The 72,089-nt window shown below is 42.5% G+C and overlaps 1 protein-coding gene across 1 annotated transcript; it reads left to right on the plus strand.

Moving 5' to 3' along the window:
- The first annotated feature begins 10,468 nt into the window (after positions 1–10,468).
- On the plus strand, positions 10,469–27,477 carry LOC126100503 (uncharacterized transmembrane protein DDB_G0289901-like). Its single transcript, XM_049911114.1, has 3 exons — positions 10,469–12,254; positions 23,628–23,765; positions 27,320–27,477. Exons 1-2 carry the CDS (start codon positions 10,606–10,608, stop codon positions 23,728–23,730), a joined length of 1,752 nt encoding a protein of 583 aa, XP_049767071.1. The 5' UTR covers positions 10,469–10,605; the 3' UTR covers positions 23,731–23,765; positions 27,320–27,477.
- The last annotated feature ends 44,612 nt before the right edge of the window (positions 27,478–72,089 follow it).

Genomic DNA, 72,089 nt, shown 5'->3' on the forward strand with positions numbered 1-72,089 from the left:
CTTATCTTATCTTTGTGGTCTTTCCGCGCAATGTAAGTTGGCGGCAGTAAAATTGTACTGCAGTCAGCCTAAAATGCTGGTTCTCTAAATTTTCTCAGTAGCGATTCACGAAAAGAACGCCTCCTTTCCTCTAGAGACTCCCACCCGAGTTCCTGAAGCATTTCCGTAACACTTGCGTGATGATCAAACCTACCAGTAACAAATCTAGCAGCCCGCCTCTGAATTGCTTCTATGTCCTTCATCAATCCCACCTGATAGGGGTCCCAAACACTCGATCAGTAGTCAAGAATAGGTCATATTAGTGTTTTATAAGCTGTCTCCTTTACAGATGAACCACATCTTCCCAAAATTCTACCAATGAACCGTAGACGACTATCCGCCTTCCCCACAACTGCCATTACATGCTTGTCTCACTTCATATCGCTCTGCAATGTTACGCCAAAGTATGTAATCGACGTGACTGTGCCAAGCGCTACACTGCTAATGGAGTATTAAAATATTACACGATTGTTTTTCCTATTCATCTGCATTAATTTACATTTATCTATATTTAGAGATAGCTGCCAATCTTTACACCAATCACAAATCCTGTCCAAGTCATCTTGTATCCTCCTACAGTCACTCAACGACGACACCTTCCCGTAGACCACAGCATCATCAGCAAACAGCCACACATTGCTATCCACCCTATCCAAAAGATCATTTATGTAGACAGAACAACGCAGTGGCCAATGGCCTTCACATAACGACCCAGAGTGGCGCCGTTTCTGTAGAGTTGTTAGTGTTAAGAAAGCAACACTGCGCGAAACAACCGCAGAAAATAACGTGGGACGCTCGAAAAACTTATCTGATAGAACAGTCCGGCGTAATATGTCGTTAATGGGCTACACCAGCAGACGACCGACGAGAGTGTCTTCGGAAACAGAACGACATAGCCTGCAGCGCCTCTTCTGGTCTACTGACCATATCAGTTGAACTCCATAAAATTAGAAAGCCGAGGCCTGATCTGATTTTCCGATTTCAGTTGGTAGGTTTCGAGTGTGACGCAAACCCCTCGAAGCCTTGGACCAAAGTTGTCAATAAGCTAGTGGTAGCTCCGTAATAGTGTGGGCTGTGTTCACATGGAATGGACCGGGCGCTCTGATCAAAATGAACCGATCGTTGACTGGAAATGGTTATGTTCGGCTACTTGGAGACCATTTTCAGCCATTCATGGACTTCATGTTCCCATACAACGTTGGAATTTTTATGATGACAAAGCGCCACTTCACAGGGCTACAGTTGTTCGCAATTGGTTTGAAGAATGTTCTGGACATTTCGAGAGAATGATTTCACCATCAATATCCCCCAGCTTGAAACTCATCGAACATTTGTGGAACAAAAATCGAGAGGTTAGTTCGTGCCCAAAATCCTGCATCGGCCATACTTTCGACATTATGGACATTTATAGAGTCAGCATGACTCAACATTTCTGCAGGGTACATTCAAAAACTTATTGAGTCCATGCAATCTCTAGCTGCTGCACTACACCGGGACACGGTATTAGGAGATATTCCATGACTTCTGTCACATCATTGTAATTCGGGTAGTGGAGCATACCGCGGTCTCTAGCGCGACGCATCAATGTTCATTGCGAACATAGAATAGAGTGAAGTATTCTATCGATAGTAGGTTTACGAGCCAATAAACCATTCAAATATATTGAATAATAAAAGTTCAACTCACGTTCCACGATGCTTTCGCAATTCATTGTCAAATGTTAGTCGTCCGCAGCTCGTGGTCGTGCGGTAGCGTTCTCGCTTCCCGCCCCCGGGCTCCCGGGTTCGATTCCCGGCGGGGTCAGGGATTTTCTCTGCCTTCTGATGACTGGGCGTTGTGTGATGTCCTTAGGTTAGTTAGGTTTAAGTAGTTCTAAGTACTAGGGGACTGGTGACCATAGATGTTAAGTCCCATAGTGCTCAGAGCCATTTGAACCATTTTTTGAAATATTAGTCAATATGATTCCCATCTATTACATGCAAGCTAGTGAAATCACGTAAGTCCATTTTCAGCGAAAATTCTTCTAGTTACTCCTAATAATCGATGGAAGATACATTCTGCACAAATCACTCGCAGTATAGTTTCGTCTCTCCAGTGTTAACATTTCCTTTAGTTGTTTATTACAGAAAATACCACAATTTTGTTGAAAGGAATGTAAATTGTTTCATTGTTATTCCTATAATATTTACTCTCTCATGTGGTTTTTAATTATTTGTCCATGTTTAATTAGAATTTCATTTGACTGAAGCGGTTTGTATAAATCCTGTAGTGCTGTTGGCACAGTGCCTATCGAACGCACCAATTGCGCTGCCGTTCAAACCAGTGGCGGAAGAAAGGGTGTAAAACTATGCTTAAGGTGAGCGATAAATTTACTATGTGATGTATCCATTAACGAACCAACATATAATATTATTGCATTAAATATTAAAGAATACTATCCTAATAACTCAAGTAATACAAGTACGTCTGTGAACAGAAAACTACGGAATTTATTGGCGTGCTGCCAGGGTCACAACGCACCGGTATAGCATGTTGTAAAGTGTAGTAGGTGTGTTGCGGGAACTTAATTGGGGACCTTCGGAAGAAACACAACGTTCGTTTGCGAAATGAAGTTATTTACATTTAAAAGCATGATATTTGAGGAAGGTTGTGCGACAGTCATGATGGCTTCAACCCATGTCTCGTAGGTAAATTTTGAATATAATGAAGGTTTCGGCATGTGATGCAGTACAGTTATTTTTCTTCTCTTTAGGCATATGCACCGGGACAGAGGCTGGCTAACACTGCTACCGTTGACCATACACTCACTATACATTGAGTAGCATGCCGAATGTACAAATAGAAATAGTGGTGCAATGGAGCATGTAGAATTTCTTTTCTTAAAAATTTGTATTTACCTACAAATCCACTCATATTCTATGGTCATTATAAAACGAATACGAATATTTGAACTCCCAACCTTAAGTACTAGGTGTGTGGGAATAAAATCTGGAGCTTCGGCTGACGTAGGTAGTGCAAGGCCCTCGACCTGCCTTTACTGCCTCAAATCCCTCCAGCTGTTCCAACGTCTTCTGCTCACTTTTTGCCAGCTGTGATTAAGAGCAAATACAGGCTGGCGCAAAACAGGTGTTACAAATATTTTATCTACTAACATATAAAATGCGGTGATAGATTTTTGTTATCATGTTTACGCTACAGCAGAGAATTTGAAATTTAACAGGAACAGTTTCAAAGTGCTTTGTTTCCGCAGCGACGAGTGCACAGTCTCCAACTTTCTCTTCCGAATGCGAAAATATTTTGTTGAGCCCAACCTACATAGGTAGGAATGATCGTCAAAATAAAATAAGAGAAATCAGAGCTCGAACAGAAAGGTTTAGGTGTTCGTTTTTCCCGCGCGCTGTCCGGGAGTGGAATGGTAGAGAGATAGTATGATTGTGGTTCGATGAACCCTCTGCCAAGCACTTGAATGTGAACTGCAGAGTAATCATGTAGATGTAGATGTAGATGTAGATGAACTAAACTCCCTAATGAATTACTGCGGATCATCAATTTCGAATGCACGGCACTTTCTGGAAACTGCAGTAGGAAGGTCCTGGAGAGTTGGAGGTACATCTTCGAAGAGTCTGTCCTCTGATAATTCCAAAAGAAGTAATCCTACAGGTTAAATTAGCACTACAAAGGGTCCATTCCACATCATGCCCAACAGCTTGAACGTGTGGATTCACAGTACGCCAGTAGAGGCAGTTTTGTTTCTTGGTGTCCCCATGGAGATGAAATTGTGATTCAACGCTAAACGTGATCCTTAACGACTGTTCCATTTGCAAAGGCTCCAGTCATCTAATTTGCGAAAAAATATTGCTAATCCACGCCACTGTGCTCCAAAGGTTAGCGCATGTAAAATTTGTGAGGGAAAAGGTTTAATTCTGTTTCATTAACCTCAAGAGAGACAGTCGTGACATACTGAGTTGTTGTGCTCAATGTCTTTTTGATGTAGTGGTCCCCATACTAAACAGGCTTCGCACTCGTTCCGCATTCTCAAGGGTTTCAGCTGAGGGTGGTCATCTTGACTGGCTGTTCCTTAAGGGGAGCCGGAGGTGCCTATGCTGCCCATGTTAAAATCACTAAGTTTGAGGAACATTTATGAATAGCCTACCAAATAGAAAAATTTGAATTTTTTTTGCATATAGAGTGGTTTAGTATTGCAGTTATGACAGAGGGATTTTGGAGTATCTTTTCTAGTTTCCTTCCAATTATTTTTTTTTATTTATGACCCAAATTTTTTTACAAATAATTGCTTTATAATTAAACTGAAATGAAACTACGGAACATATTGCCAAATGGCTGTGTTACAATGTAAGTTTGATCACTAGGAGTGCTGTATAAAAATTTCATCTCTGTAGCTTGAGTGGATTTTTAGAAAACGTTCCTTATATTCGAAAAATTGTAATTTATGGGAAATGGCTATCAAAGTTTCTCAATACATTCCTGCACTATAGGATGGATTATCAGGGTCTTTTTCTTCATCCTCCAAAAGCTTCCTCTTCTGTCTTCTTTTGTGGCCTGTTGTTCCATCATACTTCATATGCCTTTCTCTTCTTTCTGCTCCTCTTATCCTTTCTCTGTCAATATTTCTTAGTGCTCGTACAGTGTTCACCCCAGCTATAAATCCTAATGCCTTCAGAACTTCACACTTCACACTGTTCCCTTTGTTGTAGGTTGCTATTGCATCATAAATGCCAAAGTGCAGTGTTTTTATGCTTACAAACACCCTTTTAGGAATCACTTTCCAAATCAAATTGTTTACGCTCTCATTAGGATTCTGCGTCTTTCCGTGTAGATATTTGTGTAACAATTCTGGCTGTGCTAAGTCATGAAAAATTGGTTTTATTGCATTTATCACAGCTGCTGGCAAACCATATTTGTGATCATAGTCCTTTTTTGCATTATATTTGCACCAGGAATCTTTTGGGTACAGGCTGTGTTGAGGGTATTCATTGGATGAGGCAGTATGAAGGAACAATGCCCACACTGCTTTTCGCATGTCACTAACATTACTAGTATTTTGCCTTATAGCATACCCACAGTATATATGTAGACGTTTAATCACCTCATCAATAAGCCTGCCTATCCCTCCTATTGTCTTTCCAGCACTGAGCTTACTTGAACCCAAAGTTTGTTTGAGCCTTCGAAGCCGAAACGGTAAACAGCAAAGAGACGATGTTCCGCGCTCTTAGCGCTTCATTTGTCACAGAAATCAATGTAGCCAACCCTTGCACACTCGCTGTATGCGTAACATAAGGCGCTGTATGCGTAACAGGCCGAGAAAATCCCAAGCAGTTCGCCAGGAAGTCACGAGAGGGTGTTAGATGCATTCAGCGGCCGCCCATTTCCTCTGCAGGCGTGGGGGAAAATGGTAATAACTCCACTTCTAGGGCGAGTAGAACAATAATTCAAAGTTTACATTAGAGAGGAATGTTCCAATTAATTTTCGGTAGCAAAAAAACAAATCGTAATTTTTTGGATTTGACCACCTCCGGCTCCCCTTAAGTTACTTATGGATGTAGCCTTTTTAAAATGTTTCATCAACCTGTAAAAATACAGTAAAAGCACTACGAAAAATGCCAATCAGAGCATGCTTAAATTTTTTCATCACAATTGGACATCCTTTAATTACTGTAATCTGAGGGAGTATGGCGCTGTTCGTGGATCAAATACGCTGTTGAATGCGCGACACAACATAACAGGACGTCCACAATTTGTGCAAAAGTCTTTATAATAAAAAATCGCTTTTCCAAAATAAGTGCTTTCATTTTGAAAAATGAAATGAAACATTGTTAGCGAGCTATAAAACCTTCATAGCTACAGTACAAGAATATCACAAGGAATCTCGTCTATGGCATACGATTAAATCATAGCAGACAACTACTTTCTAGCACCTATTATGCGCTACTCTTTGTTACTGCTGGTGTGTTGTAGTTGACCAGTTTATTTTTAAACACATTAGTTCCTTTCACTGCTTAGTATTGCTAATGCAATTGTTCCTTTAGTGTCATAGCAACTGTCAATAAAATAACTCATCGCACTTTGGGATTAGTGGTAATAGCAGTTATATCCACTTTTGCAATACTAGAAGAAAAAATAGCCCTCATTTCTTATCGCTAAGACTCAAAAAGATGTGCAACGTGTATCACAAACATCTTTGATTATTCATCAACCAACATAAAATTTCTGTCATGTAGCAAAACAAATTGGAAAGGAATTCGTTTTGTCATAGAAAATTACTTCTACTGGTCTGAATAATACACTAGTAGCATGAACGAAATAACAAACAAATATCTAGTGTGGTGATATTCATGTATGTTTCTTTTCCAAAGTGTGTAACATAAAAAGAGGCGCAACCTCAGTAACTAATTGTGGTTCGAAAAATTTGAAGTTTTGTGATATTTTAAACTTCGTAAATGTCCAGCCTAAAGCTATAACGTAGGTAAATCACCTGCTCACAGTTAGTGAGCTGACTCCCTTCACGTTGCTTCTTTAAAAATCTAGCAAACGAGAGACAGAACAAGAATTTATGTATATAATTGATCAGAACGAAACTAAGTTTTGTGTCTAGTGTTGTTAACACTAGTTTACAGGTACCGTGCGGAAACAAGTTGATGCTTACACCGGCTGTTGACGTTGACTACACGTTTTACTGGTATTAGTGAGTGCCGTAGAAAGAGGGCAATAGAAGCAGTGGGGTGAATAAAAAGTTCGAAAAAAGTTCTACGCCATCGGGTCGAACGGCAGTTGTGAAAATCACTCAAGGATTTGTCTGTCTAGGCTGGTAGTGAAGCCGGCCGCGGTGGCCGTGCGGTTCTGGCGCTGCAGTCCGGAACCGCGGGACTGCTACGGTCACAGGTTCGAATCCTCCCTCGGGCATGGGTGTGTGTGATGTCCTTAGGTTAGTTAGGTTTAAGTAGTTCTAAGTTCTAGGGGACTTATGACCTAAGATGTTGAGTCCCATAGTGCTCAGAGCCTGGTAGTGAACCTAACGGGAAATTATAAATTTCCAAGTTGGCACCACTGCAATTTGATATTTTCTGTATTGTATGACAAATGCCGGATGTTGTGTTGCCTTTGCTTATTTAGAACTTTCATCTGTAAATACGAATCTAAATTGCATTGTTTTAATTTATGTAGCTGGAAATCAAATTTCCTGTTCCGTGTCATTAACCACAAGTCAACTTTTAAATTACCGTTTAATGTGACTTAAGCTTAGGCTAACTGGAAACTTGAGTTTTTTTTCTTTTTTTTTAAGCTGTAAACGTCTGTGTCTATTCAAAATAAGTCGGGAATGAAGAACCACCTGGCACTGTACTCAACCCATGAGATTTTGCTGTGATTAAAGTAAATGGAAAAAGGTAAGCCGTTATTTTAAAAAAAAAATGGTTCAAATGGCTCTGAGCACTATGCGACTTAACTTCTGAGGTCATCAGTCGCCTAGAACTCAGAACAAATTAAACCTAACTAACCTAAGGACATCACACACACCCATGCCCGAGGCAGGATTCGAACCTGCAACCGTAGCGGGCGCTCGGTTCCAGACTGCAGCGCCTACAACCGCACGGCCACTCCGGCCGGCAAGCCGTTATTTACATTGCATGCTTGTAAAATTTGTTATTTAGGAGACATAGGTTATGTTGACTTTTTCTTGCAAAAATCAGGGCCAATTAAACACGTTTCATTTAGTAGATCAGGTGTCATTTTCCAGTCATGAAAATGTTATTTGAAAGCTCTCCGTTATTCTGGGGGGTACCAACAACTTGCAGATGCAACGACAGGCTCATTTATAAATGTGCTGTTAGTGACTTATTGTATTAACATGCAAACCAAGTTCATCAATTTAATATTACGGTAACATAATTAGAGATATAACAGTACTCGGAAAGTAATCCATAATTAATGCAATATTCTTAGCTTTTTGCTGAATATAACTGTTTTTGAACCAGGCACATTTCGAAACTTCCTGGGCGATAAAAGTATGTGCCAAAGCGAGATTCGAACTCGGGAACTTTACCTCGCGAGTCTACCGAGTCAACTGAGTTGCCCAAACACAACCCGCGATCCCTCCTCAGAGCTTTACTTACGCCAGTGCCTCGTCTCTTACCTTCCAAAGATAACACACGTTCACCTGCGATACTTGCAGGTCTACCGCTCCTGGAAGAAACGATATGTAGAGATATGGTTTATTCGCTGTCTGGGGGAGGAGACGGATATTTTCCACAAGGAAATTTCCACTCTGCGGCGGAGTGTGCACTGGAAGACAAAGGTCCCACGTTCGAGTCTTCGTCCGGCACCCAACTTTAATCTGTGAGAACCATTCCGCTGCAAAGTGAAAATTTCATTCCACATAAATGATGTTCCTTATTCCCCTGGAACAAAAGCAGGGTTTGATACGCCCCTGTTCACCCAAAGTACCAATAAATAAAATTAATAAAAAGATTAACATGGCTGTTCTCATAACTCCCTACGGGGTAAACAAAAACACCGAGTTCTTATTTCTTCCGGTATAAATTTCTAAATTAGGCCAAAAGCCAATAATTCCATACAATTTTGATTTTATTTTTTATTATCAACTTTTTCTTAAAGCTGAAACCTGTTTCCATTCACCCCATTTTACAGTATTCGCCAGGGCTGCTGCTGCGTCTGAAGAGCGTAGAGTCAATACTACACTCCAGCAAGACGACACGCGACCATGTACTACCTGGAATATTCCAGCTTTCTTCACAGCTGATCGAGGGCCTCATCTTGCACGGTCTTCCGTTGTAGGTAAATAAAGATGTGTCACAATCAACTGTTTTGGCTCCTCATCAACGCACTAGAACCAAAGAAGAGAAGCGTTCAGAAATAACTAAAAGCCTTGCCTGTTGCTAAGGTCTCCTGGAGTACCTACTTCAGAAATTTTGGTAAAGACGCTGTGTAGATATGAATTTTAATGATTGTTATGTGTTACTATTTGATGGACATTCTACGATCTACACTGCGTTACTGGAGACACGTCCATAGTGCTATATTTTTCAATAATAGACTACTTTCATATTAGTTACAGAAATTCCTCTGGTATGGTAAGTACAGCCTCTCGTAAAACAATGAAATATCTATATTTAACAACGACATAAGATGGTAAATATATGTCATGTCAGAACTGCTAAAACCATTCTTTCATTACTTTGAAATGTTAAATTTTATGTTTATAAAACGTTAACGTCTTAAAAATATCTAATAACGAAGCAGTGGTTATACGATATTAACGTCGGAGAAGATACAGTTAGTGTTTGTTTTTTTCATGTGTCGCTGTCGTGTTTAACGTGATGCTTGAAATGTTTGGTAAACATACCACCTCCGTTAAATTCTACTACGTTCTTGTTTGTAAGAACAGTAGAAGAGTATTTCAAATAAGGTGGTTTGTTTATAAATATTTACGTTATCGAACTACACTAAAGGGAAAATTTATCTCAGCCAATCTGCTGTTCTCAGGTACATTGTTAAAGTGTACAGCTGTGCATCGGTAAGACGCTTGGAAACTGGAAAAAGTTTCTGGTCTGTAAGATTCATGTAGCATAGTTTACACTTCCTCATGGTGAAAATTTCCTTAACTATCTTCTACATTTATCAGAAGATAAGATGACTGGCTCCGCATAAATATGGCCTGTAGGATTCATGTAGCATAATTTACACTCCTTCATGGTGAAAATTTCCTTTACTTGCTTCGAAATTTATTATAAAATAAGTTGCAAAATACTGACTCTGCAGAAATATGAGGTTTTTAGAGAGCGAAATATTATACTTTCACAATGAATTTTCGTAAAATTTCAACTATAGCGAAACTGAACACACAATTTCAGTCATCTCCTATTTACTCACTGTCGAGGAGTCCACTACTCAGAAACGGCTGATGTTCATCTCATCTCCGTCGCAAACATTTCTTCTCGCATCAACCAACTTTCAGCAGCAATCTCTTTCTGTATTTACACACAAATTTTCCGTTGTAGTTGCTCCAGGCTACTTACGTGCTACTGATGATTCATCATTCATTACGCTTTAGGACATTGTAGCTGAAAAAAGAGTTAACAACTTGTTGCTGGACACAACCTGTCAAAATAATTGTACGTCAGTAGCAGGTTTGGAAAAGACGAGGGGGAAGGTGGTACATACACTTCCTGCGGCACTAACGACATTAGCTCGCAATATCAGAGTTTCATGAAGTAATACATTGCATGTACGTGACGTTTCCGGTGTATTAGAAAAAAAGGCAGTCACCTCGTCAAACTGTGTAACGAAACACTGCTGAAAAACTGGGAAGGAAATGTGAAGTTCCGGCTGGCTGCGAATTTCTATGACCCGACGTTTGTCAGCTGGCGTTCTCATTTCCCACAGAGCACCACAAATAAGCCCGCTACAGTACGAGTTAAGTGTATCTCGTGGAACGTGCTGGGGTCTTACACTAGCTGTGCTCGAATTGTCGATAAACGTGTAGGCACCTGTGCTCGAGTTGGGCAGGATCTCTCGACGTCTTGCTGTAGAATGTCAAGTTTGTTTATTCCTGTTGCATTTGTAATACTGTCAGGATGGATTCTTGACGTTTCTGACTCTCTCCCTGCGCATGTGCGGATGATAAGAGAGGCGCCAGGTGAACGACTTGAACCAGGTCTCAGTGAGATGCCAAGAGGAGAATTTCATCACGGATCAGCAGATGCCGCTCTCGCACTCTCGTCCCACACTAGACACCATCCAGAAGGAGAGCTGACCTCAGGCAGAGCTGCTGCAGGTCTTTCTTCTGGAAAATCTGGGCATATGGACGGACACCTTACTGGTGAACATCATTTGAGTGGTCATTTAGGACAAAGTCACCACAGAGGAGGTGAACTGGATGGAAGCGGCCAGGTATCTCTTCCTGGCCGTGGTGGCGTAGGCCTGAAAGAGATATCAGGTGAGATCGAAGGAAATTTGGGTCATGGAGCTATTGTTTCCGAAGGCAATGGCCTAGACAAAAAAGCCGTAGCATTAGAAGTGCTTCGTCGCATGTCAATGCAGAATACCAAAGGTGGAGGTACAGCCGCAATTCCATCTGGTGGACTTCATGCCCACGGCATTGATGGGTACAGTGCCCAAGGCGGCAGAGTAGAGGGCAACCCACATGGAGGCGCACATATTTCTGGAGGAGGGCTGCGTGGGGGTATTCATGGCAACTCTCAAGTACCCCAAGCTGATCCGTCATCCATTGGTCTCAGTGGAAGTGGACATAGTATTTCGAGCACTCACTATGGTGCCCCAGGGGGCAGCGCAGCTGGACTGGAACACATGAGTGGAGGACAAGTCCATCACCCAGCAGCTGTAACAGGAGGCCACAGAGAAAGCCCCACAGGCCCTGCTGCCGGAGGATTAGGTGTTGCTTCTGGGGGGCAACAAGAAATAGTAGGCGAACTTTTGGAAATGTGGGCGAAAATTGGAGGTCCTGAAATGCTTGGTAAGATAGCAGCAATGAGTCAGAACATGCATGGAGTTGGTGCTGGTGCACTTCCTACATTCTCTTCTCATCCTCCACCACCAGGAGCGCCGACAGTTGGAGGTTCTGGCACCATGGGAGGAAATACCCAATCTTTCACGCGTGGTGAAGTTTCTCGAGGAGATGCGCGACATATAACAAGCGCAGGTAGTGGAGCAATAACGTACAGTGGAGCTAGCAGTAACGCTTCTCAGCCAACGGAGATAGTCTACGTTATGATGATGCCAGGGTCTGGTGATATGCCCAAAGGCCCTCCCCTGACAGGTTCAGCGTCCGCCTCAGGTGGCAAAAACACAGTGATGGGACAACTTCCATTCGCCTACGGCAGTGGTGCTTACGCAACATATAATACTGCAGGAACTTACAAATTGGCACAAGGTGCTGTAACACCTGGAGCAATCAGTTACACGGCGATACCTGTGGGCTATGTCGCTACGAGCGGGTATTCCGTGCAAAGCAGACCGATGTACTATAGTGGAACAGCTAGACCTAGAGGCAGCACATACACTGCATGGCCAATGACATATGGAGTGACAGGATCTAAACCGTACTCGATGCTTTCCTACACCGCCGTCCCTGTTGGCCAAGTGGTGACTGCCAGGGCTCAGCAAGGTGTGAGACCCGCAGCAACTGCCCAAGCAGCCTATTATACGGTACAAGGAGGCAGGTAAGGTAATGCTGTAGCTATTCTGGAAAAATAATGAACTGAAATGTGTAGCTCTCTCTGCCTTGTGATGACTGGGTGTTGTGTGATGTCCTTGGGTTAGTTAGGTTTAAGTGGTTCTACGTTTTAGGGGACTGATGACCATAGATGTTAAGTCCCATAGTGCTCAGAGCCATTTGAACAATTTTTTTGAAATGTGTAGCAATCAATCTCTCACTGCTTAGTACAGCCTCTGAACAAGACATAGAAATTAAGGGTGTTTTAGGAGTCCAATTAATATGGCATGTACTCTTAAATAAGTTATTTGTTATGTTGGCATCTGTCTTCGTCTACTTTCAACACCCACTGTTTCTATTCAGTCCGGAGCTTATGCAAGTCTTTATAAACCTTTTCCCTCTTGATTCATAGCATATTATGATGAACATTCGCTTGCCACTTCTCATTTAATGTCTTCATGTTTTCATTTCCTGGTCTGATGACCTGCTATTCCCTGCTGGTATATTTCTGTAAATGTGAGTGGAATATTTCTGTTACTCTTCGTTTCACTGTGTATGTTCCCCTCATAATTTGTATTGGAAAAAACACACATCATTTTACGTTTATTCTTAAAATGTTCTCCACTTCACGCTATTTGCCTCAGAAATTCATTCCTGCGGTCTCTCGTCTTCTGGCTCTCTCTTCCGTTAGAACTTGTTCCATGCAGCGAAATAGCTGGAGCTTTGGTTTGGTAAAATGCACCGATAGCAGAAACAGCAACAAAAGTTGCAACGCATCATGCACTATTATTCTGTATTACTTCTTCAGTACTACTTGTCCATCTTAGTATATATGAAAAGAACTTGCATACATAACCAATTGTTTTGCGCACAAAGTTTGAGTGTCTCAGTTAGAAGCTTTCAGAGGGAATACAATACGTTTTAACATGTAGAATCTAGATGACGGTCGGAACATAAACGAAAAGCATATTCACTGCTATAGTACCGCTTTCTCTTCCTTTTCACCTTTCTACATACCGATCTACACAACAAAAGATCATGGGATTTCATATTTCGGAACCGATGGTATGAGAAACTAAACAGAACAATTCCTAACAATGATTGTTTAAGGATTTATTCGACGGATTCCTAAATGAATCTAGAATTAAACTTGTTTTATGTCCTATAAAATGCGATAAAAGCGTGTTTTTTGTCTGTTTTGAGCTATAAACAAATTTTTTTAGTTTGGCTAATTTATCTTTTTTCTGAGAAGAAGAGGATGTGTACGAACAATGTACAGTGATATTCTTCTGACGAATCTGATATTAAATACTGATGATTTTTCCACGAAGTTCCGGTAAGAAAATTCAGTTTGTGCACTGAGGAAACTGGTGCAGCTTTCTTTGCGGAACTGAATTTGTTGTAATGAATCACTGTTATCAATGTGAAGTTCGACGATTCATAATTTTACTTCCCATGGTCTTCCTAACTCATCGCAGAAGAATATACATTGCGGCATATCACTGTCGATTTATTACCACAGTAAATCACTTCGTTAATGCCCCATGCCTCATTAAGTCCATGCCAACAGGTAAGAACTGTGTTAGGGCCGTTTGACGCGCGTTAAGTCTCTATTCACAACTGATTACTGCGTGTACCGAATGATTGTCAACATTTTAAGTAAAGGTGGAAAATCCTGTTATCGTATACAACGTTCTGACACCTAACATGGTGAGATAGGTGATGTCTGGTTTCGCTTCACGAAAGATAAGCAGTTCTGGCATTGCTGTTTTTGTAGGAGATAAGGCGTAAAAAAATCGAGACACATGCCGATCTAGAAAAGCGTTCGACATCTTAAATTGGTGAACGATGTTAGGAATTCTCAGAAAAATGGGTCAAACTAACACTCTTGGCAAACTGAAACTGTCTGCTGGACTAGGACTCGAACGTACGATCTACCCACTCGCGGGCAAGTGTCTTCTTCCCTATGTTCCAAACTGCACTCGAGTTAACCCGCAAAACTTGCCCGCGAAAATCAAAGATATCAGGTTCGAGTCCGGGTCCGACACACAGTTTTAATCTGCCAGATACTTTACAAACAGCATACACTCCGCTGGCGAATGGACAATTCATTCTGGATACAATCCCCTTGGATAAGGCTAAGCCATTTTTCAGCAACAACCTCTCTCGCAAGAGTACTAGTCCCAGAAACTGTGCAGGAGAACTTCTGTCAAGTCCGGCACAGACTTTTAATACGGCAGTAAGTTTCAAATACGAGCACGTTCGGGTAAATAGTGAAAAATTTGTTCAGTGTAATCTGTATCTCACATGGATAACAAACAATACACATAATGATCAAGAGTGAGATAATTGAATGAAGGAAGAAATTAGAGTTGCACAGACTAAAAAGGACGTAAGGTAGAATCTTTCTCCACTACATCTACACCTACATACACCCTCCACAAACCAATCATATGGTGCACGTCGGGAGCAGGAGCGTGTACCTTATACCACTACTAGTAATTTTCCTCCCTGTTCCACTCGAAAATATGGCGGGGGCTAAACGACTGTCTCTGTGCCCCTGTATGAGCCCGCATTTCTCTTCTCTTCTCTATCTTTACGCGAAATGTACGATGGCGGCAGAAGAATCGTTCTGCAGTCAGCTTGAAATTGCGATTCTGTAATTTTTCTCAATAGCATTCCACAAAGATAATGTCGTCTTCCCTGTGTGAATTCCCAGTTTAGCTCACGAAGCATATCTGTATTACTTGCGTGGTGATGGGACGTTCCGGTAACGAATCTACCACCAAGTGTGGGAATTGCTTCGACATCTTCCTTTAATCTAATCCGGTTGTAATCTTACACAATTTAGCAGTACTCGGAAAGGGTAGCACCAATTTCCTACACCCTGTCTCCTTTATAGATGAGCTACAGCCTCCTAAAATTCTCCCAATAAACGAAAGTCTACCATTCACCTAAGTTGCCTGCTCGGTTAGCCGTGCGGACTAACGCACGGCTTTCCGAATTGGGAAGGAGCGCCTGGTCCCAGGCACGAATCCACCCGGCGGACTTGTGTCGAGGTCCGGTGAGCCGGCCACTCTGTGGATGTCTTTTAGGCGGTTTTCCATCTGCCTCGGTGAATGCGTGCTGGTTCCTCTTATTCTGCCTTAGCTGCACTATGTCGGCGATAGCTGTTCAAACAAGTTCTCCACGTACGCGTACATCACCATTACTCTACCATGCAAACATAGGGGCTATCCTCGTCTGGTGCGAGACGTTACCTGTAAAGGGGGGGGGGGGGGCTCCTCCGGGGGCCGAACCGCACAATAACCCTGAAAGAGTGGTTCGGTGTGGAGCGGCGGAGGGGTGAAGTGGACTGCGTTAGTCGTCGTGGGGTTGTGGACCACTGCGGCTGCGGCGAGGACGGAGCCTTTCCGTCGTTTCTAGGCCCCAGGTTAACATAAATACAATACACCTACCTTACTACCATCCTTACGTGCTAGTTCCATCTATCTCATATCTCTTTGCAGCGTTGCACCTAAATATTTTGATGCGTGATACTTACTCGAATATAAGAAAACGTGGAAGGGAGGACCCACCAATATAAGTTTATTTAACAATATATATACTGTGTTTTACTGATGATCGAAGCATATAAACGTAAAATTTTCTTTAACGAAATGAACAGATTTGCAAAATTATAAATTGCAAAAAAAATCTGAAGTGCTGTATTGCAGAGCAGCAAAAAATATGACAATGATTACAAGACGGCTGGACCTGCAGCTCTCCAGTTATCGGTTGAAACAGCGGTGTTTGCTACTGCGCTTGGCACAGTTTGTCTTATTAAATGCCCTTCTGCTGAAAAACATGAAAACTATGTAAGCACCATTGATGACAAGAGTTACTCAAAACCGATGACTTTACTTTTAATTTGAAAGCTGTATGTCGAAAGGTTCTAGGTTAAGATGCGCATCTGTGCTTAAAGGTTAGACAGGTTAGCAAACAATATGGCAATGATAAGGCTTAGTTCAAAGCAACCAACCTTTTAATTTCAATCTGCAACCAAGGTGCGACTGGATCCCAACTCGTCCCTTCTGATAATTTTTTTTTTTTATTGAGGCCTTGGTGATAGTTGGCTGATAATATTTTGAAACTTAAACTGACTGTCAGTTAGTAAGAGCGCTCTGAAGGAATATCTTAAAACATACCTTGTGAACACTTATTACAAGAGAACTCGGCGGAACCACAAGATCCAGCTAAAATACACCAGTAATGACCGGATCATTCAAACACAGAAACTAACAGCTTAGTACAACAGGTTGTTCAGATTATAACTAATGACTGAGAAATGCAGTTACAATCAAAGATCTGAACCGGTTAACAGCTAAATCCAACCACAAGGTCCCTCTTTCGTTCAACGGAAACCTCTGCGTTAGTACAATTGCTCCAGCTGTATTTACCACCAGGAGCTGATTCATTAGAACATTAATGATCGGGTATAAACCATAGAGGAAAGGCAATATAATAGCGGGACAAATTTTCAAACGACAACTAGTGTACTAGCACAATTCTGCTGCCTATATTTACGACCAAAGAGGCGACCAAGTAAAACTCTGAGGGTCGGAAACAAACCAGAAAATAATGAGAGCAGGTAGACAATGACAAAAATCACCACAAGGATTACAGAATGGTACTCCCCTTTATCGGCAAGCAGTTCCATGGATATACTGTGCGTCGCAGCGGTTACTGAGTGGTGCCGACGAAAGCCAGACAGAGTAGCGCAGCCAGGCCACGAGTGGTCTTTCGACAAGAATGTTTCCAACCAACCGACGGGATGTGGGCCCGCTGCTTGTAGTCGACGCTGACCCCGGTGAAGTACTCGGGTATCTTCGCTCCACACAGGTCCTCCTTGCGCAGCTCGTGGCTTCGGCCGCTCGGACCTCGTGACCACCTCTTGTCGCGACGCTACCGCCAACCCCCAAATTTCGTGCCTCCCTCTCGGGCCAGCGAACCCCGTATAGATACCGGCAAGCAAAGACCTTCTAAGGACGCAACCAACAGATACCAACTCTTCCTCATAGATATGGGCAATGGTGCCGCAAGAGGGATAGTCAATACTACACCTGAGCCAGTGGTGCCAAATAGAACAGTCTACTGATTTGCCTTATTTTACACACTGCTGTTTTCGGACATTATGACATTGTATTTCCTACTCAAGTCCATTAACTGACATTGTTATAAATTTAGAGCAAGCTGCTATTCACCAAACCACTAGAAATTCTGGTTGGTTGGTTGGTTTGGGGAAGGAGACCAGACAGCGTGGTCATCGGTCTCATCGGATTAGGGAAGGATTGGGAAGGAAGTCGGCCGTGCCCTTTCAGAGGAACCATCCCGGCATTTGCCTGGAGTGATTTAGGGAAATCACGGTAAACCTAAATCAGGATGGCCGGACGCGGGATTGAACCGTCGTCCTCCCGAATGCGAGAGAAATTCTGTCTGAGTCAATTTGTATCTCCTTACAATCACTCAACGACGACACTTTCTGTATACTACAACACCGTCAGCAAAGAGCCGTAGATTGTTGCTCAGCCTCTCCGGTTGATTACAGCGCCATCTGCCATGAATTTGAGACACTGGTTGAGTAAACAGTGAGTATTTTTTTTTTTTTTTTTTTTGGCGTAGGGTCCAGTATGCAATAAAAGTGCGGCGTTCCAATTTTGAAATACAAAGACAGCCCTGTTCAAGCAGGAGGGGTGGTTTCGAAATGGCCAGTTGTAGCACAGAAAGATGTCCCCTTTACTAATATTTACTTTTCGCCCGCAACATCTTTTTAGAAGTATCATATTCGACATATTAGTCGTCTGAAAATGAAAACACTGTATATATAATATGCGAATCTGTACTTGTTTATGATGGCTATTACTTTAATAGTTGCGTAATAACAATCATTCTTAGAGACAAATGAAATACAGCTCAATAACACTACGACCCTGAGTGAAGCCCCGCGCTGTCGTAGCTCTGCAATCAAAACAACTTTGTTTGTAGGAGTATGGAATAGGGCTTTGGCTAAATAACAACGGTAGATGAAACAACGTCATATTCTAAAGTCTATTCCATGATGGCTGGTTCCATGTGTTTCTGGTAATTACTGTGGGGCCCTTCATGTAAATCACAACTGGTCTCGTTGTTTGTGGTCGATTACAAAACTTACACACCATTCACAACGGGTAATATTTTTTAATTCTTGTACTCTTTTCTGTTCATTCCCCTATATTTTAATAGTACATATTGAGAGAAGGATTGTGTCAGCACTCGGGGCGGGGGGAGGTCAAGAGCAGGGTGAAGTAGTATAGGAATGTTAGGAGTTACAGGAATGAAGTGAACAGACTTTTACCCAAGATTTTATTCCATCAGCTTATACCTTTAAAAGTTTTTAAGCACATGGTGAATTAATAACCACGCTGGAAGATAACACAACCCATAACCATCATCCATACCATCACCAAACATAAAAGCAGCTTAGGACAGGAGCTCTGTCTGACGTTGTATGATAAAAGGCCAGAATTGCACCACCCAGCTGACGTTCCAGCCGGTTTAATACCAGCCACCTGGAGATGCCGTAAATGTCCGTGTGTATATAAGCACGTATTTAAAGCGTTACGGGTACCCATAAATGTCAATGGGCCATTCAGATTAATGGCCGATGCTTCATGTATAATGAGGTCTCGTTCGAAAGGCTGTTATTTTCGTCGGAAATTTCCTTCAGCACGGGCAGGTATACTTCTGTATGAAATCGTCGCCACAGCATCGCAGCGTAAAAGTTCACGTAAACCGGGCCAAGGAATACATTAACGAAAGCAGTGTGTCTGGTTACATGAAGATTTGTTGACGGCGAAAAAATGTACCAGTACACAAATTTTGGCGTTTGCTAACACGATTACTGTAGAAGCACCTGAATTTATGAAAGACAGACATTCCGAATGAACTCATTGCATTTCATATCATAGCACATTTGACACTAAGTAAAATATTCTTGTAACATGTTGTTGTTGTCGTCTTCAGTCCAGAGATTGGTTTGATGCAGCTCTCCGTGCTACTCTATCCTGTGCAAGCTTCTTTATCTCCCAGTACCTATTGCAACCTACATCCTTCTGAATCTGTTTAGTGTATTTATCTCTTGGTCTCCCTCTATGGTTTTTACCCTCCACGCTGCCCTCCAATACTAAATTGGTGATCCCTTGATGGCTCAGAATATGCCCTACCAACCGATTCCTTCTTCTAGTCAAATTGTGCCACAAATTCGTTTTCTCTCCAATTCTATTCAACACCTCCCCATTAGTTACGTGATCTACCCATCTAATCTTCAGCATTCTTCTGTAGCACCACATTTCGAAAGCTTCTATTCTCTTCTTGTCTAAACTATTTATCGTCCACGTTTCACTTCCACACATGGCTACACTCCATACAAATACTTTCAGAAACGACTTCCTGACACTTAAATCTATACTGGAAGTTAACAAATACCTCTTCTTCAGAAATGCTTTCCTTGCCGTAGCCAGTCTACATTTTATATTCTCTCTACTTCGACCATCATCAGTTATTTTGCTCCCCAAACAGCAAAACTCATTTACAACTTTAAGCGTCTCATTTCCTAATCTAATTCCTGCAGCATCACCCGATTTAATTCGACTGCATTCCATTATTCTCGTTTTGCTTTTGTTGATGTTCATAATATCTCCCGACAGCCCTTCAAGCAGTCGCTTCCTGATTTAAATATTAAAAAATGAGCAATAGGTGAAAGAGCGTAATGGTATAGAACGTACCTTTTCAACAAATGTTTATTTGGAAGCCGTTTATAGTTAACTGTCCACAGCTTATTTGTTTTGATATTATCAAGGGAAAGCGCTCAGACTCGAACAACCGAATCGGCTCATATTTGGCAGGTCGCTGCTGACCAGTCAACGACCCATTCCATTCCGCATAAAAGCAGCCGACACAATTATGGAGCCACAACTATGTTAAACGGTGGCTAGTTGACATGGGCCCATGGCTTATAAGGGATTCCGCCACAGTCGAACCCTACCATCAACTCTTACTAACTCAGTCGGGTCTCATCTGACCAGGTCACGGTTTTCCAATCGTCTAGGGTCCAACCGATATGATCACGATCCCAGGAGAGGCGCTGCAGGCGATGTCTTTCCGCTACCAAAGGCACTCGCGTCGGTCGTCTGTTGTGGATTGGCAAGAGAGCCAACCCGGTTTTGAGAGGAAGCCGAAAGGCACGCGTTTTAGCTCACGCAGGCTGACGTGAGGTCAGGAACAGGACAAGGAAATTAGACTAGCAAAAAAGGACGTAGCTGTGGAATACTTAACTTTAATCCATAAATGGTGAACATCGCTCTTGACGGTACATGTTTTACAGCATCAATAGTAACTGGTAATGGCGCCTTGCTACGTCGTAGCAAATGACGTAGCTGAAGGCTATGCTAACTATCGTCTCGGCAAGTGAGAGCGTATTTTGTCAGTGAACCATCGCTAGCAAAGTCGGCTGTACAACTGGGGCGAGTGCTAGGAAGTCTGTCTAGACCTGCCGTGTGGCGGCGCTCGGTCTGCAATCACTGATAGTGGCGACACGCGGGTCCGACGTATACTAACGGACCGCGGCCGATTTAAAGGCTACCACCTAGCAAGTGTGGTGTCTGGCGGTGACACCACATCGTCTGCTGCCACAGCCCATTAACGCCAAATTTCGACGCATTGCTCAAACGGACAAGTTCTTCGTACGTGCCACATTGATTTATGCGGTTGTTTCACGCTGTGTTCTTTGTCTGTTAGGACCGAAAACTCTGTGCAAAAGCCGCTTCTCTCAGTCGTTAAGTGAAGGCTGTCGGCACTGCGTTGTCCGTGGTGAGAGAAATGGCTCAAATGGCTCTGAGCACTACGGGACTTCTGAAGTCATCAGTGCCCTAGAACTTAGAACTACTTAAACGTAACTGACCTAAGGACATCACACACATCCATGCCCGAGGCAGAATTCGAACCTGCGACCGTAGCGGTCAGGCGGTTTCAGACTGAAGCGCCTAGAACCGCACGGCCACACCGGCCGGCTGTGGTGAGAAATAATACCTGCAATTTGGTATTCTAGGCATACTCTTGACGCTGTGGGCCTCAGAATATAGAAATTCCCTAAAGATTTCCTTAATGAAATGTCCCATGCGTCTAGTTCCAACTACCGTTCTGCATTCAGAGTCAATTAAGTCTCGTAGCGCGGCCATAAATCACATCGGAAACCTTTTCCCATGAGTCACTGAGTACAAATGACAGCTCCGCCAATGCACTACCATTTTATACCTTGTGTACAACAAACCACCACCGTCTGTATACATGCATATCGCTGTCCCATGACCTCAGTGTATTGAAATAAACGTTCGCGGCTCCTATATACAATGATGAAAACTGCTCAGCTTTCAGTTACCGATCCCGTAAATAACCAGATAAATGTGTGACTTTTTCCAGAAATGTAAACTTGTGGATGTAGCAGTACATAGATTTAAATGAGCTGACAATTCACAAAACTAGAAGTGGCTCAGAGATCAGCCAGTTTTTTTGACAGGAAAATTTAAAACGAGAAACGTGTGGTGCACACACTAAGTAATTGTTGCATGAACAGTTCACCCCCTTATTATTATCTGGTGCAACCGTATTCCTGTTTTGCTGTGCTATCTGTATTGGGTAAGGAATAAATATGGACCTAGGAAAAATTAATTTATTTTTGTAGTCCGTTTTAATAAAGTGTTAGCCGGCCGGAGTGGCCGTCCAGTTCTAGGCGCTACAGTCCGGAATCGAACGACCGCTACGGTCGCGGGTTCTAATCCTGCCTCGGGCATGGATGTGTGTGATGTCCTTAGGTTAGTTAGGTTTAATTAATTCTGAGTTCTAGGCGACTAATGACCTCAGAAGTTAAGTCGCATAGTGCTCAGAGCCATTTGAACCAACAATTTAATAAAGTGTTATGCCAAAAAGCCATTTTAACGTCAACAATTACTTTCTGCTTTTTAGTCCTGTGTGCGAAAATTTCTCATGAATTTTTAACATTTTGTTTATATCACAACGGAGACATGTTAAATTTCAGTTTTATTTCAGTGTCTTTTCACGTGACCTTTTCTGAAAAATTATAGTGTTATACCTACATACTAATAAAATATTTAGGTATAAATGTGACTCTCTTCATGTGCAGTATGGCGCTCTGTACATAACACAATTTTGTTTGTTTGATGAAGCAGGATTGACTATTTTGACTGTACCATCACATGTAATGGCATGATACGTATAATGCAACACGTTTATATTCAGGTCTGAAGATGGTCATTACCGACCGAAATTACTAACCTGATTGCAAATAAACATTGCCATCTAAAACTGGAAATATAATAAAGAAGATTCTTTCCTGGATCTCTGGAAACTCTATCACGACTATGTCACAGTTTGTAAATAACACTTCAGTGTAACTGATATGCTCATAAAAATCAAAATATGGGCAGGAAAACTTAATTTCATTCCATTTTTATAAGATTGTTATTTCACTACGAACACTATACCAGCAGCTTTTCCCTTGTATGCGTATGCCACATACTGCAAGTAATTCTTTCTTCTTTTGCTATTACCCCATTCTCTCTGCACATCTCTTTCTACCCCCTCTCTCTATATCCTGCTTCCTCTTCTTTTTATTCGCCTCCTCCTGCCGTTTCTCTCTGTCCACCCCTTCCTCCTCTTCCCTCAGTGCACCCCACTGTCTCCCTCCATCTCCTCATTCCGTCACTCTCTCTGCCTATCTCCTCCTGCCCCTCACCCTACTCCTTCTCCTAGCCCTTCTCTTGTCCACCACATCCTCCTCTTCCCTCTGTCCATCCCCCTGTCTCTGTCCGTCTTCTCATTCCTCCCCTCTCTCAGTACATCTCCTCTTTTCCCTTCTTTCCATCTATCTTCTCCTTCCTCCTGTATCTATCTCATCCTTCCCCCACTCTGTGCTCAGCTGTGCCTTTCCCCACATACAAACCCTATAAGCAAACCGGTACTACCTGCAAATACCGCAAGTCATGTTGTACAGCCTTGATGTCAGGCGTCACCAAACATTTTCAGCCGCATCCCCACTGAACATACCGACAAGAAAGAGAGAGAATGTTGCATTGTCATACCGTTCATAGCGTTGCTTAAAATTTCGAGTCTCGAGCTCACAGGCGAGGTAGTTTAATATCAACTGCGAAATTTTTACTGAGCAGAGAGACAAGAAAGCAATTTGCGTTTTAATAAACCTTCTACCTGTTTGGCGCTTAATGCTGGTTAGAATGCATCACATATAATTCCTCCTTGGTGTGCTGCGGGAATCTCTTTTATGTTGCAGGACTGTGGCGACTACGCAGCAGCGACCAGCAGGTGGTGTGACATATACAGCCCTCCCAGCCGTTGTGATGCCCGCCCAGACGTACAAAGTGGCCTCTGGATAACCCCCTCAACATATTAGCAGCAGGTGCAGTTAAGAGTAAGTAACTAATTTTTGTCAACAGTCTTTTGACTGGTCTGGTTCAGTCAGCCACGAATTCCTCTCTTGAGCCAACCATTTCAGTAGCTATTGCACCCTACCTTCTCAACTATTTGCTGAATGTACTCTAATTTCTGTCTTCCCCAACAGTTCTTGCTGTCTATGGCTCTCTCTAACACCATAGAAGTTATTCCTTCATGCCTTAACACATGTCCTATCATCCTGACACTTTTCGTATAGCTGTTTTTTCTATACGTTTTTTTCTTCGCCATCCCTGAGGAGAACATCATTCCTTAGCTTACCTCATCAGTTCACAAATTTTCTACATACTTGTGTAGCGTGACAGCTCGAACGGCCCTGTTCTTTCCTTTTCCGTTTTTCCCACAGCCCGTGCCGTAGAATGCTGTGCTATAGACGTACATTCTCACCAGTTTCTTCCTTCATATCAAGGCCTATATTAATACTAGTAGTCTTCTTTTGCCAAATCGCCCTTTTTGGCATAGTTAGTTCTTGCTTCGTCCAACGTATGTTATTTTCCTTCAAAAACTTTATACTAAGTTAATCGCTATTCTCATTTCTTGTACTGTTCATTACTTTCGCCTTTGCTCTTTTAACTATTATCACCTGCTCTACACTCAGGTTGGTCATTCTATCCAACAAGTCCTGTATTTTTCTGTGACTTTCAAAAGATAGCAACGTCAGTAGTGAATCTTATAACTGACATTCTTTCACCATACAGAGTAAATTTTCGGTCATAATACGGGTATCTTAAACCTGTTTCATGACTATTTTGTTATTACACGTAGTTTGTTAGCATGGTGGCCTAGAGAAGATGACTGAGTTTTGAGACTGTCTCAAAGGGCAAAGAGTACGTGAGGAGAAAGTTACAACGGAGAAGACACTCATCTCAAGATTTTCTTGCTGCACAGCACTCTTGCAGCTACGTGTCCTTTGGTGACAGGGGGTGCGCTTCGCATCTGGGCAAAGAGTTCTGTGATGTTAGCTAGAGCTGCTTCGAGAACCAAGTCAGCCTGAATCGTCATTATTTTGATTTCGCTCTTCCACTTAAACGTGACCTGCCGTCCATCAGATGCATTTCGCATGTTGGCCATGAAGGTAGCTTTGATATACCGTAGATGGAAGATTTGCGAAAACAATATGTTAACATTCTTCATGCATGACAGTACATCACTACTATTAGGACCGCGCTCACTACAGGTTATTTTCACTCCGGCTCTCCAGTGGTTTTCGTATGATGTTTCATTGCTAAAACTCGGCTCTGTTGTTAATTTTGCTTACTGGTCGACGCGTGAACTGCATTGGAATGTAGTGTAATTTAAATATTAGCAACAGAGTCGCAATATCTCTCTACTACACTTTAGTAACAGATCGGGTTGTACTTCCCTACTCCTATGAACTCGACGGAGACATACTGCCCACTACTGTTGTCGTTGAGAGTAAAATAATTAAGAATACTGGAGCCTGTTGTTGCTGTTAGAAAAACACTAGGAAGTGTCTCGTCTAGCCAAGAAGAGGTCAAATGTTTGTGCGTATTTAGTTTAAACAACTTTTGCACACGGCAGGCATTGGCATCTCTGGACTGCAGCCAGTTGCTTGACAAAGTTAATTGTTGCTTCCATGGAACAGTTGAATATTTTGACAGCGCTCTTAGTGTATCATTTAGCTTCCTTGTGAGGAACATATCACGTCAATTCTGTATGGGTTGGCTCCTAGCGAGTGCACTGTCTCTTAATAAGTGTTATTCGCGAAGCACTACAATGCCCATCTTGAGAAATAAGGGCAAGAGAAACTTACGGACCACCTTTTAACAAACAAAGGACACTCAGAAGAAAACAGCTGAGTGGAATTTGCCGGAAATGAGTATTATACTAGACGGCTGTGGATTGAAATTGGTCAGCTAGGTACAGCCAAACTATACTACGCCTGAAACCCTTTTCCCACTCTCATCCAGCCATGCTTCACGAAATAAGTTAGCCCTATCATGTAGTGTAGCAGTTTGGCATTGTTTCAGCATTATACGATCTATTTAACCAAACGAGGAACTGCTTCTCTTGAAAAAGTTTGTTCTGGAAGTAGCTCTTCTCCACCCCTTCATAGGTATCAAATTCTCCCACCTACTTTTCTTCAGAACCAGCCATTAATCAGTCGGGATCAAACAGCTGTCCAAAGGTAAGCCACTGGGACTACTCTGTGTAATGCATTAACTAATCCCAGAGATCTACTTCTTTACGTGCTTCAGCATCAAATAGACAAAAATAAAATAAAACTTCTTTGTACAAAAAGTAAACAAATAAAAACCCGATTAAACTCAGCAGCATTCTACAGAACTTCACACACCTGAATTAAAAAACTGTCCGATTCTCCGCGTATAAGTAAAACCAGTGGCTGTTTCCACCATTATTTCCTGAAACTTCGTATGACAGAATTTCAGTGAATAGAGAAGGATAATAACTTACATGCCCATGAATCCTCCTGACCTGTGTGCAAACAGGTAGGTTGCTAGTGAAACTGCTACTCTCGCATATCATCACAGGCTGTACGTAGAGAATTCTGGGAGTTAAGCATTTATTCCCACTGCACGTTAAGAATGGTGCATTGTCAGGAGAGACTACATGTTCCCGGTTTCTTGCAGAAACACCTGGTCTTTGGTATGGACAACAGGTGCATCACAGAGTGTGACTGAAATTATGCGGCATCTGGAAATGTATCTCAAAGTCTAACTACACGGGACAATAGAATTCTTGTGAACAAAACGTCTAAATGCCCAGCTTCGTCCTGAAATGCTTACGGTATGTGGACCTAATGCAGTATAGCGTACAGCCGTAGTAAAATGGTGACAATATCTCGGCCAAGGCAGCACAATCGTCCGCTATGCCGATCACGATGTCCAAATCCTGCACAATTCGAATCTCATCTTATCAGAAAACTGAAATAACCTTTAGGGTAAACAAATTTCCGAACGACGACTATCTTCACACAGTGGTTCTTGAATTACTCCGTGAGCAAGGACAGAATAACATTTCTCGAAGAACTGAACAATATGCAGAACGCCCCAAACATTGTTCTCTATGTTAGAATGTAGTTTCACGTATCTGTGTCACTCAGGTGTGTATTGCAGCACTCGATAAAAGCTATTTGGCCTGACATAGTAATGCATAACTTACTTTTTGAAATACCCTCATGTTTCCTTAACCTACAAATATGCGACGACGTTGTGTTCTTCCGCCCAGCGTGGTTTTCTTGGTGCAAGTAACAGTTGACTTCCTTACTTCGCGCTTGGGTACGGCGTTAAGTTCAGTGTCTAGCTTAGGAGGTGCAATGAATTTTTCTTTCTTTTCCCGGAAACCACAAACATCTTCGGATGAGTGTCCTCGAATAAGAATAAAATCGAGTATTGACGTAGTTACAATTATTTAAATGGTATTACATAATTTGTTGAGTTAGCTCACACGATTATTCATATTTTCTACCTGCCACAACATATTTCATTATTATCAGTTTCAATGAGAACTTTGCTGTCTTCTGTTTTACAGGACGTAGCAGCGACGCCACAAGAAGAAGTGAAGTTTTATTACATTATTCAACTGCTAGGCGAAGTACCTGAAAATCAATAACAAATTATCAAACAACTGTGTGATGTTTTTTTCTGCAGCGACGAAATAAAGCTCTTCGAACTACGACTGTTCCTCATTTCACGCCTGTAACTACACACACAACGCGTGTGTGCTACTGTCAACTTATGCTAGAGGTTCACAACAATATATTTACTATTGGAGTTTTATTGGAATTGGCCTTTCTCCAACTTACGAAGTAACGATTGATCTGGATGCGAGGTCCCTGGAGACGAACATTCGTTGGGTATTGTCGTATTGACATTGCGCGTTGTCCTTGCAGAGCGCCCTAGCCGTTTTCAAAAAATCGCATTAGGAGGCATTCAGCGAGTACGGAATTATGTTATAGGTGGGGTAGAGTGTCTCTGGAGAGCAGCAAAGTGATAATATCGAATACTGTGATGGAAAGTAAGAATTGGAATGAAATAAAAACATACATTTTAATTAAAGAATACAGGTGAAAGAAAAGCAATAACAAGTTGCGAAAGAAGTTGTCTTTGTCAAGTGTTTACCACTAAAAATCGCGCGTTCATGACAAGGGCCGGTAATTGTTCTAAACAGTGTTTAAAATTCAGTAACTTTCATCTCCAGTTATACAGGGTGACAGGAACCAGAGTAACAGTGGCAGTGTGATTGCGGACTGATGTTTGTCTAATAAACAGTTACTTATTATTAATTATGATATACAGCACATTTCATTATATTACCCTTTCAAATTCTACGGACGATGTAGCAATGTTATCAAACGATCGGAACTGGGGAGTGTAATTGTTGATATGCAGATAGTCACAGTTCTTAATATTCCCCGTTTCATCTCAAACCAAAACAATTTCTGGTAGACTTACGATAAAAATTCGAAGTGTAGCGCGACAGTACGTATGCAGTGTTACAACGTACTCAACTAGTTACTGGGACCCTATTGTTCAAATATAGTTCACCGCGAAATTAGGTACTGTTCACACATTGTTACAAGTGAAATAGGTCACAAAAACTATTATCTAGCATGTTAGGACCTAACCAGTGGATATGTAGTATGAGACAATACAGTGGCAACATTAAATACATAAAAACCACTAAATACCACACTACACTGATGGGTGAACTGCTATGAAACTGCCTGCAGATTAAAACCATGTACAGGAAAGTTTCAACAACCTGAAACTTACTATGATGTTTGGAAAGTTATGGAGTGATTCTGGCAGAAGAGAAACTACGTGGGCAGATCTTTGTACAGTTTGGGCAGCTCAGTCGATAACAACGGTGAACGTGCTTGCCGAGGTTTACAGTACCAACTACAATCTTGTACAAATTTTATTTGGCATGAAAATTTCACTAAAATCGCTTATAATTGCCTTATATGTGTTTTAGATTACAAAAAAGAAGGGTATTTACACTTACAAAATATAATAACCAATGTGGTTGAACATCTCCGATATTAATCATAGTGATATGAAAGAGGGTTGGGGTAGTTCTTTACACCCAGCTTTTGGAGGTACTGTAATCTAGTCTAATAATTTATATTTTAAAGTTCGGAAAAAGTATTTATTGTTTCTAAAGCGGTCTTCTAACAAATTCCATAAATATTTTAAAATTTTAATTACACTTAACTAAAAAATATAGCTGTTACTGGTATATGTGCCTTTTGACATGAATGCCATGTTTAATATTTTCACATCCAGTAATCTACAGTATTTAGACATCAGTATGTTGAGTTGTGAGTAAAAGTCACCAAAATTATGGATATTTGTATTTTAAAATTTTCTTTTTGTAGTCATAAAGTTGTCTTTCTGAACCCCACGCCGTCTCTTTGGTATTACACATTAATGAAAGTGAGTTTATTGCTAAGAAACATTTTCAGGATCTGGACTCTACTTACACACCAGTTTCTCTTATGATGTGCATCATTATGTGTGGTTTTTCATATTTTTTTTACAGCTGGCTCAAAGTATTCTGGCCCCCCGCCCCCCTAGTAATACACATTATTGAAAATGTCTTGGTAGATTAAACCCTAACTGATTTCTTATGTATAATAATATAAGTTTCCTAATCAGCATATTAATTTATTTAACTACCAACAAAGCAATCAGGCAGCCATTTTTCTTACAGGTATAACGATGTGTTTGTAGATGTATACATTTCTTGGAAACTTTCTGCCACCGCCAATAATTTTGCAGATCTGGGTAACTGAAAATAATCGATCTGAATAAATTGTATGTGTAGGCCATTTCGTATAAGAGTTACATTTCACAAACACTTACTTCAGGGATTGGAAAGTGATACAAATGGTTACCATAGATTATAGGGATGACTCTGTAACAACAAACATGATTGCAGAAATATTTGTGACAACTGAAATCATAGCAAATAAGTCTCATGAATGAAATTATATGTTTGTGAATGGTTTTTTAAAGAAAAAGTTACATAACTTATTATAGCTTTGTTTCTAACTGTATCATGTTATAATTTCACAAAATATTGTGTTAAAGATGTAATGGCTGTTTTCGATATACCACTGTACTCAGAAATAGGTGGGTAACAATTTACTTTCTACCTTAGAGAATATTATGTTTAATTGATGTTATGACATGATATTGCTCCTCATACATTTCCACTGAACAAATGTGTGAAAAGGTGTGTAAAAGTGTGATTACCACATTTAATGCAGTTTAGTTTTTTCCATTCATATTGTGTTTCAATCCTGATGGGCTCAAAGTTATTTTAATTTAAAGAACACTAGAAAATTAAATTTCAATTAATTGACAAACTTTGTGACAAATGCATAAAACCAAACTCATAAAACTAAGCCGCTTTGTAAAAAATGTTATGACTGTGTGTCGTAGACAAATTCTAGGTCAGTCCATCTTCATGACAGATAAATTTAAATCTACTATCACTTAGTCTTCATGTTACAATGTTATTCTGAACTGGAGGGGGTCAGGGACTTTGTAACGATTAATACTGCATAGTTCCTGAATAAGTCATTCCACATTAGAATGAAAGTCTAAGGGTTCTAAATTCCATATGTGTAGAAATTAAACGTCACAATACATAGTTCTACAAGATTGTAAAGGGTGAGTCAAAAGGAAAGGTAAGTGTTTTGATGGGTGAGAGCATTACTGATTTTGAACAGAAAGCTTGATGTGGACATATGCCCTATTCCAAATGGTTTCAGAGACAGAATACTTTTAATGTACATTTCTATTTATTTTATGTACTATTCATTATCGTTGTTTACGATGTACCACAGTAATGTACAGGAAGTTGAGACAAACATTTTGATAAAGGACGCTTGTGGACTATCAAGTCGGAAAAATGCCTCAAACTGGCCTACAGGAAGTACCAAAGCTACAGCTCATGCACTCTGCACGAGATTTTCAATATTCCCACGATCTCTCCATGCAAGCTGTTAGTCCCAGACAAAAAATAGATAGGACATTTTTTACAGCAAATTTAATTTAGTTTAATTGTGTACTGAGACCCATTTTCATTGGAGTGTGCAGTTTTCGAGTTATTAAAGAAAAATGTACCAATGTAATATTAAATGTTTTCTATGTCAGAAACCATCCACAATAGGGCATAAATCTATATGAAGTTTTTTGTTCAGAATAACTAATACTATCATGTCTCGAAGCATGTCATTTTCCTTCTGACTCACCCTGTATCTAAGAAAGTGCTACAAGTGTCACAAAGTCACCCAATTTTATGACATCATATCAGTTTCATGTACACTGGGTAACATGCAAGAGAAGATATAAACGATAATGAAGTTCAGTCTGAAATTGAAATTTGATTCTCAGCACTGTTTGCTTTCTGGAAACGAAAACTTTCTACAATAAAACATTTGATGTGGCAATGGGTCATGCTGCAACTGTAAACAACAGTGTGTATTTCCAACACATTATTTATGTACCATGCAGTTAACAATAGGGTTGAATGAGAAGTTAACCCATTTGACCGCAGTAAATTATAAGTACGAAGTCAAAATGAAATATGATAGTTTGTTAATGGAAGTAAAGAGCAAGATTTTTTTTATATTTTTGTATAGATTCCACAAACGAATTCCTATTATAATGCTATTCTGCAAGATAACCCATCTTTGCAGTCTAAGCTAATAGCATGTCCAACTGTGACCAGTGTGCATTGCATGTCTTAACATCAGTATTGCATGAGTTGATGTGGGATGTCTTTTTAAGTGCTACAGCTGAATGCATGTTGATGGTTTGAGCAGTGCAGTAGCACTGTCCTTAGCTGATCAGTTTGTGTGAGCATTCTATTCATTGTATCTTTGATTTCCAGAGATACTGCATCTTGTGTATCTAAATTACTCATTTATACTACCTACAGGAAACTGTTGTAGTAGTTGTAGTAACTATATGACTTGTATCAAGAATTTTCTCACTTTATCACTGTCACTAATTTAAATTAAAAAGAGCAAAAGTCATACTAAATTTTGAGCTTACAAAGAACCATATATTGCAGTCGCTATGAATAAATTACATAAGAAGCACACAAACAGCCAGACGGTATATCAGGAAGGAGAACAATGTATTTCACTGATACTTGAATACAAATGAACTGGGATAAGGAAAATGAACTGTAGAAAAATAGCTGAAAGTTATACTTCATGTGATAGTAAACATACTTCCTTTTCACTTTTACATATATTTGATTTAAAAAAAGGGTAAAATGGAAAGGAAATAATAAAATTATAGAAATCGTTATGATCACCACAAAAACAAGTATCGGAATAGTCTGTAGTTCTTATACTTCACAGGTCACCAATGGAAACAGAACAAAGTCTACATTACATTTGTAATCATCTATAGTACTGAAATTATAAAGTAATTATTGTTTTCTCATTAATCAGAGATCTCTCAATGTTGGCAGATACTTTCCGTTTCTTATCTCTGCCTTATATAAAAAAATCAGAAACTGACAAAATAGAAAGTTACACCAACATGAATGACTTGCATAACACACAGACAAGTTGCAACACCTTCCTTCATTATAATAAAACATGAATCTGGTGGAGAGCTGCTAAAGTAAAATAACTGTGTACACACAGACAAGTGGTTGTCCATCTTTATCACTTCATGACAAATGCAACAAATTCTTAAAGTTGAAACAACATTACAGAGAAGAAATTCCAGATTATGTTGATTCAGAAAATTGGCAGCAGATTGTGTTGACTGATAACCTACAAAAAGCAATTATCAGACACTAATCAAGTAATTATAAGTACAGAGCTTAACATCATAAAGATATTGGTAGTGGTTATTAATTGTGGTAAATTTATGAGAACTTCATGTGACAACCAGACTGAAATAATTTAAAAATTGAATTCTAGTGTTACATTTATTAGACACCACACTGATCTTCATTTACTTTTCGTTTAAAACATGAAGTTTGTCTTTAATTTAGTGTTGTAGATGTTTTTCTAACTGATTAATGTTTTAAATCAAACGTGTATCATTTTTCCTTTCCTTAGGATTTAATTTTCAGTTCATGTTTAGCTAACTGCTATTTAGTCATTTCAAAGTTCTGTCCTAACAATTGATTAGCAATGTCTTAAGTAGGGTAGTTCTATAATTTTGTGGTCACAGCTGAATAACATTTGATTTGAGATGAAAGCAATATTACTATATTTATTCAGAACACCAGAAAATAATGTTTTACTATGAGTACAAGTAATAAATGTGCAGTACAGTTTTGGAAAACAGAACTTCCTATAACTGAACAACAAAATTTCTTACACTATTACTGTATTTTCCTATTTACATCAATATGTGCCGGTTGACATCAAATAAATCACTTGCAATGACAGTGTTAAGAAGAAAATCTAGAATTGATATATTAGACGATGTTGATAGGAAAGAACTCCAAAACATAGATTTAACTTTTATATAACCATAGGCTACAATAATGAGGAATTACTTGTATTGTGTACATTGTATGTCTATAATTACACTGATGGAATAAATTATTTTTGTGGCAGTTGCGAAATTTATAAAACAGAATTCATTACTTTTATCATGACACTATTTACCAAGTGTAACAGAAAAACTCCACTATCACTTTCACACATGGAAGGGTTTGTAGTCAAATTTGGAGGAATTATTGTGAATGATTTATCTATAGCTGCCAAATCTAGGTAACATTTGTGTACTTTACACTTGAAAAATATGTAATTAAAGCTTGATATACAGGTAGTGTGTTGGAAAGTTCTAAAACACTAAATGAAAATTTAACATCTATAATGGAGGAAAGAATTTGAAGGGAAAAATAAAAAAAATATTTAATGTAATTTAACCATGATAAATTGATTTTAGAATAAAGAAATTAATAACAAAATGATTAGATATTGTTCACTGCCCATCATTAGGTAGTGTTACTTACATGAATGCATTGTGAGACTTAATCATTAATGCCTAAATGAAAGGTTTAATATTTGATGAAGGTTCAAAATTCAAACGATTGGAAGACATTTTGGTTGAAAAATGTTAGGTTCTTTCAGCCAAAATGCATCATATGTTACAGTCAACATAATATTTGCTAATTTCACACACACTCCATACCAAATTTTTGTGTGAACTGTTGGTCACTACCACTAACATATCTCAGTAATCGTTCATATGACATCCAAGATGTGGTTTGGAATTAATAGCTTTTATCTTAGAGCACTGTCAAACAAAATATGTTGGTGATGTTGCTACTTGTCAACATTGTCTATTAAGATTGAATGCCACAGGTCGCTGCACGTAAGTAACATCTGCTTCCAAGATGTATGATAGGTTTTTCATGATATAATCTTTAAGTAAGAGCACATTTTAATTTTCTGTTAAAATATGTATTGGAAAATAAATTTAATAGGTATTAATTTTGATAACTGTTTATTAATACATTGGAGTTTTTAAGGAACTCTCTCACTTTTTCGAACAACTCACCATATAGACATATGTATGTACATGTTGAGGAAGGATGCAGTTTTTAGAGAGCAATCTCTTTAATGTGATTACACCTAGTGACTACTAGACCATTGTGTAGGGTTTTCAAGTTTCTGACAGATTAGACTTTATAACACTATCGATCTTTAATACTGCTGTTACTCATAAAGAAAAGGATAGGACTTCACTCTAACATGAAACAAACATGTTCCTCACAATGACAACTCTGTGAAATTAATTTAGAGTCGAACCTGATCGTACATAATGGAAGAGATACCTGACTGTGTCTTGTTAACCAAAAGGTTATGTTTAGATAGGGACCAGTCGTTGAATTGGCGAGTGTGGAACCAATATTATGGTAGTTTTAAAGCAAACTTTGAATACATAAAGAAAAAAGTGTTGCCATCCGAATTAGGCAAAGTGGTATCAAGTGCTTATTCTGTTCATCAGGACCCTGGCTTGGCTTGGAACTAATTCTGTTTTGCAGAGAGGACACACAAGAAGCTGGAGCAACACATATGGAATCTCTAATTGTTCTGGCCAAACTCTTACTGGCTGTATTCATAGAAAGAAAGTCGATGTTCATTACTTGAAGTCAGTTAGCAAGCGATAAGCACAACTAATACATATATGGGAAGTTTCACTAATTGGTATTTATTGATGGACACTGACATATAATTGATCTTTAAATGGTTCTATTAACTAATCTGATCAGTATACATTTGCTTAGAGATCATTTACTTCTTTTCATGAAACAGAGCAAAAGTAAACCACAGCGTCTTTATGTGTTATGGTTTGAGCAGTTTCAGCCAGATAATCGTTATAGAGCACAAATGTCATCAAAATTAATGCTACATATCATAAATACTTTTACTGTAATAGTAAGTGTAATGCTGGTTCAACATTTAGCAATGACACGCAGAAACTATTCTGACATTTGTCTGAGATCAGAACTGAACACTTCTGGGAAGGCAAAATACCAAAACACAAATGTATGAATAATAACACTTTTAAAAACCCATGAAGCAGGTATTCCTTAAGTTGACCATTAAACTGCAATGATCAATAATCCCTCATAATGTTCATTGTTTTATTTAGTTGCTTCTAATACTAAATCCAGATTTCAAAATGGTTCAAATGGTTCTGAGCACTATGCGATTTAACTTCTGAGGTCATCAGTCGCCTAGAACTTAGAACTAATTAAATCTAACTAACCTAAGGACATCAAACACATCCATATCCGAGGCAGGATTCGAACCTGCGACCATAGCGGTCGCTCGGCTCCTGACTGTAGGGCCTAGAACCGCACGGCCACTTCGGCCGGTCCTGATTTCAGAAACAATGATTTTTAAGTACAGTAACTAGCTCTCTTAGGATCTAAATTTTAGTAAAACTTCAACTCTTCCATTGTGGAAATTAATGTGGAATACTTCAGATAAGAAACTAGGTGAGTACTTAAGAAATATACTACTAGACAAAAGTTAAAGAGTACTATCAAAGGAATAAATTCTTTTAGGTTCAATAAAATTAGGATTCTCAGATACATCGCATCACTAGGAAAAGGATCCAGTCTAGGGGTAACGGTTAAAGATTAATTTAACGTTCTCGACAGCAAGATGAACTTAAATCGATTACCATTTGCATATGAGGCAAGTAACTGATCCATGCAAACAATTACAACACTAAACTGTTACTTGAGTTGCAGGTGGTGGTGGTGGTAGTGGTGGTGGTGGTGGTGGTGGTAGTGGTGGTGGTGGCGATCTTCTGTGGGAAAAGTAAAGGCGGCGAACGAACTCATGGCTCTTGATATATAAAGACTCTGTACGTTATCTTCTTGACGCCGGATCTTTGTGATTCATAGCCACCCAATAAATTCTATGTTTAAGACTTTGGTGACAGAGATGCCGCAAGCAGACAAAGAAGTTACGGCATATGAATTACACATATTCGAATTTGAATATAAGTGCTATGAACTGACAACAATAGGACAAGCTCTTGGTACTTCAGGGGCCCTCTATCACTAAACTTAAAACAGTGACTTGAAACAAACATTGAATTTAGCGTATTTCGGCTTCCAAGGTCTTCAGCTGTAGAATAATTGACAAATGAAGACACAGCACATGTAGCAAGCAGCCTCTTGCAGGATTGGCAGGTATGGTCCACGTCTCTGGCCTCCTAGGTCGCCTGATATTACACCGATAGACTTCTTTCTATGGGGTATGTGAAGGACAGAGTCTACCAAACGCCTGTCAACTACGTCAGTGATTTACGTGACCAAATCGTTGTTGTCATTGACACTGTAGATGTGGTTATGATGCACTGAGTGTGGACAGAGCTTGAATACAGATGGAATCTTGTGCGTGCCAGCAGAGGAGCACATTTTAAAACTGATTGAAAAAAACCTTTGTGAAATAGTGCGTCAGGTAAGCCGGATATGGCGTGAATATCTTAATTAGTTCGGAGCCAATAACGCATAAAGTTATACCATACCTCTGGCGACACCCTATACATCATTAGTGTATTTTTTTTTTCATTTTATTTCCACACATTTATTTTAAACTTCTCTAGTTCTCGTAACTTAAGGCTTTGCACGCATTTACCCCTTCTACAGATATAGCAATGACTAATGTCATTCTTGCTGCTGATAAGAATAATCCCCAGCATTCACATTCGCATATCGGCCATGTTTGGTCATGTCTCATAAAACTCGACAGATAACGCCGATGCCGCTGTGGTAAGATAGTAGACTCGCACGCGTTAATAAAATAGTTATCATCGCCGACACTCTACCCAATTTAGATTTTCCATAATTTCCTTCGATCACATAATGTTAAAGAATGAATAGATCCATTCAAGAAGCAATTTCCGATGTTCTTCCACATCCTTCAACAATCCTAACTTCAGCTCCGCCTTTAATGAGCTCATCAGGGTTAGGACGTCAATGTTAAATCTTACCTTTACGTTCCAACGATTTCCTATTGGGGTGACAGATATAGGAACCAGGTTCAGTTAATAAATGAACAGTTAGTACTCATGAAGCAAAAGTATTAAATTTTCTGAACGAGTACAATAATATTTATTTCAACGATTCCATAGTAAGTTTACTTTGGGAAATAATATGTTACGCAATAACGAAAATGAAGTGGTAACTTGGTTGTCAGACATTGTTTGTAAGGCTACTAGCTGACAGACTTGACATTGCCCAGGTTTTCATTTTGCAATTTCTGTATTTGAAACGGAAACGAAAAGTGAACATTGTTTGTAGTAAAATATCGAAAAAATTTCATTTCCATGTATTTACGAAAACACCTTTGAAATTATGAAACAGTCACACAAAGAAATATACATAGCGTAGAAATGTATAAGAGCAGTATCTTAACAAACAAACGTGATGCTGTACAGTTTCTGTAGGCAGGGCGCAGCTGCTTGACCTGTGTACAATGCGATTTTGTAAACGTCTCTATGGAATCGCCTTTTCATAGCTCTGCAGACGGCTATCGTCTCCACCTACAACTACACTACTGGCCATTAAAACTGCTACAGCAAAAAGAAATGCAGATGATAAACGGGTATTCATTGGACAAATATATTATATTAGAACTGATTACGTTTTCCCGCAATTTGGGTGCATAGATCCTGAGAAATCACGACCCAGAACAACCACCTTTGGCCGCAATAACGGCCTTCCTACGCCTGGGCATTGAGTCAAACAGAGCTTGGATGGCGTGTACAGGTACAGATGCCCAGGCAGCTTCAACACGACACCACAGTTCATCAAGAGTAGTGATTTGCGTATTGTGACGAGCTAGTTGTTCGGCCACCATTGACCAGACGTTTTCAATTGGTGAGAGATCTGGAGAATGTGCTGGCCAGGGTAGCAGTCGAACATTTTCTGTATCCAGAAAGGCCCGTGCAGGACCTGCAACATGCGGTCGTTCATTATCCTGCTGAAATGGAGGGTTTCGCAGGGATCGAGTGAAAGGTAGAGCCACGGGTCGTAACACATCTGAAATGTAACGTCCACTGTTCAAAGTGCCGTCAATGCGAACAAGAGGTGACCGATACATGTAACCAATGGCACCCCATACCATCATGCCGGGTGATAAGACAGTATGGCGATGACGAATACACGCTTCCATTGTGCGTTCTCCACGATGTCGCCAAACACGGATGCGACCATCATGATGCTCTAAACAGAACCTGAATTTATCCGAAAAAATGACGTTTTGCACTTCGTGCACCCAGGTTCGTCGTTGAGTACACCATCGCAGACGCTCGTCTGTGATGCAGCGTCAAGGGTAACCGCAGCCGTGGTCTCCGAGCTGATAGTCCATGCTGCTGAAAACGTCGTCGAACTGTTCGTGCAGATGGTGGTTGTCTTGCAAACGTCCCCAGCTGTTGACTCAGGTATCGGGACGTGACTGCACCATCCGTTACAGCCATGCGGATAAGATGCCTGTCATCTCGACTGCTAATGATACGAGGCCGTTGGGATCCAGCACGGTGTTCCGTACTACCCTCCTGAACCCACCAATTCCATATTCTGCTAACAGTCTTTGAATCTCGACCAACGCGAGTAGCAATATCACGATACGATAAACCGCAATCGCGATAGGCTAGAATCCGACCTTTATCAAAGTCGGAAAGGTGATGGTGCGCATTTCTCCTCCTTACACGAGGCATCACAACAACGTTTCACCAGTCAACACCGATCAACTGCTGTTTGTGTATGCGAAATTGGTTGGAAACTTTCCTCATGTCAGCACGTTGTAGGTGTCGTCACCGGCGCCAACCTTGTGTGAATGCTCTGAAAAGCTAATCATTTGCATATCTCAGCATCCTCTTCGCCTTGGTCAAATTTCGCGTCTGTAGCCCGTGATCTTCGTGGTGAAGCAATCTTAATGGCCAGTAGTGTATTTGCGCTTCGCAGATGAAGGTTGTCCTAAGCGCTTCCAGGTGTCAAGAGATTCCTTAAGTCGACTTGACTGTAGAACTGTCTCAGGAGTGAAGAACAAATGCACTAAAGCTTCATGGACTATGCGGCATTTTTCCTATATCTCAGTGTTTATGACGTCATATCTTTCGGTCCATGTGTCGTGCAGTGGTGTATGTGGATACTGTGTGCGAAATATGTTGCGAATCGAGTCAGTAGCAAAGGAGTAATAAATTTTCTCGTCATGCAGGATGTGGAAGTTTGTCACGCCTCTCAATGCGAGTCCCACGAGAAAGACCGGCCGCGGCGCCTACGTCACAGCACGTGACACCGCAGGTCTTACGAGTGCCAGCAGTCGTCTCCGGTGGGGAGCGAGTAACTGTTTCAGAACAGTTTAATAATTCTTAACTGTGTGCTTAAATACATGCAAGTTCTCGACAGCAGACGACAAAAGTAAGACCTTTAGCGGAAAACTTTTCAATTAAATATTGATTTCCTGTGTGTCCTGTAGGGAGCCTAGCTTTCACGAAATGTGGCGGACAAGCCGACTAGTATGACGTCACAAGTTCGTTGTAGGGTCTGTGTATTTCGTTGGCCCCGTCTCAGTGATCATGACGTCATATCACCTGGTCTATGTGTTATATAATGATGTATTTTTGTAGGTACATTTAGCAGGCTTTCGAATAGCAGAGGCTATACGGGAAAGCATGCCTTTTTGGTTTGTTCTTGCAACATAATGTTTGAAGCGTACTATTTCATGCCTTCTAAGTCTGACTGGGTGAAGCGCCTCGGATATGATCGAACTCGCCATTTGACTGCAGCCTGACCGGCCGCGTTGTAACTGGAGCGTGAGATTAGCACAGGCGTGTGAGTCAGCCTGCCGACCGCGGCCGGGTATCTATCGAGTTCAGTCTGCTGCGTGTGAAGACAGTTGTAACACGTAATCTGGTGCCTTGTAGCTCTCTGATTAAGGTACATGGACTGCATATAGTGTTGTGTATTGGAAGTAGTGTTGCGTAATAATGATACCATTCAACAAACCCTTAGTGGATTTAGCGTAATGACGTACGTTAATTAAGCACAATGAGGGATACAGACCCATTATTCAACAACTCATCACGTAATTCATCCTACAAAACCCTGCGTGCGGCAACAGCAATGGAGAACGAACGTGTCCGGTAAGGAGTATCTACAACATGTGTCAAAATAAACAGTGTTGTAAAGGTCAAGGAAGTAGGAACTGCTTCTCAGTGTGGTTGTTTTGAGAAACTGTATGAAGTAAAATTGGATGCAGTATTTCAAATACACTCCTGGAAATGGAAAAAAGAACACATTGACACCGGTGTGTCAGACCCACCATACTTGCTCCGGACACTGCGAGAGGGCTGTACAAGCAATGATCACACGCACGGAACAGCGGACACACCAGGAACCGCGGTGTTGGCCGTCGAATGGCGCTAGCTGCGCAGCATTTGTGCACCGCCGCCGTCAGTGTCAGCCAGTTTGCCGTGGCATACGGAGCTCCATCGCAGTCTTTAACACTGGTAGCATGCCGCGACAGCGTGGACGTGAACCGTATGTGCAGTTGACGGACTTTGAGCGAGGGCGTATAGTGGGCACGCGGGAGGCCGGGTGGACGTACCGCCGAATTGCTCAACACGTGGGGCGTGAGGTCTCTACAGTACATCGATGTTGTCGCCAGTGGTCGGCGGAAGGTGCACGTGCCCGTCGACCTGGGACCGGACCGCAGCGACGCACGGATGCACGCCAAGACCGTAAGATCCTACGCAGTGCCGTAGGGGACCGCACCGCCACTTCCCAGCAAATTAGGGACACTGTTGCTCCTGGGGTATCGGCGAGGACCATTCGCAACCGTCTCCATGAAGCTGGGCTACGGTCCCGCACACCGTTAGGCCGTCTTCCGCTCACGCCCCAACATCGTGCAGCCCGCCTCCAGTGGTGTCGCGACAGGCGTGAATGGAGGGACGAATGGAGACGTGTCGTCTTCAGCGATGAGAGTCGCTTCTGCCTTGGTGCCAATGATGGTCGTATGCGTGTTTGGCGCCGTGCAGGTGAGCGCCACAATCAGGACTGCATACGACCGAGGCACACAGGGCCAACACCCGGCATCATGGTGTGGGGAGCGATCTCCTACACTGGCCGTACACCACTGGTGATCGTCGAGGGGACACTGAATAGTGCACGGTACATCCAAACCGTCATCGAACCCATCGTTCTACCATTCCTAGACCGGCAAGGGAACCTGCTGTTCCAACAGGACAATGCACGTCCGCATGTATCCCGTGCCACCCAACGTTCTCTAGAAGGTGTAAGTCAACTACCCTGGCCAGCAAGATCTCCGGATCTGTCCCCCATTGAGCATGTTTGGGACTGGATGAAGCGTCGTCTCACGCGGTCTGCACGTCCAGCACGAACGCTGGTGCAACTGAGGCGCCAGGTGGAAATGGCATGGCAAGCCGTTCCACAGGACTACATGCAGCATCTCTACGATCGTCTCCATGGGAGAATAGCAGCCTGCATTGCTGCGAAAGGTGGATATACACTGTACTAGTGCCGACATTGTGCATGCTCTGTTGCCTGTGTCTATGTGCCTGTGGTTCTGTCAGTGTGATCATGTGATGTATCTGACCCTAGGAATGTGTCAATAAAGTTTCCCCTTCCTGGGACAATGAATTCACGGTGTTCTTATTTCAATTTCCAGAAGTGTACATTTGTGGGTGTATTTAGCAGCGTATGTGGATACTGCCTGCGAAATCTACTGTGAATACAGTTAGTGGCACAGAAGTAATAAACTTAAACGTCATGCATGATGTGGGAGTTCCTCACTCATCCTATTTGAAACGCGGTAGCATTCGTAATTTTATCGCAAATTTTTAAAAAGGAAGCCACTTTCCAGTAAATGGGTGTAGCTCAGTCATACGTTGCACTGACAAGTGTCTATTTAATTTCTTGATGCAACTTATGACAGATCTACAACCATTTATTTCAATTACAAGACAAGTTGCGGACCTATTTTTCACCTGCAGCATGCTGAAAGTTCATAAATAAGCCACTTCATTGACACATCAAAAAGGTCCAGAAAATCTCGGCAACTGCACCAGAATTTAGATTGGTCACTTTTTCTTTTTGAAAGCGAGCGAGACAACTGGTTATAGAATTTACAAAAAATTTAAAATAAGATTAAGAAAAAATGTTAAGGAAACAGTTTTAAGTACAATTTTCTGAAATCTTGACATTAAATCCAAGCCTTAACCTAAAAGCTTAATGAGATCAAGAATGTGGCGTTTGACAATACATTCCCAATTTAAGATTTAGTAATCTACAGAAATGACTAACCTGGCAATTATCATCGAATAGCCACTGAAAAGTAAAACAGATCGCATGTAATAAGGAATAACAAACAAATCCAAGCAAATACGCTAATGAGCAGTTTACATAAAATACAGTCAGCTGTTCGTGCAGACAAGATACCCTTGTAGGGCTAAGAATTTATAATTTTGTTTATGAACACACAGCGTGGTTGGCCAACTGAGTTTTTAGGCTCTTACTTTAGAAATGTTAACAGAGACAGTAACCACTTTAAAACTGGCCGTCTGTTTCACCCAACATCCTTTTCATGGAACTCACTACGTGAGACCACATGTGTACTCAGGCTATCGTGTAGGAAACAAATTACTTGTTAAGAAGATTAGAAAAACTGCAACAGCAAAAGATCCGAGAAAATTTTGAAAAATAGAGCCATGTGCTGAAATCACGTTATATTCTGCTTCATTTAGGTAATACTAGTTAGCGCTCCTAAGCCCAGGAAGCAAACACTTGTTTTGTAAATAAAACCGGCTTTTCTTGCTGCAACTTAATTTATTTTTCCCAGACGCGTTTCGCCTTTTTCTTTCTCTAAAGCATCTTCAGTGGGATCTATAACTATGTAACTCAATTATTTTTAGATTATCAAACAGTTCACGTCGCATTTTTTATTTAAATAAGTAATTACTTACAATAAATCAAAAGCACCAGTTTGCTTTCGTTCTATATTGTTTGTTCTACATTGTTCTATTGTAGAACAAAAGCAAATAGGCGCTTTTCATTTATTATAATGTTGTTCTACCAAGAACCGACAGAAGATTCTGTTAACATAATTACTTACAGTTTGCTGTGATCTGCGTTTCCTCTCATGTGGCCTGGACGTCGCACTACTGCTTCACTTCCGATACATACGCACAATTTTGCATTCTGAACTTTTTCACACTGTCCAGTATGTTGCGCCATCTTTTTTGTGGTGTACAAATGGCGGTTTTATTTACAAAACAAGTAGTTCTGTGGTTGCCAGGCAAGAGAGTTTACAACACTATACAACAGAACAAATTGTCTTGCTACAGAAAAGGCCGCATATAACATTTTTAGACAGGGAATTGTGCATGTATTATGCGTCTCACGTATAATGTCACCCCTTTTACAGGATCTGAACATGATGTGTGACTAATGAATACGGAAATCTGGCTAGTATTTCTTCTGACAACGGCCACTCAGCATTTTTCCTGCTTCAGTGTTACTGAGTGAGATAAGAAATTTTGTATTTTTAATTCTTCGTACTTTACTTAATTTCATTTATTACAGAAACAACTATATATACTTACTTAAAACTTATTTACTCACTTCCATTTCAGTTAATGCCACAAAGAGAGTAATAATATTCAGATCATTACATTTGTCTACAAAAATCTGCTTCAATACTAGAGCAAAATTTTAATTCAATACTTTTACTACGTAAATCATAGAATATTTTTGCCTTCCCTTTAAAAGTTAGTTCACAACAATTATTTTAAAACATTTATTCAGTGATGAAAATTAGTGCTTGTAGATACTGAATAAAGCTCTTCAAATGTTTCTATAACAGGCTTACTCGGATTAATCAAAAACTGGGAAAGGATACCTACATGGGGAAATGATTAGGAGTGAAGTAACAGGATGAACCAAATGTTATTTCACAGTAATTAATCAAAAAAGTAAGTTTTGAATTTATGGTTCAAGCTTCTCTGATTCAAATTATGCAGTTTGTAACTTGTTGGTTGTAGCCACTGGTTGTGGCGGATAGTAAACGCAGCTACGGTACCCATGGGACGGAGTACAATTTTCTTGAGTTATGGGCTAATTAATTATTCTTGGCGTCGGTTTAACGTCAATAACATAGCCAAACAACTTGTACCAAAGCATTAAAAATTCAGCAACCATCATGACAGGCTATGGATCAACAACTTCCAGGCAAGGTAGCGCCTGCTCAGTCCGAGTTTTGCCTCTTTCACTGCCGCCTACAGTCTGTGTCTCCTCGTTCCCACTCGCTCTGGAGGTAGCGCTCCAAAACCATTGGTTTATTTTTAAATTTGAGAGGGCGTGCATTCCTGGAACTGTCATCCAGTATATTGATTCTCCCTACGCAGATGTAGCGAAGGTGCTATGAAGGCAAAACTGAAGTGATTTGAGCTCAATGCGGAGGCTTACCAACAATCTTCCCGCGAACCATTCGCGACTGCAAGAGGAAACGGGGGAGTGAGAGTGGCGCAATGATTTCCCCGCACCACGCACCGTAAGATGATTCAAGGAGTATGTTTGCAGATGTTGTTGTAGACGTACATTGGAAATGCCGTCTGCTGTGGGCTTCACACGAGTTTGCAAGAACAGTTTTGAGGGGGAAGACTGGAGCTATGCAAAGCGCAAATGCAAAAAAAAACGAACTATAGAAAACCAACTGCATCAGAGGAACAATTTTGTCACAACTCAGTTACAAAAAAATATATGGGGTGAACCATTCCAATTTGAAACAGATAAGGTAAAGGTGCCTACAGTACTATCAACTCTTAGGCACACTGGCGGCGCTTTTACGAGGAGCTGGATATGTTCAGCAGAGTACCTACTGAGCATACCTCTCCCTGAAGACGATAAGACGAATGATTAGTAACTTGACACAGACTTACGAAGACAAATGGATGACACCCACACAAATGGCCCCGTTAACGTCCCATTTGCCCAAGAAGAGGCAGCGTTAGCAGTTGAACAATCACATAATAAAAAGTTCCCGTTCCAGATGGCAAACATTGAGAAACAATAAAGAATACAGTTCCACATACACTCCTTGAAATTGAAATAAGAACACCGTGAATTCATTGTCCCAGGAAGGGGAAACTTTATTGACACATTCCTGGGGTCAGATACATCACATGATCACACTGACAGAACCACAGGCACATAGACACAGGCAACAGAGCATGCACAATGTCGGCACTAGTACAGTGTATATCCACCTTCCGCAGCAATGCAGGCTGCTATTCTCCCATGGAGACGATCGTAGAGATGCTGGATGTAGTCCTGTGGAACGGCTTGCCATGCCATTTCCACCTGGCGCCTCAGTAGGACCAGCGTTCGTGCTGGACGTGCAGACCGCGTGAGACGACGCTTCATCCAGTCCCAAACATGCTCAATGGGGGACAGATCCGGAGATCTTGCTGGCCAGCCTTACACCTTACACCTTACACCTTCTAGAGCACGTTGGGTGGCACGGGATACATGCGGACGTCCATTGTCCTGTTGGAACAGCAAGTTCCCTTGCCGGTCTAGGAATGGTAGAACGATGGGTTCGATGACGGTTTGGATGTACCGTGCACTATTCAGTGTCCCCTCGACGATCACCAGTGGTGTACGGCCAGTGTAGGAGATCGCTCCCCACACCATGATGCCGGGTGTTGGCCCTGTGTGCCTCGGTCGTATGCAGTCCTGATTGTGGCGCTCACCTGCACGGCGCCAAACACGCATACGACCATCATTGGCACCAAGGCAGAAGCGACTCTCATCGCTGAAGACGACACGTCTCCATTCGTCCCTCCATTCACGCCTGTCGCGACACCACTGGAGGCGGGCTGCACGATGTTGGGGCGTGAGCGGAAGACGGCCTAACGGTGTGCGGGACCGTAGCCCAGCTTCATGGAGACGGTTGCGAATGGTCCTCGCCGATACCCCAGGAGCAACAGTGTCCCTAATTTGCTGGGAAGTGGCGGTGCGGTCCCCTACGGCACTCCGTAGGATCCTACGGTCTTGGCGTGCATCCGTGCGTCGCTGCGGTCCGGTCCCAGGTCGACGGGCACGTGCACCTTCCGCCGACCACTGGCGACAACATCGATGTACTGTGAAGACCTCACGCCCCACGTGTTGAGCAATTCGGCGGTACGTCCACCCGGCCTCCCGCATGCCCACTATACGCCCTCGCTCAAAGTCCGTCAACTGCACATACGGTTCACGTCCACGCTGTCGCGGCATGCTACCAGTGTTAAAGACTGCGATGGAGCTCCGTATGCCACGGCAAACTGGCTGACACTGACGGCGGCGGTGTACAAATGCTGCGCAGCTAGCGCCATTCGACGGCCAACACCGCGGTTCCTGGTGTGTCCGCTGTGCCGTGCGTGTGATCATTGCTTGTATAGCCCTCTCGCAGTGTCCGGGGCAAGTATGGTGGGTCTGACACACCGGTGTCAATGTGTTCTTTTTTCCATTTCCAGGAGTGTATCTCCCCTTTTCTAACAGAATTATTGAATGAAATATTACTGAAAGGTAGGGTAGAAAATGTAGAAAATCAGAGAATAGGGACCTATAGGCCCGAAGAATTACAGGCAAATCTTCCTCTTGAACACTACGGTTGAGGTACAGGAGAGGCTAGACTGTAATCGACTACAGCCACACAGGAGGCTCTTCGGCCTTAGTCGACATGAGCACGGCTTTACATCCCAAATCTCAATAGACAGGCAGCTAACCGCGTGCAGGAAATAATGTAGGACGTACAAGAAAAATATACGGTATCAATAGCAATAGGCGTAGCCGGTACCTTCGACAATCTGTGGTAGCCTACCTTGTTCGCAAGACTTCGAGATACGTAGATAACCAGCAGTCCTACACAATAACTCACTGTATTACTAAAAAGAAAGGATGGCTCAATGGCAAGCAGGAAAACAAAATTTTGTCAAGAAAATAACTAAAGGATACTCACAAGGCTCAATATGTGGGCCAGTTTTCTGAGTTGTTGCAGCAGAACTAGTCCTAAGCAGTCTGGACGAAAATGTTAGTTTTAAGGGTACAGTAGCCTATGTTAATGACTTGTCAGTAGTAGTAACTGCAAACTTAAGGGCGCAACTCGAAAGAAAACCTACACAACTCTTTGTAACTGTAAGTAACTAGTACAGCCATAACAAGTTCACGACAACGGAACACATATTTACTAATCAAAGGGGCACCGCTGGAAAACCCCACCACCACAGTGAATAACACTAGGACACCGCGAAAAATAAGAACAAGATACCTAGGCGTATATCTCGACGAACGATTAGCACCCAACGAGCAAATAAGACTTACAATTGAACAAGCGATAAGCCTCATGCACAAAGTTTCCTCGCTGAACACAACTCACTGCAGACTACCACTGCACACACTACGATAGTATCAAATGGTTCAAATGGCTCTGAGCACTATGGGACTTAACTTCTTAGGTCATCAGTCCCCTAGAACTTAGAACTCCTTAAACCTAACTAACCTAAGGACATCACACACATCCATGCCCGAGGCAGGATTCGAACCTGCGACCGTAGCGGTCGCGCGGTTCCAGACTGCAGCGCCTAGAACCGCTCGGCCACCCCGGCCGGCTACGATAGTATCATTTAATCTCTTTGAGTCTATCACGTGTTTCGCATCAAGTGTCTAAGCATATCGACTGTCACTTACGACCCACAAGACACTGTGAGGCGTGGAAAAAGAGGTGCACCGCTCAAAAAATCAGCGGTACTTAGCGCCACATCCGTGGAAGCCCTACGCGCTGTACATGTAACATACTCCAGTGACGTAACCATTAGACACAGAGCAGCACCGTACTGGCTCAAACAGGGGAGATTGGACAAGGTAGTGAGATAACATAGGAACATGTTACACAAAAACGGCAATTAAATCTTAGGATTGTTGAAGTGTGGCAAAAAGAATGGGAAACTTCTGACAAGGGTCGTCGGGCCTTCTCCTTCTCTCCGAACATCGGAGAACGTCACTGACGTCTCTGATTCAGTTTCTCATAGCGGTATATTTACAACAGTCGGTCATTCAATACCATTTGGTGTATTTACTGCATGTTTTTCATCCGAGATTGCAATTTTTCAACATCCTTCCAGGGAGGAGTACGGGCGACGTGAATTCATGCCGCCCGTTTCTTAATTGCAGTAATAAACTAGCAGACAAGTCATTACACTAGATGTAAGCTTCTTATCTGACATAATCATTGAATCTTACGACGGTTAACTGTTCTGGTAATTCATTTAACGAAACACACGTGTCACTTATATTTTATAATCCATACATGCTAAAAAATTATACGTCTCTCTCTCTCTCTCTCTCTCTCTCTCTCTCTCTCTGTGTGTGTGTGTGTGTGTGTGTGTGTGCGCTACACATCTCCTAAGCCACTGGATCGACTTCAACCAAACCTGTTACACATATTCCCCAGTGTTGAACAGTGTTGAAAGATTATAAATGCTGAACGGAGAAGTTATCAGAACTTACCCTTTACTATCAGGCAACAATCGTTGTGGGGGTAAGAGCCACGTGACTATCACGGTCCAGAACATATGTCAACAAAAGCGATGCTCCTTGCGTATACATCGTCGCCGGATTCAGTATCGATAGATCGCTCTGGTTGGCAGGGTCACTGGCGGTGGTAGAGTCAGAGCGATTTACCACCGACAGAGGGAAGCAGTGACCATGAGGTCGATGTAACCGCGACCGTGGGAATGGCTGTCCTGTCTCAGGAATCGGGTGTCGAGTGGTTTGTGTGGTGACGCCGAGTTGTAAATGCCGTGACGTCGTGACCGAAAAGATCCTCGGCTCGCTGCTGGTTTTAGAATGTTAGTCAGAGCGGGTTACGCGATGTCCTGTGTCGGCCGGATCAGTGGACACTGCCCGATGCAGAAGTTATTTCACTGTGTTGCTTGGCCATTTATTAGTGCTGGGATTTGGATCATTCGGAAGAAGACTGTGTCCTCCGTGGCCGCTGGGTGGGTTTCGTGTAAGCTAGTTCCAAAGTACTGCACGCAAGGCTGACTGGTCGACATACTCAGCCGCCTTCAACATTGATCATGGGGTTGTTGACTTATTTCCCTATTTCCTGGAAATTATGATGGGCATTCCATTACAGTCTCAACTGTTATAGTCTACGTGTAAAAAAGCCATTCTCTTACTTGCCACCCTGGTTATCCATCGCCGTCTGAAAATCAGTGTTTGTGAACCTCTGAAGTGATTTTACTGGTATTTTAGACTAATAAACTGGCTGTATGGAAGTTATGACATTATTATTCAATCAGTAATCTAAACAACAATTTTTTTTTAAATTTAGATTTTGTAGTAATGTAATTGTGGTATGCAATGATTATTTGAAAACTGGTGATACCTACGATGTTAGAGTTCTTTGCTAATGTATATTTGTAACTTAGTTAAGGAAATATATGATATGTATAAATTGCTAAATAATAGTTTTTCATGAGTTAATGAAATGAAAATGTTGGTGTATGAAATTTTATATATTATTGCAAGTTGTCATTTGTATAAAATGGAACACGCTTAGAGATAACGTGCAGGATATGTGTTATTTAAAAGATGGAGTGCTTTCGTACTGTACGGAAGTTTGTACGCCGTACCATGGCTGACGTAGCTGCCATTACTATCTGCCACACCCAAAGCCCGTAGAATCGTAGAAACGTGAACCATTAATTGAAAACTTACTTATTCGCTTAATTATTGTGACATAACATTTAGTCCATCCTGTTATTTCTCTTCTAATCATCCACCTACATAGGGGTCCTTCCCTACTGTTTGATTATTCCGAGTAAACCTGTTATAAAAAAATGTGAAGTGCTTTATTCTGTATCTACTAGCACTAATTTTCATCTTTTAATAAATGTTTGAAAATGATGGTTGTGAACTAACTTTTAAAGTGCAGAGAGTGGATGTCCTTCGTCTGGTGGAAAAGCAGAGCATCACAGATACATGCAGTTGGCTGGTTCAAAAATGGCTCTGAGCACTATGGGACTTAACTTCTGAGGTCATCAGTCCCCTAGAACTTATAACTAGTTAAATCTAACTAACCTAAGGACATCACACACATCCATGCCCGAGGCAGGATTCGAACCTGCGACCGTAGCGGTCGCGCGGTTCCAGACTGTAGCGCCTAGAACCGCTCGGCCACCCTGGCCGGCTACATGCAGTTGCTTGCATACTGTCTACGGCGAACTGGCAGTGAACAGAAGCACGGTGAATCATTGGACGGGCGAAGCGTCTGTCACCATCGCTACAAAGTCTCACAAACCTGCCGACCAGCTGCACACAGCTGTGACCCCTGCAATGTTGCAAAGTGCAGACATTCTCATTCGAGGTGATCAACGTATCACAATCAAACACCTCATTGCACAACTTGACGTCTGTCTATGTTGGTAGTGCAGACACACTCGTCCACCAGTTGGGCCACTCAAACATGGTTGCCCACTGGATTCCTAGTCGCCTAAGAGAAGACCATAAAGAGCAACGAAGTGTGCGTTACGAGGCTGATCGTGGCAATTTGTTTGTCGGACATCGTCACAGGCAATGAAACATTTCATAACTTAGAACCGGAAACGGCAATTCATAAAGTGGCGCCACACCACCTCTCCTCCGAAGGAAAAGTTCAAAGCCGCGCTTTCGGCCATTAAAACCATAGCGACGGTCTTCTGGGGCTGTGGAGGGGCTACCCTGTTTGATGGCCGCCCTCATGGTACAATGGTGCAACGACCAACTCAGAAGTTTTTGTTGATACCATCAGATAATTGAAGAAACGACTTCAGCATGTTCGTCGCCACAAGAGTGCAAGACAACCTAAGGCCTCTTACAAGTCTGCGCACCCGAAAGGAGCTCACAAATTTTACTGGACTGTTCTTCCTCATCCGCTTTACAGCCCGGATCTCGCACCTTCCGAGTTCCATCTGCATTGCTGTGTGAGGGGGAAACAGTGCGTGGATAATGGGCAGGCTATTGACGTAGCAAGACGTACAATAGTATCATACGGGCATGCAAGCCCACCCAGTAAGGTGGCGAAAGATAGGCACAGTGAAGGGAGATTATTTTGAAAAATAGGGTTTTGCAACCAGAACAGTGGGGAATAATAAGATATATTAGAATCCTGAATAAAACCAACTTGCTTTCGGAAAAAAAGTGTTGCATTTCTTATTGAATGCGCCCTGTAAAGAAATCAGTCTTTCTATGTATTTACAGTACGTTACATTTATTTATGTTAAGGGTCAACTTCCACTTGTCGATGCTCTGCAGGAATTTCTGAATTTTTCCGCAATTTTCAAGCTTTGTGACTTTTCTTTATCATCCTCGAAAAGACTCATGGAACCTCCGCCATTACCCAGATGGCCATTCATTTATAATGCGAAAACTTGTCGTCCTATTGCACTCCCTGTGGGTACGCCCGAAATAATTTTACGTCTGAAGATTTCCCTCTGCTGAGAATAACATGTAGTGTTCTGAAATTTCCTGGCAGATTAAAACTGTGTGCCGGACCGAGACTCGAACTCGGGACCTTTGATTTTCGGACGGCTTAGCCATATCTCCGCAATATCCTTTCTTCCAGGAGTGCTAGTTCTGCAAGTTTCACCAAAGAACTTCTGTCAAGTTTGGAAGGTAGGAGACGAGGTACTGGCGGAATTGAAGTTTTGAGGGCGGGTCGTGAGTGGTGCTTGGATAGCTCAGAGGGTAAAGCACTTGCCCGCGAAAGGTAAAGGTCCCGTGTTCGAGTCTCGGTCCGGCACACAGTTTTAATCTGCCAGGAAGTGTCCGAAGCAGAGTAAAAATCTCATTTTGGGTGTAGTGTTCAGTTTGCTAGCAACTAACCACTCATACATCTGGACTGATATTCATTACGCTCATATTTCGTTCATTAGATGGCATTTCTATAGTGTAACGAAATATCTACTGGTTTGTGGGTGTCGCTTATAAATAGTGAACTTTGGATTCACATGATCGTTGTTTCTTGGAACCCATTTTGATCCCTGCAGAGGAGCTTTTCAGTCAGCTGAAATGTCGCAATACGCGAACACAGCACGCGTTTACAATTCTACAACGGATCCTCGTCACAGGTGTAGGCCTATAGTTTCCTGTGCCTTTTCTACGACTGTTATTAAAATGGAAATGATCTCCGCATTCTTTCCAGTCACTGGGATGCATCACTCTTCTAGCGACGTACAGTATGCTGTTGATGGAAGAGGAGCAATTGCTTTCGCATAGAATCAAATTGCTATACCATGATATCAAGTGGCCTTTCCTCTGCAGAAGAATTTCAATTGATTTTCTATCCCGTGACCACTTATTTCCATATCTGACATGTTCCAGTTAGTACGACAAGTTAAAGAAGGAACTTCATTAATCAATGACTCAGTTTTGCAAAAAGTCGTTCAATATATCGACCTACGTTCCTTCATACTTTAATTCGTTTCTGTTATGCTCAGACAGTGCCTGGACAGATGTCTTCAGTGTGTTTCCTGATTTAACATTTTTGTCAGTTCAGTGGATAGTATTTTATTTCCAGATTCATTGATGGCCCAACGCTAGGGTCTCGTCACTCTAATTTTGGCCTTTGTCAGTGTTTCTTGGTTTGTGAAGCTTAGGCTACGTTTCATTTGCAATGAAGCTTCTTTTGCCTTCACAGTAGCCTTCTAACACTGTTGTCGAACCATGGATGTTGTCTCTCATCTCGCACAGATTTTTCTCGTCAGGTACCTGTGTAGCGCGGAATGCCCAGTATTCTTGAAATTTGTCCCTTGATACCCAACATTTTCGGTCTTGGAGGTGAGTTTTCATCTTGACCCCTTAAGTAATCCGAAATGTGTGAGTACTGCTAAGCATAAATGCTTTTCTTTCAATAGAAATGTTACGGCGTCGTGATCACTGATTCCTTTCGCTATTCTTACTGAGGCGAAAAGTTCGGGTTTGTTTGTGACCAGGATATCTAATAAGTTACCTTCACCAGTCACTCCTCTGATTAGCTGCTTTATAGGGTAGAGGGAGGGAAGTTCGCCGTATTTGCCTTTCTATTGGAACAGATCTATTAGCACTCACTGCCATCTGTTGGTGATCATGAGAAAAACTGATTCAAAGCATGCCCATTCTATGTTGCCATCTGGTGGTAGCACAGAAAATTACGTATTGTCCTCACAATCAGAAGTGGAACACTTTTCGCAAGAAGAATGACACTGAGACAGGGGACAGTTTTTCCATTTCCACCATTTGAGATCCGTTTACGCTACTGTAAGTATAAATAAATTATTATTTTGACTGCTGAAGTGTACAAATATGTGCTGCGAGTGGAACGACAAAGAATTCATTTTAAATTACTTAACAATGCTGAGATATATTATTGTATAATAAAGCGTGCTTCTGGAGAGAATTTCGCCATTAGTGTGGCGAATTTCCCTCCCGTTCTCGTCTGACGCCATTCATCGACATTTATTAGACTAGACTCGTAAAAAGTAAAAGATTATTGTAGAAGAGGTACCTTATGTAATATTTTGAGAATTTTTCCTTTAATTGACCTCTTAATTAATGTTTATTAATATTCATCGATTTTAATGTTGACAATGATTCTGGGGGAAAATTAGAAGTTGATGCACATTTCATATTCCGTTACCCTTTTTAAAATTAGCTAAATTGGCGTTCTCTATTGACTTTCCAGGCAATATGGTTAGACAATCGAAGGGCCTGTGTGGTAAATGGAAAGAAGAGGATTTAAAAAGTGCTGTTACAGCTGTTGGCAATGGACAATCTGTCTATGCTGCCGCTAAATTGAATGGGATTCCGAGGAAAACTCTTGAAGGCCACATAAAACGTGCTGGTAGCATATCAACAAGAAAGATGTTCGGCAGGCCACAAACTCTTTCAGTGGTTCAAATGGCTTGAGCACTATGGGATTTAACATCTGAGGTCATCAGTCCCCTAGACTTAGAACTACTTAAACCTAACTAATCTAAGGACAACACACACATCCATGCCCGAGGCAGGATTCGAACCTGCGACCGTAGCAGTCACGTGGTTCCAGACTGAAGCGCCTATAACCGCTCGGCCACACCGGATTGCCTCTTTCAATCGATCAAGGAAATGAACTTGTTACCCGTATCATCAGACTCCAGTCTGTGGGATTGGGGATTACAAAAGAAGAACTACAGACGATGCTATTTGAATAATGTGCAAAGAGAAATATTCCATACATGTTTAGAAATGACCGTGCAGGAAAATTGTGGTTTCAAGGATTTCGTGCACGTCACCCTGAAATAGTTTTCAGAAAAGGAGAAAGTTTGGGTTACGGAAGACTGATGCGTTTTAACGCTGAAAGAGTATCACGGTTTTATGATCTTCTATGAAAAGTTTATGACGCCATGAATCTTTCATCTAACCCACTGCTGATCTACAAAGTGGATAAAAAAGGATTGCAACTCACTCTTAATCCACAGGAGAAAATTTTAGCTTTGAAAGGTTCAAATCGTGTTCACGTAAGGATGTTTGGGGTGATGGGTTGCCACCAGGCTCGATTTTTGAAATGACACCTAAAGGGTGCATCACTGTCGATTCATTCTGCAGATTCATGGAACATTTTAAGCGCCACAGACTGCCAGGAAAAGTACTGCTCATTCTGGATGGACACAAAAGCCATCTGGACGAAGCTGTCTTGAATATAGCGGAAAGATCCAAAGTCGAAATTCTCTGTCTGCCTGCTCATTGCTCTCATGAGCTGCAACCGCTGGATAAAAGTTTATTCCAAGCACTCAAAGTTTATGGGAACAAGGCTGTAGACAACTGTAGATGGTGATACCCTGGACGCCGTGTGTCGATGATCTATTTTCGTACAATATTTACTGAGGCTTGGTTGAAGACGGCAGTCCCAAGCAACGCTATTTGCGGTTTTAAGGCAACCGGGATTCATCCTTTTAATCCGGAAGCCATACTAAACGAAGCTTTTGCACCAAGCACTGTCTCAGATAATCAAGTTCCTCTCAAACAGAATTCTGCAAGCACGTCTCAAAATAACCTGGAGAGCAACGACATTCACAATGTTTCTTTTTCTGACCAGATGTCAACTCCTAATATACAGAGGAAAAGGATAACAAATTCGATGAATTCGTCGGCAGTTTTGATCACTCGGAATCTCTTCTCTTCCAACAAATACGGAAATAATTCCACGATGAACACAGATAGCAGTAGGAATGAACAAGCAAGTACGTCGGAACCTGTTCGAAGAAAAAGTAGACACGGCAAAAGTAAAGAGCTGCAGCCTGAGTGCAGTCGAGTAGCACTGAATCCCAAAAAACGTAAATGTGCCACACCTTCTACCTGCAAAGACTGTGGAGAAGATTACCACGAACCAAGAGCAAGGCAAGTGGAGTGGTAGCAGTGAGTACGTTAACAGAACTGGTTTCACGAAGACCATGACAATTAGTCTGTGAAGAAGTATGGCTTGGGTACTGTTTGTAATGACTTGGACTCTGATACAGATTAACGTGCACGAAAATGTCACAAAGATCATCTAAAACTGTATTTGTATGACCTGTTGAATTTTCAAGTGTCTTTTATGAACAGCAGAATTTAAAGTGAACAAAATTAGATTTCAGGGAGGGAAGTTCGCCAGTTCCAGTTGGCTAAATTGTACGGAAAAAAAATTCCTATCATTTAATACGTCACTTTGAATAGTGAATGGAGTTTTTATTTCATATACAGGGTGTTACAAAAGGGTATGGCCAAACTTTCAGGAAACATTCCTCACAAACAAATAAAGAAAATATGTTATGTGGACATGTGTCCGGAAACGCTTACTTTCCATGTTAGAGCTCATTTTATCACTTCTCTTCAAATCACATTAATCATGGAATGGAAACACACAGCAACAGAACGTACCAGCGTGACTTCAAACACTTTGTTACGGGAAATGTTCAAAATGTCCTCTGTTAGCGAGGATACATGCATCCACCCTCCGTCGCATGGAATCCCTGATGCGCTGATGCAGCCCTAGAGAATGGCGTATTGTATCACAGTTGTCCACAATACGAGTACGAAGAGAGGATTAAAGGGACAAAACTGCAGAGGTCATCGATCCGAGCACTAAGAGTCTCTACATTTGGTACCGGGGTTGCGTAGACGAGAGCTTTCAAATGCCCCCATAAATGAAAGTGAAGAGGGTTGAGGTCATGAGAGCGTGGAGGCCATGGAATTGGTCCGCCTCTACCTATCCATCGGTCACAGAATCTGTTGTTAAGCGTACGAACACTTCGACTGAAATGTGCAGGAGCTCCATCGTGCATGAACCACATGTTGTGTCGTACTTGTAAAGGCACATGTTCTAGCAGCACAGGTAGAGTATCCCGTATGAAATACTGATAACGTGCTCCATTAAGCGTTGGTGGAAGAACATGGGGCCCAATCATCACCAACAATGCCTGCCCAAACGTTCACAGAAAATCCGTGTTGATGAGTGTTTGCACAATTGCGTGCGGATTTTCGTCAGCCACACATGCTGATTGTGAAAATTTACAATTTGATCCCGTTGGAAAGAAGCCTCATCCGTAAAGAGAACATTTGCACTGAAATGTGGATTGACACATTGCTGGATGAACCATTCCCAGAAGTGTACCCGTGGAGGCCAATCAGCTGCTGATAGTGCCTGCACACGCTGTACGTGGTACGGAAACCACTTGTTCTCGCGTAGCACTCTCCATACAGTAACGTGGTCAACGTTACCTTGTACAGCAGCAACTTCTCTGACGCTGACATTAGGGTTATCGTCAACTGCACGAAGAATTGCCTCGTCCATTGCAGGTACCCTCGTCGTTCTAGGTCTTCCCCAGACGCGAGTCATAGGATGGGAAGTTCCGTGCTCCCTAAGACGCCGACCAATTGCTTCGAACGTCTTCCTGTCGGGAAACCTTCGTTCTGGAAATCTGTCTCGATACAAACGTACCGCGCCAATGTAGAGCAATGAGTCGCGCGTCAACACAAGCACCGAAGTCAACTTACCTTCCTTCAATTGGGCCAACTGGCGGAGAATCGAGGAAGTACAGTACTGACGAAACTAAATGAGCTCCAACATGGAAATTAAGCGTTTCTGGACTCATGTCCACATAACATATTTTCTTTATTTGTGTGTGAGGGATGTTTCTTGAAAGTATGGCCGTACCTTTTTGTAACACCCTGTATAGAAGTAAACTTATCATATTAAAAAATATTTCATTGTGTTTTCACGAATGAAAACAATTTAAAATATTGTTTTGTAAATTGGTGGCGAACATCCCTCCCTGTACCTAAGGGTTTTACAACGTTTTAACATTATTCCTTATCCGTACCAAATATCAGCGTATCTTTCCGATCGACTCGAAAACATAGCCCAGGAAGAATTTTTCAGGAAGTTAGATGATGGAACAATGGAAGAAGGGTATATTTGCAATGATTGAAAGTGCTGATGTGGATGAATTAAGTTGTACGTGAACGATATTCGCAGCTGCGAATAGAAACAACCATCAACAGTATAACGGAATGACGACAGTGAGAATGTGTGCCGGACCGGACCTCGAACCCGGATTTCCCACTTTATGCGAACGGTCGCCCTAACCACTTTGGCTATTCGTGCACGACGCCCGGTGTGACGCCAACCTCCATACGTCGTCGCTACTGTGTCAAAACCGGTACCCGTATACACATTATTCCCATAGAGGGGAGGACATTTTAAATGAGAGTAGCTACATGGTACCGGAAAATAAATACGGTATTGCAGTGTGTGTATTGTTTCTGTATTGTTAAGAAGAACAATGTAATTTTCTTTCAGTCTCCACTGAAAGAAAATTACATTGTTAGCGGGGTAGCCGCGCAGTATAAGGCGTCTTGTCACGGTCCACGCGGCTGCCCCCGGCGGAGGTTCGAATCCTCCCTCGGGCATGAGTGTGTGTGCTGTCCTTAGCATAAGATTAAGTAGTGCGTAAGTATATGGGCCGATGACCTCAGCAGTTTCGTCCCATAAGACATTATCAGAGATTTCCAAATTTTCCTTCACTGCAATATCTTACTGCAATAGGTTGTTTTATCAGTTCAAAACGGTGCTTCTTCCAGTTTAAATTTTGAATTTCATCGTTAGAAATGCTACAAATAATCGTACCTTATACAAAGACAGTTGGCTGTGCAGTGCTTAATCTTCGCCGGCCGGTGTGGCAGTGCGGTTCTAGGCGCTTCAGTCTGTAACCGCGTGACCGCTACGGTCGCAGGTTTGAATCCTGTCTTGGGCATGGATGTGTGTTATGTCCTTAGGTTAGTTAGGTTTAAGTAGTTCTAAGTTCTAGGGGACTGATGACCATAGATGTTAAGTCCCATAGTGCTCAGAGACATTTGAATCATTTTTAGCTTAATCTTCGAGGCATGCTATCCCCCCCCCCCTCCCCAACCTGAGCCGATATATTGAAACCATTAACACTGCAGTACTATCATACTTGAGTTATTATACTGCTGTCAACAAACGTGTGAATGTACTAATGTTTCGCTGAACCTGTCACTACTTATGTAACACAAAGTCTCCAACGTTCGTGATAGCTTTCAGTTTTACAAGCTACGTGTGACAGCCAGACCACTATCAGGTAATTGTTGGTTCCAAGTGCACCGTAAAGGAACAAAATAAGCCACACAGGAGAGAAAAACACGTAACAACAATGCTGATGACCTTGGCAGAGTCATAGATACTAAACACGTAGGGAAGGACCCGCACGCCAGGAAACGGACATCGGCGTTCGCATGGCTTTCAGCGTGTGACACCGGCACGGAAATGGCCGACTTCCTGATGAGCCGGCCTGGAATTTTCCAGTTGCCTCGTGAATATGATACGATAAGGAAAAAAATTGCACTGTTAGCGGATATGCCGTAAAAAAGGGGGGCTGGGCAGGCGACACGCGCGACGCTGCCGTGTACAAAAGCGACCAGGGGCCGGCGTGCTGTACAGTCGCTGTGAGGAGCTTCAGTTTGTGAGCTTGGTCCGTTGCGTGACACCACTGGCACAACATGTGCGGGAAGATACAGGTCGTGCTGCTGCTCGCTGTTTTCGTGGCCGTCGTTGCGGCCGTGCCGTCAAGCAAGGTAACTAAATATTGCTCCTCGTTTGTTAATGATGACGTGGCAGAGGCTGTGTATTCTTACAGTTCACACTACGGGCACCGCACGTTTAGAGATCCCGTAGCCTAAATGATCAGTTTTCCGGGGGAGGGGTTGGGCGGTGATGAAATGGTGTTTAGGATATGTACACCTTATTGTGTAGTACTGTATTTTTCAACCACTCCAAATATTACATTAGTGAATAAAATTGCAAGTATTCTGGAACTTTTCCACGTAAGCATTATATGACATATTACGAATTGGTAGAAAAATGTTGCTTTTTTACTTGTTTTGTTCCACGGTGGTCTTCTGTGCTCTATTATGAACCTGGGCCACAATCCTGCTGACGAGCTTTGTTTGCTTTCATGATGAAAGCGGTTTGGAACATTAAACAATTCCAGAATGAAATTTTCACTCCGCAGCAGAGTGTACACTGATATGAAACTTCCTGGCAGAATAAAAGTGTGTGGCGCACTGAGACTCTGCCAGGAAGTTTCATATCAGCGCAGAGCGAAAATTTCATTCTGGATACATCCCCCAGGCTACGGCTAAGCCATGTCTCCAAAAATCCTTTCTTCCAGGAGTACTAGTTCTGCAGGTTCACAGAAGAGCTTCTGTGGAGTTTGGAAGGTAGGAGACGAGGTACTGCTAGAACTGAAGCTGTGAGGCGGGGTCGTGAGCCGAGCTTGGGTAACCCAGTTGGTAGAGCACGTGCCCGCGAAAGGCAAAGGTCTCGAGTTTGAGTGTCGGACCAGCACACAGTTTAAATCTGCCAGGAAGTATCACTAAACACTTTCCTCTATTGGGAATGTCGTTTCGGAAATCTCCATCACCAGCTCAAAACTTACAAGTTTTAAAACAAGAGTGTCACTTCCAACGAAACAAGTCGGGTGTTAACAGGTAGCGTGCGTTTCACTGAAACTGACGCTGCTGTTTTGAAACTTCTAATTTTTGATCTGATGATGGCAGGAGCCCAGACGACATTCTACATAAAGACATATATCTATTGATTTATTCACACGAAATCCACAACGATTGCAGACAGCTTCAAGAAAAATATGTCCTTTGTTTCTAGAATGAAAGTTTGGAAGGTAGGAGACGAGGTACTGGCAGAAGTAAAGCTGTGAGGACGGGGCGTGAGTCGTGCTTGGATAGCTCAGTCGGTAGAGCACTTGCCCGCGAAAGGCCAAGGTCCCGAGTTCGAGTCTCGGTCCGGCACACAGGTTTAATCTGCCAAGACGTTTCATGTTCTTTGTTAATGATCGTTCACTTTACGTGTTTGACAAATCTTGCTTGACAGTGGTTTTATCGTAAGTCCTTGCACCAAACGACAAAGCCCGCTAAACGAAACATTCTCTCAGTGTTGGTTGACTGGAAATGTATCAGGATGATTCCCTATCGCGTTTGGCATTTCATCAGCTCGGTGTTACAGTTCGTTGACAGAATGAGGTTGAAGGTGGGTCGCTGAGCACTATAAAATTCATGTTTCTAATTCAATTTTTGTGGAATATTAATAAGTGACGAAAACTTAAAAGTCTACATTTTATTTTACTGGAGTTTTGTTTAATTTTACCTTTATTTATTTATTTGGATTCGTTGGTCGATATGAAGGCAAAAGAGAAAGGAGTAGGCCACAATGACTAAATCCAGATTTTGTAATTGACAGACAGACAGATTCCTGACAGAAAATGGAGGCAAAAAATATCCGATTGACAAGTATCCACAAACGCATCGTTGCCACGGTAGATGGCACTGACGAATGAAGGTTCCTCTCACCAGGGCCGTATGTTTCTCGTGTGTTGCAGGCTGTGTGATTGACGAAGCGTAAGAGCGGAATGGTCCATCATTCATGTTGGGTAAAGCCGAGATGGTGTTTGTGCACGGCCAAGCAGATAGAAACGGTAGAGAGGCAGAACTCTGTCCTCCAAATATGGTATACGCACAGTCTGAAACGTCCCTGTACTTTAGTCCGTCTGTGAGGTCCGATGATCACGCAAACGCCCAAAAATGGCTAGAAATGTTGAGTGATGTAGTTGGTGCCAGTGAGCGTATCTGTTTTGGTACAGGCCTGCTCCCTCTCGACCCTTTGCATCTGCTTGACTGTACACAAACCCATCTCGGCCTGTTACAGAGAGGAATACCGAACCATTCTCCAGCTTACAGTACGCTGCGCCAATCACACAGCCTTTAACAAACGAGGAATACACGGCACGATGCCAGAGGAGCTTCCATTCATCAGCGCCATCTACCGCGGCAATTATGCTTTCGCGGACACAAGTTCAGAAGACTGTTTTTCCTCCACTTGCAGCCAGGAATCCAACCCTGCAGTTTGTCAGTTTTATTGATGTTCACCATTTATATGTATGTATGTATGTTTGTATGTACGTTCCATATTTCCTCGTAAACCCAGGGACCAATTTCAACCAAACTCGGTGAACATATCCTTTACAGTCTGTAAAGAATCGCTGTGAGGGTGAGAACCACCCAAGAATCAGAGCTGTGGGGGTGAAAAAGCAGTGTGGCACACGATACGGGAATACTCATACATCAGTCACCCAATATCTGAGAAAGGAAGCAGTTAGAGGCTTGCAACAAACTTTAGACATAATTTCACCCTTTAACGAAACTTTTCTTCTCACAGACGACCCTCACAAAATTCTTTTCCGATGTTCAAGCAACAAAAGTACCACATGAAGCATGACGTTCCAATTTATTACGTCATTACTATTAACTCAATGAGTGACGCATTTTTCAGGCAGTATTCATATGTACCACTGAATGCACCACAGAAATTATATGACTATACGGCACTTTGTTGAACAGATCTGATGTCACAGTCGCTGAATGCGTGAAAAAGTTCCAATCATTCAAGACACTGAAATTTACTACTTTTTTGCATCTAACTCTAATCGCAACACTTGTCAGTATCCGCAATTGCCGCTGAATGTACCTACAAAACTATAGCATTGTACAATATATAGTTCAGGAGATATGATGTCAAATACTGAGATGCGAGAAAAAACTGCTGCATCATGCATAACGTACTGATTAATTACTTCTTTGGTGCCAACTCTATTCGCAACACATTTCGCAGACAGCATCAACTTACGCCGCTGAATGTACCTAGCAAAATATATCATTCTGAGGTAACATATTTCAGGAGATATGACATCATAAACACTGATACGCATGAGAAACTGTCAGATAATGCATGATGTTTTAATGTACTACTTCTTCGCCGCTAACTGTATTTACGACACATTTCGTAGGCAGTGGGCACATGCACCCCTGTACAGTACAAAGTTCAAGAGATACGAATTCATAAACATTGAACTGCGTGAAAATAAAACTGCAACGCGAAATTCGCTACACGTGAAGGTCGAATGTGTGTACAAAAACACGTGAAATACGTTAAACACGTGATAAATGTGTTTGAGTTGTGCTAAATGAGCAAAGCCATAAACCCATGGATCGATTTCAATGAAATTTGGCACACATATAAGTTATTATCTGGAAAGAAGTACGGCGTGTGTAAGAACCATCAGCCTCCTAATGGCGTGACTGTGAGTAAGTGGAGACGACGAGGAGATATGGCAGCTGGCAAGGGGAAGGAGGAGAGAGGCATAAAGAGGAGGAGGAGTAGGAGAGGGACAGAGATCGGAGAAGGTGAAATAGAGGAGGGGAGGAGATGGACAGGGAAAAAAAAGAGGAGAAGATAGACGTAGGCAAAGGGAGGAAGAGATAGGCAGAGAGCGGGGAAGGAGGAGATGAACAGAAGGGGAGGGCGAAGTGGACATGGAAAAGGGAAGACAAGAAGATGGACAGGGGAGAAAGCAAGAAATGGACACAGAAAGGAAAGTGGAGGAGACGAACAGGGAGAGAGGAGGAGCTGATGGACAGAGAGGGGGCGGAGAAATTGGTAAAGAGAGAGGGAGACGCAGATGGAATTACGGGGGCATGACGAGATGAACAGAGGGAGGGTCAGGAGGAGATGAACAGACCTCCTCCTGCAATTCCACCTGCGTCTCCCTCTCTCCTTACCGATCTCCTCCTCTCGGTCTGTCCATCACCTCCGCCCCTCTCCCTGTTCGTCTCCTTCACTTTCCTTTCTGTGTCCATTTCTTGCTCTCCTCCCCCCCCCCCCCCACGGGCCATCTTCTTATCTTCCCTTTTCCATCCCCATTTTGTCCTCCTCTTCTGTTCATGTCCTCCTCACCTATCTCTCTGCCTCTCTCTTCCTCCCCTTGCCTATGTCCATCTTCTCCTCTTTTCTTTCAAAAATGGCTCTGAGCACTATGGGACTCAACATCTTAGGTCATAAGTCCCCTAGAACTTAGAACTACTTAAACCTAACTAACCTAAGGACATCACACACACCCATGCCCGAGGCAGGATTCGAACCTGCGACCGTAGCAGTCCCGCGGTTCCGGACTGCAGCGCCAGAACCGCTAGACCACCGCGGCCGGCTCCTCTTTTCTTTCTCTGTCTATCTCTCTCCCCCTCTATTTCACCCCATTCTATCTCTGTCCGTCACCTACTCCTCCTCCTATCTATGCCAAACTCCTCCATCCCCTTGTTGGCCGTCAAACGGGGATTTGAACACGGGTCTCCCAGTTACCAGGCAGATTTGCTGACCACTGCACCATCCAGACACCGTGGTCAGCACAACCATACATACTGATCTAGTATGACATTAATTCTCACTTTATATATCTCTAGTGATGTAGTGCCCCTGCTTATGTCTCGAGGAACAGACATCACATATACAATTAAGGCCAAGACGGCCACTCATCCCTTCAGTTCAGATGCTCGAATTGCTTCGGGAATTGTAGAGACGCCGCGAATGGCGAGGCTGATGAACTGGGACACTACATCAGTAGTGTGTGGGAAAAGTTGAGAATTTGGTTATGACGGAGGCGTGTTACTGCGGTCCGTGCAGTTGGAATAACCAACGTGTCCAGACGGCGCATTGTTCAGTGCATCTGCCTAGCAAGCCAGAGACCCAGGTTCATATCCCAGTCGGGCACAAATTTGCAGCTTGCTTATTGATATAAATCACACACCGGTACCATTTCTGCCACAAAAGGGGCTCAACATGGAGCCCGAATCATGTCCGTAGGTATGCTGGCTGTCTCTCTTGATATGCTACGCTTAACATCAGCAGATGCGTCAATGTTACCTGGAAAAATCTGTCTTTCAGGTAGCCCCACAACCAGAAATCAAAGGGAGTGAGATCAGGTTATAGTGCCGGTCAAGCGATCGGCTGATAATTCGATCGTTTCCAAATGTGCTTTGGAGAAGCAGGGGGGCTTCACGAGCGATGTGCGGTGGTGCCCCATCTTGCTCAGCTAATCTTTTTAACTCCTTTTCGTCTTAAAAACAAGAAGCAATCGTAAAAGGTCGTCTGACAATTTTTGGGGGCATCTGACATGTCAGAGCAACGTAGATCGTAAGTCTGTAGCACCATCTGTCCTTCTTGTACCGCTATGTGCCTGACGCTGCCGACGTATTCGTTTGCAGGGCGGCAACGTGCGTAACCGGCGAGAAGCTGAGGACGACGGAAAGGAGGCAGCTGGTATGGCAGAGGGCACTGCCACGGACACCGCCGGCGAGGGAGAGGGGCAGGCGCAGGCCGGGGTGAGTACCTGCCCACCACTCTTCTTCCTCACTAATGCACGTCTGCTCATTGTGAATTTCATGATACAGCGGAGTGTTCGTGTGTTTACTTATTCGGCATCTCGCTTATGAGATGTGACCAAAGCTGTAATCCTCACCTCAAAAAAGTATATAATTTTTTATACATGTGGTCTTCTTTGTTTTTAGAAAGCTGCTGGGCCGTAAAGCAAGTTGTTTCATGTTTTTATAGTAACTTGTATCCATGTTCAATAGTAAACAATTGAGGTACAAAGATAAGTAAAGAATGACACACACATCAAGACAGTAGCAAATCGCTTGTGTTGAGAATGGCTACCACTCTACAGAGCAACCTGTGTTTGCCTCTGCACTTAATCCTTTGACAGTGACGCTGTTAGTACAGCACTTACAGTTTCTTCCACACCAGTCATTCCAAACACAATACTTTTAGATTTTGCTGGCACAGATGATTCCATGGAATGTGAACAGAATAAGTAGAGAACGTGAATCCTATTTTTCCAAGGTGAAAATTTAAACGGTAGTCTGATGTAGCTTAGAAACAGTCGTTAAGTGTGGGCTACAAGTCCTGTGCGCTGGACGACAATTTGGTGGCTGAATTCCATCAACAGTATGTATTCATCAGATTATTACAGCGACTAGCACACGCAGAGTCATGTTCGCGAGGAAATAAAAGTTCCCAGTAGACTGTACACAATTGTCATGCTGGGTATGGAGGACGGGTGCTGTGGCTCAAGAAGTTGATTGTGAAAGAAGTGTGTGAAGGATCAGGACTGCCAAAGATGTACACAACGCCCCTGCGTGGTCAGTTCTAGACGATCAGCATGTGGAAGCGCTCAGGCCCCAAGAGCACCATAGCAGGCTACGGAGTTGACAATGGTTTCCGCATGAACCACTGACGATAAGCAATTGAGAGATTACATTTTATTTGTGGACGAAAAGAGATCCACTCAGAGGAAGATACCGTAACTATAGTGGCCACGTTGTGCTGTGACGGCTACTTTGATACCACACTTGCAGGACGGCCACTTTTGCCTTCTATGTGGTTTGGTGAATGCAGAATCAAGAATGCTTACTCAACAACATTTTCTATGCTAAGCAATGCTTCCGTAGAGGATGCAGATTGCATCAACCAAAAAGCTAACTGTGGCCAATCGGCACTGAGCTAGTAGGGTGAGGCAGCAGAATGCTGCTGTGGTAAGACAGCAGACGAAAACACCGACAACCTTTCTGACGCTACTCGGATGTCGGCCTCGCAGTAAATAAGCTTACAGCTGACAACTGTCTTCCTGATGTTAGACAGATTTCGATTCAGAAGTACATAAAGATTACAGCTGTTGGCGATACGCTAGATAGTCGTCGGCTCTGCTCTACATCAAGCTCACAGTTACAGTTGACCTGATGTGCAGTGAAAGTGGCTCAAAGTGGCTGGCTGAGATTCGCTGATTCTCAGAGTCAAATCCAGAACTTTTGGAGATTATCTGGAGTGTCTCACCACGACACATAAGTGGTGGCCCCGCCTTAGCAGCTCCAGTTCGAATCCTGGAACCATCAGAGCTAGCTGACAGTTCATAGAGCAGCGTCTTTGACTAGATGGCGACACAGCTCTCTCAGGCTAGAGCTGCTCGGCCACAAATTTGACCAATAACTGGTGCGAGACTGCAACGGCCGAATGCACGACGCTGATGCAGTGCTGCTTGCAGCTCAGTGGAGAGTATTAACACACACTCTGAATAGGTGTGTTCTGAGAAGCAAAATGCTCTCATCACGTAAGCAGCTGCAGAAAGGCAACGTTCTGCAACACCGTATAGGGATCTAGTCCGTCGCTCATGATCAAATGTCACATTGCAGAGAACTAAGCAAGCATTGTTGCAGTATCCGGGCACAGAATTGTGCAGGTGAGTGGCATGCACACCCTTGGCTGTTTGTAACGGCCAGCCCAAGGCCAATACCACAATGTAATAAATTACAACACTCTTGTTCAGACAAGAACAGAACACCTTGAGCAACTAGAGATAGTCCTTCCATATTCACAGGACATATGCATTAGTATGTTCTGCAGAAACGATTAGCATTTGAACCATGTCGGCCAGGGGGTACGAGGTCAACATAGACATCGCACCGCAACACCACCTACCGGCAATATGTGCCTACGGCTCTTGTTGTCACTGTAATCCGAAAGTAATTGTCAGTGTGACTTGATCAGACGTGCAGGATGCCTCGCAGATGTATGCACGAACCATACCGTCTAATCATTGGAGTGAGAGAATGTGATGCAACCATCCGGGAAATAGCTGCTCAAGTGGGCCGAAGTGTTTCGGCAGTGCAACGGATGTGTGCAGAATGGTTCACGGTAGGCCGTAGAACACGACGAGATGGACGACATGGGTTAAGTGGGCGTCATCCACTTCTCAACCTGCCTTTGAGTAATGTGCAGGAACGTCCTAGATGGCAACGGCGTATAGAACAGCGTCACTGGGGACAGGAATGGCATCAGGTAGTGTCTTTGGAAAAATCCAAATTATGTTTGTTTGAAAATGATGGTCGCATTTGGTTCGCCATAGGTAGGGGGGAGCGCCAACACAGTCGTTGCATTCACACAAGACATAGGTCGCCAAATCAAGGGCCTTATGGTGTGGGGTGCTGTTGGGTACTGCCAAAACTCAAAGCCTGTTTGCATCTAGAGCACTGTCACCAAGTCGGCCGGAGTAGCCGCCCGGTTCTAGGCGCTACAGTCTGCAACCGCACGACCTCTACGGTCGCAGGTTCGAATCCTGCCTCGGGCATGGATGTGTTTGATGTCCTTAGGTTAGTTAGGTTTGAGTAGTTCTAAGTTCTAGGGGACTGATGACATCAGAAGTTTAGTCCCATAGTGCTCAGAGCCATTTTGAACCACTGTCACCAGTGTGGCCTGTGTGAACCCACAGTCATAGCCTTTCTGCACAACAGCCCAAACACCATTTTCGGCAAGACAATTTACGACCACATACAGCAGCACAATATTGGTGCTTCTCACCAATTCTATTCAATACCTCCTCATTAGTTATGTGATCTACCTATCTAATCTTCAGCATTCTTCTGAAGCACCACATTTCGAAAGCTTCTATTCTCTTTTTGTGTAAATTATTTATCGTCCATGTTTCACTTCCCTACATGGCTACACTCCTTACAAATAATTTCAGCAACGACTTTCTGACACTTAAATCTATATTCGATGTTAACCAATTTCTCTTCTTCAGAAACGCTTTCCTTGCCACTGCCAGTCTACATTTTATTTCCTCTCTACTTCGACCATCATCAGTTATTTTGCTCCCCAAATAGCAAAACTCCTTTACTACTTTAAGCGTCTCATTTCCTAATCTAATTCCCTCAGCATCATTCGACTTGATTCGACTACATTCCATTATACACGTTTTGCTTTTGTTGATGTTCATCTCATATCCTCCTTTCAAGACACTGTCCATTCCGTTCAACTGCTCTTCCAAGTCCTTTGCGGTCTCTGACAGAATTACAATGTCATCGGCGAACCTGAAAGTTTTTATTTCTTCTCCATGGATTTTAATACCTACTCCGAATTTTTCTTTTGTTTCTTTTACTGCTTGCTCAATATACAAATTGAATAACATCGGGGAGAGGCCAAATATGGAGCTATTTTATTAGCATACTCCGAGAGGAACCTGACTGGTATACAATGTGAACCGGAGGCCTTGCCTTTATTAAGTGATTTAAGCTGCTTCGTTACTCCGAGGATATCTACTTCCATGTTGTCAGATGGTACATGAAGCTATGTCTAATCCTCAGTAACGTTGACTATGACACTAACGCAAGTACTACATTCATACATATAAGAGAAGTTACAGGCGAGAATCTTCATGGTTTTGTGTGCGTGTGTGTGTGTGTGTGTGTGTGTGTGTGTGTGTGTCAGTGAGTTACTCGCCTTTTGTGTCTGCAGAGTGGGGAGGGTGAAGGAGCTGCCAACAGCGGTGCCGAAGAGGGAAGCGGCGCAGCCAATGACAGCGCTGGAGCGGCTGAAGTGTAGAATTGCTGTTCCCTACAGTGATGACTGCAACTAATAAACAACACGTAAGTACACCTAGTAACTAGATTTAAAGACTGTATACATGTCATAAAAAATGAACGTGTCTATGTATGTTCCACACGTAATCCTAAACCACTAGACTGATTTCAATCAAACTTGGTAGATGAACAACTTAGCACATGAAAGGAATGGCTGTAGGGGTGGGAAACACCTACCTGTCAAAGGGGTCGGCGTGGTAAAGAAGTGTAGCCCACCGACCGTCAGTGCTCAGTATTTGAGAATGACAGCACTTAGTGAATTGCAGTAAACTTTATGAAACTTTTTTCTCGCTGACAACCCACAAAAAATTACGAAAGAAAAAATAGTTTATCACTTGCTACATATTCGGTGTTCATACTCTTCATGCAGTAAAACTGCCGCATAAAGCGTGTTTTCGAGACTCATTTTGCACATGGTATTCACATAAGGAAGTTTCTGGCAGATTAAAATTGTTCCTGACAGAGATTGGAACCTTTGCACTAGTCAGCCGTTGCAAAGGTGCCGAGTTTGGGTCTCAGTCTCCCACACAGTTTTAATCTGCCAGGAAATTTCATATCAGCGTACACTCAACTGCAGAGTGAAAATTTCACTACAAAATTGCCATATGCCGTTGAATGTAACTCCAACATTATATCATTTTACGACTGATAGTTCAGGAGATATGACGCTATAATCAGTGAGATGCGTGAAAAATAACCGCGTCATTCGTCACTTTACTATTTATTACTTCCCTGCTACTAAGTTGGTTCCCAACATATTTTGCAGACGGTATCCACATATGCCGCTGAATGTCCCTACTAAATTATATCACCGTACGACACATTGTTCAGAATATATGACCTCATAAACATTGAGCTTCGTGGAAACGAAACTGCAATGCGAAATTCGCCAGAGATAAAAGTAAACAATGTCTAAAACATGTTAATAGCGGGTGGTTATAATTGTACTCTCCCTTTTTATACGCTATAACACGGAAACTAATTACCGTACGAGTACCTAGCTTGGTAGCATTAATGTCCATAGTATGGGGTGCATGATTTCCATGCGTAACAATGACACCGTCCATTTCCTACTATGGCCACCTGGTGCCGTAATCAGTAATCGTGATTCGTAGTCTCTCACACCTGACCAGTCGCAGCGCACTTGTTGACGTCTCAACATGAGATTGGACAAAAGGAGCAGGGCATTATTAGTGAATTTCTATTATAAAAATAACAGTAATTCAGTAGCTGCAATTCGACAATACCGCCAGCTGAAAAGATTACGGAAGGGTCATCTCTCATGGTGCAGAAGTTCCATTTAGCTAGAGAACTGGGTGTCGCTCCGGGAAGAGGCCGAGAACCGAGTGACACAGCACGCGCACTACCTGACGATCGAGAAATGCACCTTGACTTCGCTCTCCTCTTTCTCGCAAGGATTGAAGCTGACGAGGGCTGGCCCTGGATCATTCTATCGACTGACGAAGTTCATTTTTCTCTGACGGGTGAGGCAAGTACAAAGAATTGCTGAATCTGGGGATCGTCATCTCCAGTCACTGTGCATGAAGTTCCTCTGTATAGTGAACGTGTCACCTTATGGCGTGGCTTCACAGCTCATGGAGCAAAGACGTGCAGTGTGATTGGTCAGCATTACTGCAAGATGCTTAGCCTGCAAGTCATACCCGCCGTACAGGAGACAGAGATGCACTGAACTCAGCAGTTTTCAAGCAAGATAGGGCCCCACCGCACGTCGCTCGTGAAGCCCCCCTGCTTTTCCAAAACACATTTGAAAACAATCGAATTATCAGCCGATCGTTTCGAAATTCTTGACGGCACGATAACCTGATCTCATTCCCTTTGATTTCGGGTTGTGGAGCTATCTGAAAGACAGATTTTTCCAGGTAACATTGACGCATGTGCTCATCTGAAGCGCAGCATATCAATAGAGATTGCCAGCATATCTACGGAGATGCTTCGGGCGTCATGTTGAGCCCCTTTTGTGAAAGGAATGGTACCGGTGTGTGATGGTATGATGTACCATAGCACCACATTAAAACTGTTTCAATTGAATTGATTCTGCATTATCTCTCTTCCTCATGTCCTTGACATAAATGCTACCGAATTTGGTACTCGTACGATAACTAGCTTCCGTGTTTTAGCGTGTCAAATAAGGAAAGTTTAGTTATAACAACCTGGTATTTGTGACATATGCGTACACAGCAAGGTCACGCATAAAATATTCCTCCAAAACCCCAGCATCGACAAATTACTTAATTATCTGGAGAAAATACTAAGGGGGTAGAATTCAGAAACCACCTATAGGGGCAGGTGGATTATATGGGGAGAGAAGGGGTTCTGAGGAGATGGACAGATAGTGATGGGAAGGTAAAGAAGGATACCAATAGGGGGATGTGGAGATTGAGAAAGACAGAGAGAGTGAGGATGGACAGACAGTGATGGTAAGGTAGACAAGGATACCATTAGGGGGAATGTGGAGATTGAGAAAGACAGAGACAGTGAGGATGGACGAGAGAAATGGAAATAAGCGTTTGGCGACATGTGCCGGGAGGCCCCTTGCGAGGCGGTTCTGGCAGCCTTGGGGCAGGTCTTATTACATTCGACCCCACATTGGGCAACCTGCGCGCCGGATGTGGATGAAATGATGATGAAAACAACACAACACCCAGTCCCTGAGTGGAGAAAATCTCCGACCCAGCCGGGAATCAAACCCGGGCCCGTAGGAAGGCAATCCGTCACGCTGACCACTCAGCTATCGGGGCAGACATGGACGAGAGAGAGGGGGGGAGGATGAGACAGAGAGAGAGAGAGCTGAGAGGAGGAGATTGGAAAAGAGTGGGAGGAGGAATTGAAC

This window comes from Schistocerca cancellata, chromosome 9, assembly GCF_023864275.1.
Source record: "Schistocerca cancellata isolate TAMUIC-IGC-003103 chromosome 9, iqSchCanc2.1, whole genome shotgun sequence".
NCBI lineage: Eukaryota > Metazoa > Arthropoda > Insecta > Orthoptera > Acrididae > Schistocerca > Schistocerca cancellata.

Bases quoted from the DNA above. Each gene is read 5' to 3' on its own strand.
- LOC126100503 (XM_049911114.1), top strand. From the start codon at position 10,606: ATGTCAAGTTTGTTTATTCCTGTTGCATTTGTAATACTGTCAGGATGG. The intron at 12,255-23,627 runs GTAAGGTAATGC...TTTATGTTGCAG, and splicing joins TATACGGTACAAGGAGGCAG to GACTGTGGCGACTACGCAGC.